This window comes from Micropterus salmoides, unplaced genomic scaffold (assembly GCF_014851395.1).
Source record: "Micropterus salmoides isolate LMB-PRFRI ecotype aquatic unplaced genomic scaffold, ASM1485139v1 Ms_hic_scaffold_6, whole genome shotgun sequence".
Taxonomy (NCBI): Eukaryota; Metazoa; Chordata; class Actinopteri; order Centrarchiformes; family Centrarchidae; genus Micropterus; species Micropterus salmoides.
In genome coordinates, this window is record NW_024044348.1 from 15,257,437 (window position 1) to 15,329,525 (window position 72,089).

The following is a 72,089-nucleotide window of genomic DNA, read 5'->3' on the forward strand; positions in this document are numbered from 1 at the left end:
AAAACGCCCAACACAGGTAAGAAAGAGACTCACACAGGTGTATCACCACCTGTACTTACAGGCCACGGCAGCGGCATCCGGTTGTCAGGGCACCAGTGCAGTGCCATATAGTGGCGGGAGGGAGGAAAAACCCTCAACCTGCCACATAAGTCAAGTGGCTTTTTGCCTCATGTGTCAGAAAGTAGCTGTTTATGTTATAGGTAGGCCCACTGAAGTCATTTGTTGTTGTCTACACCACATGGACTGGGTCCTTTGTCTAAATAAGGCTATTTCCTTGTTAATAATCAGTCAACTATTCATTGTGTGTGATTTGTGATTGTTTAGCTTGTGCAGACAGTCTGTTCCTTGCTTGTAAATTTGTTTCATTCTTGTTTAGCTTTTAAGATGGGATGTATAATACATAATTAGCTATATTTTCTGTATTTACTATATGGAATATTGCATTTAGGCTTCGTTTGCTATGGGGAAGCAGTGTCACATTTATGTATTTGATCCATCTGCTACTAACGTTTAATCTAAAACACTAATAACCTAATGTTTTGTGGTTTATATTCCTTTTGATCTGAACTTGTTAAGAGAGTATGTAATAAGCCGTGTAATTAGCTCATAGTACACAACGTGATGAAACAACAACAGGCTCAAAGTGACTAAAGCTGTACAGAGATGCAAACTGGGGTGTTGAATCTTAGTGGGATCAGCAGTACTAACCGCACTTCATTCACTTTAGACTTAGAGTCATTTGATGAATTGTATTATTTTGTGCTGAGTTCTCCCAGAAATAAATTTATTTTCTTTTTGTTTTTCTTTTCTGTTGTTTCTACTTATACGATTTCATGGGAATTTGGGGGCAACAGAAACAAGCTGCATAAGCTACCAAACTGTCATATTGACTTTATAAAGTTAGTAAACAGTTGCCTAATTACACATCCAGCAGTTACGGAGCATCATTAGCATTCATTTAAAGTTGTGTTTTATGATGAATGAATGAATGTAAGTCAAATATTCAGTCTCTTTTAGCTCTGTTTTTTATGTCTAAAATATCAGTCTAACTGTATCTGTTTAACAGTTAAATGCTCCACTATGTCTGCTCTTTGGTGCAAAGCAGGTAGTTTAGAGCTTTTTCATGAAAACAACAACCTGCTGCAGCCAAAAAACATGACTATGAGAGCTCTGAGAGTGACCCAGAACAGTAAATAATAAACTTCATATTTATTTATAGAGCACAGAACAAAAAGTGCAAAGTGCTTTTCAGAGACAAATGAGAGAAAGATGAAATAAAATATCACAGTGAATAATAGAATACATGAGGGGCAAAAAAAAAAAAAGGACAACAATAAAATGAAACATTAAAATAAGAAGGATTAAAGAAGAAATAGAAAGAGAATAAAAACAATAAAATAAACAGGCAGCTCAGATGAAATTTTGATAAGCTTACGATAAAAGTGCATTTTTAGAAGAGATTTAAAAGAGACTTAATTTCCTCATGCAGGTCATCCCAGAGCCCTGACAGCAAAAGCTCTGTCTCCTTTAGTTTTCAGAGTAAAGTTATGGGCCAGAATGAGTTTAACTTGGTAACGGACTTCAATGTTACAGTGGATGTAATTGATTTTCGCTGTTCTAGCAGTTTCCTGTCCAAACACAGCATCCTTTGTGTCAACAGAGACCGTCTGGCAGGCCGCCATCTTGGTGAGGTCGGCATCGTTGGTAAGTTTCGTTTCTGTGTCAGGATGCATCCGAAAAGTAAAAAAAATCTCCTTTCCTAACCACCTTTCCTTGACCTCGATGGAAAACGTCATGAGGTCAAGGAAAGATTCCGTAAAAACTTAGGAAAAGAGGACAGCGGGTCTAAGAGAATCCGACTGCTCTTTTCTAAGCGACGTAATTACGCGACGGCGGATTTTACTGACGTGACCTGCCGTGATGAAACTACAATGTTCTGAAGATGGACTACAAAAAGTGCATCTTTGACACTGGGCCCCATGTTGTTGTAATACAGGCCACCTAAAGGTGGACAACACGGTGGAATATATCACTTAATAACCAAGATAGCAAAAAGGCAGATAAGGTAGCCTACCAGTCACTAAATAATGGACAGGGTTATCACATTGAGGATGCCTGCGCACACTGTGCCGAGAGAGACGAGAGGCAGCGACGGGGCGAGAGGAGATGCTGAGAGAATATACGCGCTGTGCAGCGCTCTGTCATCAAATACGATTTTACCCATTTTAAATAACAAAATCAATCGAAAATCAGGTTGATAATGTGGCAGGCCAGCACAAATAAATAAGTGTGTGGGAAACGCTTACTGTAGAGGTTATCCAGCTTGATCTTTGCCTTTATTAAGGCGACGGTGTCAGCATCAGAGACTGAAATAAAATTAATTTGCTGAAGGCTGCAGTACATAACGTGAGGCTACACGCTGCAACATTGTCCTCACTTTGATGGCGTTACAAGACTAGTAACAGCTCGCATGGGTCGCAGTTATTGTTGACAGTTTAAGATATATGCATATTAGCAAATCATTGCATAAGAGAGAAAAGGCTTAATAGCCAATGGTAACTTACATGGTGATGAACCTCCTTTATCCGTCATGGTTGGGTGATTTTTTATTTATTTTTTTTGTAGAAAATACTTAATGGCTTATTTCAACAACCCGAAACATAAAACGGTGTTGAAACAGTATTAGATTACGAAAAAGCCAAAAGAAAACAAACCAAAAGAAAGAAGGTAATTGTGAGTCTTATTAAAGTAATATTTATCAATATTTCAATGTTTTGGAAGCTTTATGTTATTTGTAACATGGTTGTATGAAGAGAAATAATGTTTTGAAGATAATAATAAATATTGCCAAAACATGGACATGGTATATTTTTGAAAGACTGTGTAATAACTGTTTCTTTTCATCAAATTTACAGTTACGGTTGTATTCCAGGTGTATTAGAAGATATTCAGGTGCATTATAATCTACCCTATGATGGTTTTGATGGTTTATTGCATTAAAATATAGCTTTTTTACCAGGCGAGGATGAAAATATCATATTTTTTCTGTATTTCATCTCCATTCCATCTCCAGTCAGTAATGGTAAAATAAATATGTGAATGTACAATGGATTTATATTCCTTAGCTTCTGACCTTTCCAGAATTATGCATCTAGGCCTAATGGTTGAGGAGATATAAGTGATTTATTTTGGGTATGTTATTTTAGGTGTTTTAACTGGAAATAGGTGCCAGGGTCCATGTGGTTAAAGACGCTAAAACACTCCGTAGAACTAAGAGGAGCTGCAGTGTCGGATGATAATTCTGTGTGGATTCATTACTATGAGTGACAGCTTCACATACAAGTGATCATGTGATCCATTAAAATAAAAAAATATTGACTTTAGCTGCAAACATTTTTGTAAAGTCATACTTTTAGTTTTTAGGGCTGTCCCTGACTAAGGATTTACATAGTCAAATCAGAATCAAGTCCTGCCTATAGTCGACTGATAGTCGAATCATGTGTGTTTTTGGGCAGGGCAATTGTGAGCCGAAGCTAAACTGAGGCTCTCTCTCTCTCTCTCTCTCGCGTGACATTCACCATTCACCGGTCTTGTGCAGAGTTTTGCGTGCATGCTGTGCTGCTTACAGGCCTTTTCACACAGGAAGCGATTTATGCGCCTCGTAATTAATTTTCAATGAGAGGCGTGTAGAGAGGGAGGACATTGCGACAGGCGTAGCAACAAGCGGGCTTGTTTCCGTGAAACTGTCGCGGTTGTGCACGTCTCACGCACACGCCCACCCCTGCCAAAGTTGAATTGACTTGAACTTTCTCTACGCGACACGCAGCACAAAAAGATGATGGATGAGAGACTGATCCTCGCCATCTGTGACTTCCCTGAAATATATAAGTGTTCACTGAACAGTTATCGGGACATTAACAGGAAGGCATTTGCATGGCTAGATTTATCAGCTTATGGAATATGAATAATATATATATAATAATATAGCCTATCAACTAACGTTACTTATAGTTTTAATCTAAGCTAGGCTATGAAGGAATACAGTAGCGCACAGAAGCCGTTGTCGTGGTAATCCATAGAGCGCCTTCCGCGGAGCGCTTGTCTCCATGTCTGTTCACATGAGAAGCGCAGTAGCCGGCTGTTTAAGAACGATATAATATTCTCTGTGTGGTTCATCAACGGTGATAAATTATCTGAAATTCCCGTGAGGTGCGGACAACTCGGCACAACACCAGTGAAGCTGGGTCTCCGTATTCTTCAGCAATTGTTCCTCTTCTGCCACTACACACACACACTTGCTACTCCTACACATGCGCACTGACGACCCAGGGGTTACAATTTTGGATTTATTCACGCACATTAAAAACATTTATTGAAAGTTTTTTTCTTTTTACATGTTTATTTACAGCATTAAACGTTGAAATGTAGATTGTAATAGGCTATATATTAACTTATTGGGAGAAAACTGGTAGTTCTATGTAAAATCAGACGTTGAGTACCCCCATATCACCAAAATGACATTGTTTCGCTGTGAAGCTTCAACTGTGAGATTGACAGTCGAATCAGGCTCCGCCCATCAAAGCATCAAATCTTCAACTATTGGGGGTCAGCCCTATTTTCTACCTTTCCCAGCTTGAAATGTGCAATCTGATAAAATAACATTTGCATTGCCATTTGAGATAGTCCACAGTCAGAAAAGAAAAAGGTCTGAGGTACAATTTTAAGGCATATATCTGTGGGTGAAACATTTTCCCATTTAGTTTCTCATCTGTGTGGGTGCGATGGTGTGTTTATATATGTGCTCATGAATGTGTGTGTGTGTGTGTGTGTGTCGCATGTGTGTGTGTTTAAATGATGACATCACTTGCACACAAGGATTTTCACACACACACCCCTATTTGGCCCGGCACAAAGGCATACACACTTCAAAGACGTGGGGTTTGGATCAAACGCAGTTGGTGCAGGTAGGTGGTGAATGTACACAACTCTCTCCATGGCTCCACTCCCTTCATCTATGGCTCTTTTCATGTCTATGCTTGCAGGAGCCACATTCACTACAATACTTGAATCTTAATGTGAATAAATGAGCTAGAATCCAAATTAAGTTGAGGTTCAAATAAATCAGATGTTGGAACCTGAGTATAAAGCAGTACTTGACCCTGTGCCTTCGGTCATAAAAATAATTAGTTTTTAAGGACTGAGCTGGCCAAAGTGTGTAAAACTCTGTGGACCTTCAAAGCTGACAGCCTTTGAAAATAGTCTCTGATACAACCACAACAGTACCTATCCCACTGTAGGCACCACAAATCAAGTTTGCTTCACATCACAGGACCTTGCTCTAGGGATTATTATTAGAGTTGTGCTGAAAATGTTACTGTAAATTCTGAAAAAAAAAATTGTAAGTTAACCAAAGCTAATGGCACACACAACTCTTGTTTAGCAGAAATCATCCACATCTGGCCCTCAGTCATCAATTTAAAATTAATTGAAGCCAGATCTGATCACGGTGAAGTGCTCCCTACGAACCTGCATGAAGTGGCCACTTATAAACTCCCACTTAAGTCAGTTGCAAGAAATCCCTGTGGGTTCTCTGCTGCCCAAGTCACACAGTTCTTCAAGTTTATTCTTGGAAGTTTGACTTGTGTCCCTTTGGGACCTGAGGGTCGATGGTGGTGGGTGATCCTCCCCTCTGCTCTCCTTCCCTTCTGTCCCCTCCAACTCCTACTCTACTCCCCCTCCTGTCTCCTTACCTCACCCATGGGACGCAGGGAAAGTGAAAGCGGGTCACACAACTCAAACGCATGGCCAGCTCTATGTCCATTGGCAAAGACCAATGGCATGTTCATATCAAAATCTATACCCAGGCTAAACTCAACTTTTCAGTGCAGACAGGTATCTACAAGCTCAGTGATGAATGAAAGCAATAATTCTGTTGAAATTGGCTAAAATGAAGCCCTTAACAAGAGATGTTTTCATGTGTTATTGGTCAGTTCACAGAATCAATTTAATTACTCACTGTTTGTCCTCACTACAGATGTGTACTTGCATCTTTCAAAAGGCAACATTGTGTAAAGATATGATTGTATTGCTAGACTTAATTGTTTGTTATGTAATTTTTATTGACTTTGCTTACTTTCATTACACTTATCTGTTACACTAAAAGATATTATTGTATATTGGAAAAAGATTGTGCAAAGTTAAGAACTTTACAGTCGTGTCTTTATAACCAAGTAACAATCACTGTTAACCTGATAATATTCATAAAATTCTCCTCCCAACCCTGAAGATTCCTCCAGATTCATCACGTCAGATTCTGACTGTATCTTATTAAAGGCCTAATGGAATGTGATTGATGACAAAATTCCCCGTGATTAAAAAGAGCTGTGGCAGAGATGGTTATGTTGTTGAGTGGAGAAATGTCACCATGATGCTTTTAATGGGTTATTTTCAAATCGCCTCAGTGATTTACAGGATTGCGAATAATTTAATATGCCAGGCCAGTAACATTGTTGTAATAAGCCATCTAAAACAATTTATTGGGTGTTCTCTCACAATAATTCATGAGGGCCATGCATGTTTTATGAACAATCAATCAAACTCAAACTCCAGCAGCCTGGATAATGAGGAACTATTGAGAGGGATGAGGCCTATTCAAGCTAAGAGATGGAGTAGGACAAACACCGTTCTCTATGGACTACCTTGAACATGGCATAGTAGTTATTGTGAATTTGTCTGTTTGTCAGGATCTATCCGTGTGTGTGTGTGTGTGTGTGTGCCTCTGACAGAGACAGAGACACAGAGTGCATTAGAGAGTCCATCTTTTTAAAAACATGCAGTATATTCTGACATTTGAGACATCTGTCCACTATTACATCCAAGGCAGCAGAGAAAGTAGATCACAATTCAATCCATCACAGATTATTGAATAGTGATTACACTCTAAGCAGCTTTGTAAGGCTCTACTTAGTAATACTCACAGTGCAGCTTTGAGCTAAAAGCTACCCTCAGCATGCTGAGCAGATGTCTAGCTGGTGTAGTGTTGACCATATTTACTATATTAGTTTAGCCTGATAGCATGCTAACATTTCTTAATTAGCCCCAAAGACAAAGTACAGCTGAGGCTGATGGGAATGTCATTAGTTTGGCAGGATAGTGGCACTATTCATAGTTTTCAGTCACGTGAAATGCGCGGTGACCTGGAGGGCAAAACAACAGACCAACACCACAACTCCCCCGTAGAGATGGCACAAATTTTATTGGGATCACCTCTCAACTTAAGAAAAAGAAAGGGCATATCGGATCCATATAACGTCACAGAATCCGCTGCCATTTCTACCGTTAAAAACCGCCAGGTCCCTGCTGCCGCTCGACTGCGTTAATGTTTACTTTTACCTTCTGGGGAATCCCTCACCTAACACAGCCCAGGCTTGTATCCTCCTCGATTAGTAAATCCATAAGCAAAACAACCATCAAGCATTTTGGCAACACAAAAAGTAATAAACTCAAAGTAACAGTGTATCACTTGCATATTGGTTGGCATGGAGCATGGAGTGCATATAAATACTTGACCTGAAGTCATTGCTGTTCATCCTGAGAGGAACATCAGAATCTGAATCAGAATGAGCTTCATTGCCAAGTAGTGTTTTACACATATGAGGTGCCACACGTAGAAAAATAAACAGTTATAAATATAGAAATATATGGAATAAACAAACAAATGCAAGTTATATAAGAATAAAACAAGAGTAGAGACAAATAATACAACTATTTGCAGAGAAAGAACAATGTGGCAGATATTTACATGTGCATTACTCCGGTTTGTGTTGTGCAGACGTATTGCTACGGAAGAGAATATTGTGTATATAAATATATAAATTGTGTCAGTGGGGGACCCAGGCCTTGTTAATGAGGCTAGCTGCAGAAGGGTAGAAGCTGTTTGTGGCAAGAGGTTTTGGTGTTGATTGACCGCAGCCTCTTGCCAGAGGGGAGAGTCTGAAACAGTTTGTGCCTAGGGTGGGAGGGGTCAGCTACAATCTTTCCTGCTCACTTCAGAGTCCTGGAGGCGTACAGGTCCTGAAGTAATGGAAGATTGCAGCCACTCACCTTCTCTGCAGAGCAAAGGATACGCTGCAGCCTGCCCTTGTCCCTGGCAGTGGCAGCAGTGTACCAGATGGTGATGGAGGACGTGAGGATGGACTCAGTGATGACAGTGTGGAAGTGCACCATCATTGTCTCTGGCAGGCTGAACTTCTTCAACTGCTGCAGGAAGTACATCCTCTGCTGGGCCTTTTTGGTAAAGGAGGTGATGTTCAGCTCCCACTTGAGGTCCTGGGAGATGATGGTGCCCAGGAAACGGAAGGAGTCCACAGTGGCGACTGGGGAGTCACACAGGATGATGGAGGAGGGTGAGGCTGGGCTCTTTCTGAAGTCCACGACCATCCCTACTGTCTTCTGAGCGTTGAGCTCCAGACTGTTCTGGCTGCACCAGGTCACCAGATGGTCGATCTCCCACCTGTAGGCAGACTCATCCCCACCTGAGATGAGCCCAGTAAGGGTGGTGTCATCTGCAAACTTCAGGAGCTTGACGGACTGATGACTGGAGGTGCAGCTGTCGGTGTACAGGGAGAAGAGCAGAGGGAAAAGAACGCAGCCTTGAGGGGAACCAGTGCTGATAGTCCTGGAATCAGAGACATGTTTTCCCTATTTTACGTGCTGCTTCCTGTCCGTCAGGAAGTCTGTGACGGGTCTAAAGTCATTTAGTCCTGTGGTCCTTGTTTTTTTGGAGACAGGGTGATGGTGAAGGCTTTGAAGCAGGCTGGCACATGGCATGTCTCCAGTGAGGTGTTAAAAATGTCTGTGAATACCAGAAACAGCTGATCAGCGCAGTGCTTCAGGGTGGATGGGGAGACAAAGTCCAGCTCAGCTGCTTTGCTGCATTTCTGCCTCCTGAATAGTCTGTGAACATCCCCCTCTGAGATGGAGAGAGGGGGGAAGGGGTGGAGCTGGCCAACTCTGAGGAGGGGGAGGAGGTGATGGTGGACTGGGGCTGTAGTTGAGCGGAGGAGTCTCAGGGGATGGTGTCCGATTGACCTTCGAAGCGGCAATTGAAATGGTTCGGCTCATTTGCCAGGCAACAGTCGTTGATAGAGTGGGGGGCTTTGGATTTGCATCCACTCCCATATGACTCCTCCCTTTCCAACCTTAGCTGTCTGAGTTTGGATGTAAACCAGGATTTGTCATTGTTATAACTAACCCGGGTGCATCTTGGTGTACAGCTGTCCTCACAGAAACTGATGTAGGTCGTCACACCATCAGTAAACTCATCCAGACTGTTGGTAGCAGTTCTGAAAACATCCCAGTCAGTATAGTCCAAACATGCCTGAAGGTCCCCCACAGCTGCATTGGTCCACTTCTTTGATGTCCTCACTACAGGTTTACAGAGCTTTAGTTTCTGCCTGTATGCAGGAATCGGGTGGACCATGATGTGACCAGAGTGACCCACTGGAGTACGAGGGGCGGTGTGATAGGTGTGATATGAATGAAGCAAACTCACGGGGAGAGTTAAACGGTTTACAGTTAATGATAAAAAATGCCAGATCATGAGAACAGTGCTGTTGAATCACTGTTGCGTCTGTACACCAGCCATTGTTAATATAAAAACAGATACCTCCACCTTTTGTTTTGCTGGAATCCAGCAAGCTTCAGCGCGGAGTCCGGTATCAGTCCACACAGCCACGTCTCCGTGAAGCACAGAACAGAAGATGAATAAAAGTCTCTGTTTTTCCCAACCAGTAGCTGAAGTCCGTCCAGTTTGTTTCACAGTGAGCGCACGTTGGAGAGAAATATTGCCAGTAGCGGAAAACATGAATGTGTGTACCAAATTTCCCCCAATAGTTGTTGAGACATTTCAAAATCACAAATATGAACCTTGTGGTGGCGCTAGAGAAAAAGTCCGGGTATCACCAAAGTCAGTATGATTCATCCTCTCGGGACCATTAATGTCTGTGCAAATGTTTGTGCCAATCCATCCAGTAGATCTTGAGATATTTCAGTTGATAAGTGAAACTTTTGACCAAAATGGGATCACCAAAATCATTAGGAATCACTCTTTAAGCACCATGAACGTCCATACCAAATTGAATGGCAATCCAGCCAATATTTGTCAAGACATTTCACCAAAAACAGCACAAACTGTTCCTCATGGTGGCGCTAGAGGAAATGTCAAGGGGCTCAATGAAGTCATTAGGCATCATCCTCTGGGGACCGTCAATGTCTGTCACACTGCTAGTGTGGCTAAAAATAGTAATGTAAACAATTATATATTATTCACTAAGTGCCTCCAAAATTGTTTGTTATCACGTATTATTTAATGATGTGTGTAAATATGATTGGAATTTGTATTCTTAATCTCCTAAACTGAATTATTTCCAGTCCTGTCATGTGTGTAAGTGATCAAATAAGCCTTGACTTATTTTTTATTGAAGTCTCTAAAAACGGTGACAAATCCAACTGTAACTGAGTATTTAAGTGAACTCTATTTCTGTTACACGCTATTTATTACTCCCCAATCTTGTACTTAATATGGGACATGGAGCACTAATCTTCCCCAGGGGACATGCAGTCACTTGCTCTATTACCTGCCCATTATTGGGCCAGCTTCCAGATGTATATGACCATGCTTTAGGTAGAGCTAATCCTGTAATGACACAGACGGTAAATTGATTGCAGTCTGATCTCTATCCAAGGCTCTCCCGCAAGGTGGAAATGGTGGCTTGTGAAAAAAGAATTTAACCTTCTCTCAGTGAATTGATTGAGAGAGGGACACAGCAGCAGGAAATACTTTAAGTCCATCCCCACTCCAGAGCAGATAAGCAGCTATTGTGCCGTCATTTCGTTTAGAGAGATGTTCCAAGAAACGCACGCCAGTCACAGAACAATCAGATAGATCCTTCATGATATCTGTGTTTTACATTCATTTTCAGCTCCATGTGGTAACATGCATGATGCAAGACGGCGCAATGCTCTGCTTTAAAGTAATAAACCGTGTTCCTCGGCTTTAAAACCAAACTATGTACCATTTTGACCAACAAATGCCTTTGGTAATGTGGATCACTTAAGAGAATTTCTCCAGCAGAACCAGTGAACTGAAGGGATCCAGTTTGACAGGGGAACATTTTCTATCAAGCCAAGACTTAATTTGCAGGATTTCAATTTCAAAATTTAAATGACTTAATATTAGGCAGAAATAAACACTGATTTGAGCTGAACTGATTGTGATTTATAAACTCAGCAGAAAGTACCAATTGGGATCAGGAACTTCTAAACTGATTTTGTTTCTACTTCTCGTAGAAACAAAATCAGTAATCGTAATCTCGTAACATTCAAGGGATTGGTATGCTTGAAATGTAATGAGATGTAACAAAGTGTGTTCTGTATCTGTTCTGAATGGTGTCACGCCCAGTTCTACACCCAAAACAGATGTTGTGGGAAGAAACAAACAAGAACAACAAAAATTGTCAAACACACCATCCCCCATTCCCCAAAGTTGGAAAAGTATTGGGACTTTTTTTGAAACATACTGACACCCTTCAAGCGATGAAGAACATGTTCAACATGACGACTAGAGGAACAAGCTTTTAACCAAAACAGCATGAGACTGATTCCCCTAAACATCCTGGGATCTCTGAAAGACTGAAACACATTTTCATCTGTACTTAAGAACACATATATCAGACTGCTCAGTTACCATCTGTATAACACTGTTAAACTGTTTTGTTATGTAACACAAAATGTACCACCTACAACTAAGTATGTGAAAATGTGTCTTTCACACCATTTTAAAGGACGCTTATTCCACTTAATCATCTGAGAATGAGGAGACAAGAAACAGCCTTACATTTAGAATTTAAACTGATAAATGTATGTAAATTTTAGCCAATACATCTGCAACTACAACTGGCTCCAATCTCATTTTTCCAAATGTTTTATCAGCCAATAGATGTTCCCTGAGCTGTGTGCAGTGATTAATAATGGCTCAACGAAGGGTTACCTCAGGAATAACAGATAAGGGATGCTGGTTTATTCCAATATAAACTGAGGGTTCAATTAACACTGAACCAAGTGTCCCTATGTTGCTATGCTGCAGTGAACATGATTGACAGATGGGTGTGCAGGAGAAAGGTTAGAGGGGCTTTGGAGGTAGCAGTGGAATTATGGGAAGGGGAGGGGGGCAGTTGGGAGGCGGCGAGCACAGATCAGACTTGAGATCACGCCATGCTATACATACCAATAAGCTCATGCAGACATCGCCATACAAATCTCCAGTTCAGTAAATTCAGTGCACAGATGGATGAATCTGCACACATATAACACAAACCAACACAAGGGGGTAATCTTTTCTACCCGCTTCCTTTCTGCACATAAAGAATTAAGCACAAATATTATTACACATACATTGAAATAGACATGCAAGGGCATACACACGCCGGATCGGAGGTTAGAGGAGCCCAGTGTGTCCCTGGTTACAGAGCAGCTGGACCAGGGTCATTATCATCTGTGAACTGTGACTCACACTGACACTGTCTGGATGGTCAGCTATTATGGGGTGGCATGCTGCGACAAGCTCCAGGTGACTCCAAAAGAGAATGGTCGTGGAAAGCAGCTTACAAGACAGACACAAAAACAGGACGGTGTGAAGATTTATGGAAAGCCACCTTTTGCAAAGAAGGATGAGAAAAACAGATGTAATAGTTACAAAGGGAAGAAAGAAGAAGAAGGAGGAAGAGGAAGGATCTGATATTGTGAGGAAAGGGCACAAAAAAGAGAGACCACGGCAGAGCAACAGAGAGAAAAGAGACTAAGAGAGAGGAGAAAAAGAGCAGAGGAACCTATTATTTATTTGAATAAAAAGCATCAGAATTGGCTGAATAGTGAGCTACAGTCTTGTCATCATGTCTCTTTTTCTTCCCAGAACAACCTGTTTGAAGTGTACAGAGTAATATGGTGAACAGCGGGGGATATCCACACCATCAAAGAGAATTTAAACCACACATTGACAGTGTGCTTATCTCTGTGTGTGTGTGTTGTCTGTGTCTCTTAGCCTGCATAATAGCAAATGAATGAATGAGCCTAGTATATACATGCAGCACATCACACTGCCTGATTGTACCCTTTTGCCGCGTTGTCACGATTATCAACCAACAGGTTTTCTTAGCATGATGTGTCCTAACTACCAATCACAACTAGCCCCCTGCTTGTCGTTACATTAGTAAGTGTAAAAGTGAAAGAAATAACAATCAACTCCCCTTGATGATCCATGACAGAGACGTACGGGGACCAGGCACGGCATTTGTTTTCTGCGGCGCTCCGTCGTGGCTACTAGGCTCACGCATCAGCAAGCACGCTCCGCTCTCTGGTGGAGGGAGGAGGTGTGTTTGAGCATGAGAAAAGCAAAAAGGAAGAAAGTCACTTCTATCCGGAGTGGGTTGATGGATGGTCCGCTCAGTTTGGCTCTGAGCTCACATGAATAAACATACAGGCCGGGTGTTTGCTGCAGACACTTCAAATGCAAACCTTTGATTATGTGTTGAGATGAGATTTAAAAAAGTAATTGAAAAAAAAGTAATTTGATTTAAGGCTACTGCTTGAAGGGGGATTCAGTTATAGCTGAATTGTTAATATGATGTTTCGAAGCGTACAGTTTTGAACCATGGATTTTTCTTTCCCAACTGAAAATAAGCTGAACTCCACAAGTGACTACACTTTGTCCCCTTTCTTAAAGCCTAGATTTGGTCAACCTTATGTTTTGCACTTTATACAAGACAGAGGAGGTATGAAATATAATGTGATAACCAAATCAATGGTTTCAATCAACATCTCTGCAGAACCTTCTCTGACCTTTTTCCAGTGTCTTACAGCTCTGCTCAGTGAATTATGGACATTCATTTTCATTCATAATTATGAGAAATGGATTTTCTGGTTTAGCTTTTCTGTCTCTCCCCCAGGCAAGGCCCACACTGAAATCTAATCTTGTTCTAGTATTGGCCGACAGTTCAAGGCTGTCGTTGTACTGGACAGCTTGCGAGGATTAGTATTTTAATGTGAAGCGTTGCTGAAAAATGAGCAAGTATGCACGGCCATATTTTTGGATGAATAAACATTAGTAAAATCTTTTGAGACAACATATCACACATGACTTTCTAAATTATTCTGCAAGTGTACTACTATTGCAAACTTTCTTTCCCTTAATTTATCTTTTTAGAGTGGCACATTTATCAAATTTTAAACCTTTAGCTCTGTTTTGGTCCTCACTAACTCTGAAATATCTGGAATTATTAGCAACTACTGTAAAACTTCAATTAATAGCCGAGTCCCAAACACACAGTTGTGTACACTGTTTACTTGCCTGGTGTGGGAACACATTTTAACAAAGAAACTCAGGCCTCAATTTTATGTAAGTGCCGACTCCCATTACCTTTGAAGCGCTCATTAAGTCCACTCGTTCAGTCCGAATGTGTTCATTCCTTGATTATTAATATTCATTTAGTCTGTAAGGTCCACCAATCAAAAAAATCAAAACTGTTTTTCATAAAAATTAATCCAAGTCTGCTAACTTCTGCCACACTTTTCTCACCCTGCACTGTGTTGTTGTTTTCATTACGTTACTGCCTAAAAAATCTATAAAAAAAAAAGCGCAAAAGCCGTCTGTCGGAGCTAGATCAAATGAATGACATGTATTTGATATTATTTGATATTTTTTCATTTTTAACAGTAATATTCTGTTTGTAATAAATAAACTGTTTCGTAGTAGCCTATTTCAGTTTTGTGCGAGGGTAATTAAAGGCCTGTCCCATATTGACGCCTGTCCAAAATATAGGCAGGGTCATTTCAGTGATTTTAGCAAATAAAAGCTTGGGCCATTAATCAAAGTTTTAAGGGTAAATGCTCCTCTATGCTAGTCAGTCAGGTAACATGCAGCTGGTTTTAAGAGCTTTCTTGCTGAAAACAGCTGCCTGCTGCAGCTTGAAGCAATGTTGATGAGAATGGTGAGGGTAAACCATAACAGTAAATCTGCAGGCTGTATAACCAAAACCACAAAATGAGATAAAAGATGCTGAAATGCTGCAGAGAGCTGAGGGGAACTGCAGAGTTTGGTGATAATTCTCAGTGGGTTCTTTACCAGAAGCGACTCCTTGAAGTGATCTATTGCTAATATAAAAATTGTGATTATAAGAGATGTCCCAAGCCAAAAGAATCAGTTTCAGAGCCAATCCAGGCATATGTGAACAAATTGGTATTAGCTAAAACTAAGCAAAACAAAATCCTACTTTATATCCAACAGTGCAGTTTTTTGCTCTCATGCCAGGAAAAAATATATTTCTGCGCACTGATGAGAGTGATTTACAGTTCTGATATTCGGATTAGCAATATAACATTTCACGGATTCACTGAACTACAACTTTAACTCTCTCTTTCCCATTAGCAAAGAGTAGCAGCTAGCAGCTCCTTGCTTTTAGTTGGCATCAGCTGTTGTTAATCAACGTTTATTCAGGAAGGAAGTTACTATAAATGCTCTGTATTTGTATAGCGCCTTTCTAGTCTTCCGACCACTCAAAGTACATTGAGTCTAATACACTCCTCATACACTGAGCCTAAGCTCAAACATTCACACACAGAATGGCCATAGTTCACTCCTAGTTCTGGTTTCAGTGTCAACTGAAGTTTGACATGGAGCCTGCAGTAGCTGGGGATTAAAATGCCGATCTCCAGATTAGTGGCAACCCGCTCTACCGCGTGAGCCACAGTCACCCCTAACAGTGATTACAGGTCGGGTTTGTGTGCTCTCTGCAAGCAACTGTTATTTCAATGTGTCAGTTACATATTTAATCAACATTTTGCTAAATGTAAGTATCAGATTGGACTGTCTTGAACTGGCAGATACCCAATGTTATCACTATATCTATATGTCCTGCATGTCGTTAGTTCAGGCAGAGCAGTGGGGCTTGAATTAGCTGATTGTAATCAGCTTCTTCATTCATGCTTAACAATCACTCACCAGCTGTGTGGCTCCAAACTGAAAAGCAACATCCAATCATATTCATCCAGCTGTCCTACAGGACAGCTATTATAACCTGACACTTCTCACTATTACTTTGCTGATGTCTTTATGCCAACCTCCTACCGATGTGGGACTGTTGATGTTAATTTATGTGTTTATTAATGGGGGAGGGCGTTGATTACAAAGTGATGGTCGTAACTGTAAAGCATGTAGAAATAAAGCAAAGTATTTCCAAAAATCACAAACAAAGCCATCAAAATGGCAGTAAAGCTGAAAGCTTCACTAAGGTGGGAGATTTTGGACTGTTTTAACTTACACAGGTATTCGTGACATTGTGTCCATAGTTGTAGATGATATTGGTTTGTTTGGACTATTTAGAAGTATGTGTTGACATATTTGCAAATTAATGCATGAATTATTTTAATTATGACCTCATTAGCACCTGATTATGTTTAATATATCATGGTGATTATAGTGGGACATGATGTTTTGCTTATTAAGGCAGTGGGAGAATGGAGAGAGAGACAGGCAGCATGGGAGATAGAGGACACGGCTCTGCAGGGTTTTCATCCCATGCCAACAGGGTTAACAGTGTGCAGTCTCTCAGCAAAGAGCAAGAGATACTTATTCACGGTTAGTCTTACTGAATCTGAATCCATTTTAAAGGGTCGCTTTAGCCAAATAAAGAAATCACATATTTTCTCACTTAGCTCTGGTGGCTTTAGCCATGCAGATAGTTTTGGTTTTATTTGCCTAGGTTTTGTGATATTTGCCTTTAAGATATCTGCATCCGCCCCAATAAAATTGCAGTGAATGGAATTTAGTTAGTGTTGCTCACAGCATTTAAAAATTACATTTAATAAATCAACAGCAATATGTGTTTGCAGAGTGTGACTGTTGGCTGGAAATTCCACATAACACACTTCGAGAGTTCTCTAGGGGAGTATTTCTTTGGTAAAAAGTAGCCACAGTGAAAACTCTTCATAGTTGAAGTTCAACCACCCACCTCTGCTTGTTCATGATGGCTACCTCGCTGAACTGTTGCAGCTAACATGCATGTTGTGTCCACACAGACAGCTTTGCTGCTGCAGGGCTGCTACTGCCAGCCCTACACATTGAGTGTGCCTTTGATAATGGCCATCAATAGTAGTAATAATAGTGGCCTGGATTCATTGCATTTATATTTAGTTTAGACAGAAAAAGGTTATGCTCAATTGTAAAAATAAATAAATGAAATAAGATATGATATACAGCAATCATTCTTCACTTGGCTTGCCCCAGTGTAAAAGCAATTTCCAGGGAGCATTTCACGTTTCTGCTCTACAGGTTACCAGGAGTATGGTGTCAGTATGACTGTCAACAAATCATTTTCATTATCACGCAGAAAAACTGTTAACATGGGCACCGAAATTAAATGCAAGAAGTTGTGCAACGCACACGCGCTGCTCAGCTAGTGTGTGTGGCCCGGACATTAGTGAGGTCTATGGATTATCCGGAGAAACAGGACTTCATTTCTGAGGTTTTTTAATGTAATTTTTCAGTGCTGTGAGTACCACACACAAAATTGACAGGTTGACACATTGACCATCGCTATCACATCTGCCCCCTTTAGTTAGCATAGATGGCAACAACTCCCAGGTCACTTTCTCAAAGTATACGAGCTGGATTATACCACCGGATTATAGTCTATTTACAACCCTGCGTCCTTAGAAATTACATTTATATATTACTAAATTGTATTCAGATAAAGTTGTGATGAAAAATTTAACTGGCTGGATTATGTTCTGGATTGATGGGGGTTTTCTGACTCAATATAGCGTTACATTTATGAATCACACCAGAGTTGCAGTGAGGCGGTCGGGGTTGATGTTAGGCGTACAACCCGAAAAACTTTGATACTAGAGACCAGGTTTCACATCTGTCTGTGTTAAGGTTTAGGCAACAAAAGCACTTTGGTTAAGGTTGGGAAAAGATAGTAGTTTCAGTTAAATGTTGGTTGGTTAAAGACACTTGTGCCTCAAGTAACTACGGATATTTTTCTGTATTAAACCAGATCACAGTACCTCACCATAACCAAGTGCTGCCAGCTGCAAGTGGCCAAACATAACGATAACACAGTTTATACATTCATTAACAACATTTGCTCACAATACGTTATGTTTCCTTACAAAAATTTGCTGTCACACATTTGTTGTACATAAACATGATTAATAGAAGATAGGCTATTTATTATATTTTCTGTGGAAGAGAGCAGGTGAGCCAGTGTTTGGCTTTTTAAACTTGGCTTGGCAACTGCTAAAACAGTGAACAAACAAAATACACTTGAGTCTTGGCTATTTCATCACAGTTAAGGCGGGGCGAGAGAAACTTACCTTTCAATAAGAAGGAGATGCATACAAGCTAGTTCTGAGCAACAAAAAGTGTGTAATAATGTGTAACAATCTTACAGTGTAAGACAATGTATTATCTCTTTAAATGACACAATACATTGTTTGCATCTGTCCGCCAAGGCAACAAATCGACAGGACGATCAATTGTCTGTGCCCTTGTAAACCTTCACGAGTCACCGTTGAGGAAAAAATTTGTTTAATGATGTGACAACACTATTGTTAAGGTTTGGTTAGGATTAGGCACAAAAACAACATGCTTAGGTTTAGGGAATATCATGGCATGGGTTAAAATAAGTACTTTGTTGCTATGTAACAGCATGACAGTACTTCCTTCTGTGTTTCTTGGCAAGTCATAACTACTACGGTCTCTAGAGGTCTTTGTCACTTGAACATAAATGTGTGACTTTTTTGGGCACAACAGTTGAAACTGTTGTTTGTCTTGGGAGTACAGTCTCATAGTAGCTTACCTCTGCTGCATGCAACCTGAAGGATGACAGATCACATCACATTTTAAGAAGAATCCATTTAACACTGTGTAGGGCTAATGGAATATTATATACTGTTCACTCTATAAGACGCAGCTCCGCCCCTTAACTACATATTGATCTTATTTGTGCAATGTAGCACTGCCTCTGTTCCCTCCAGCTGCCCTCCCTGGAGGAAAAAGCAATACAGCCACATCATACACACAGACACACAACAACAGTGACACAGAGTGTGTGTGTGTGTGTGTGGGGGGGGGGGGGGGGGGGGGGAGGGGTCATGCTCGAATACATGACTAATAGACTGTCGACATAGATAAATGACTTTTTAAGCAACAGAAAATTGCTCTGTATTCCATTCACTGAACAGTAGTTTCCTCTCTTCTCTCTATCAGTCTTGCCTCTTTCTTTCCCCTGTCGTCTGTTCATTCGTCCTCCAATTCTCTGCTCCCTGCTCATCATATCTCCATCCTCACGCCCTCTTCATCTTTGCACCTTTGCACTACTGAGTCTTTTCTCTTCTGCCAGTTCTCTCATTCTTGCCCTACTGTACTTCTCCTTGCTTTCCCACCCGTTTCCAAAGCAACAAGTAGCAACGGCTTGACACGGTTTGGTCTTCTTCTTTTTTTCTTCTTCTTTTTTGCTTGTGAAGGAGGAGGCAGAAAAAGATCTGGGACTGCACAATAGTGGAATTATGCAAATTAATCCACCCAGTGACAATGGATTAGTTCTCACAGATGACAGAATGGGTTTAGAACAAGCTCTGAGAGTCACTTTAAATGATTCTTGTCTCACAAATCAGATTCACATTCACGCTAAGATTCACGCTTTCTTTCTGTGTCCACCTATTGCCTTTCTCGAGACTGGATGTTTGAATAGCTGCTGTATCTGTGTACCGTGTGAACAGACCTGACATCTGAATACTTTATAATAGAGGCAACAGCTAAAAAAAGTAGACAGAACCTTTGCACCGAATAAGAAGACATTATAATTACATCTTGACGTCTTTGTAACAGAGATTTCTCCATATGCATGTTTATATGTGTGTGCATGTGTGTGTGTGTGTGTGTGTGTGTGTGTGTGTGTGTGTGTGTGTGTGTGTGTGTGTGAAGGTGTGACAAATTACATTTTCTCCTGTCAAAGGAATAACACACGCACCTGGGCCACTCCCACATGACTCTACTATTTCAAATCTCATTTACACCTCATTATTTGTACATCACCTGGGTGGTATTATTTGAATGATACATTTAAGTGCATTAAAGCTGCTTTATACCTATTCTTGTAAAATCAGATTAGTCTTTGAAATAGGTATAATTACCAACCTGACAGCCCTTTTCACAGCAAATGCAAAATGATTACTCTTTGTTATAAACATTGCAAGCCTGCAGAGGCCATAATAATGCCAGCATTTATTCTTTCATTTCAAAATGTGTCTTTGTCAGGAACACACCGCAGGCCCCAGCTGGTCAATTTAAATCAGGTTACTAATCACACATGGACACTGTTATGTATGTTTTATTGCAATGTGGACAAATACAAAAAAAGGCAGACAATACATCAAAGTCGTCAACAACACTGTAACAGAATATACCTACTTAATGTGTCAACATTTATTTAGGTTGTGTTGCTGTGTGTACACTGATTCTGAATTACACTTTAGCGCATGCAAAGCACCTCTCACTACCTCTTGAAGTGATTTGAGAAGCGAGGTCTTTACACATTTTCTCTGCACATCAGAGGTGTTTACATTTTGACTTTCCTTATAGATTTAAACAAGACTAACAGCCAGCAGGGGCGACTCCCCTGTTAGCAAAAAGAAGTCAGGTTCCATTAGAAATAATGGCAAATAATGGCTTCTCACCTGAATCCCACCTTTATTCCCCTCATAATGAGTTTATGGTCTCAATTGCAAGTTTCGTGTCTTCTTTAATACAGCATGATGTTCATTTAGTAAATTATGGTCCCATTTAGAGGAAAATAGACCATAAAGCAGAGTATGCTTTAGGGCAGGCTAAAGTGAATCGTAGCTACGGCACTGTGTAAATTTACCAGCACTGTGTAAAAAAGCATGTTAGGATTTGGCTGTTCATTTTCTCTGGTGAGTACATTTTGTTTTAAGCCTGTTTTTCGCTAGACAAATTATCATCCCGGTTAAAATGACAAATAACGTGAATTACAGACGCACCTAGCTAAGCAAGCTAGCTAGCTCCACACAGAGCAGTCTTTTCTAAATAAGTTCACGTCCAGTGCCGCTGGTTGCAAAAAATTTACATGGCGGCGGCCTAACGGGTGACGTCACAATGACTACGTCCACTTCTTTTATACAGTCTATGGTCTACAGCCATGCTAGCAGCTCTGTGGGTCTGAACTTTGTCACACTTTGAGCTGTGTGCTAACATCTTGCTAAGTTGATCACAAAGTTTTGGTCATCATCTTAATTTGTTGCTAATTAGCACTAAACATAAAGTACAGCTGAGGCTGATGAGTTGGAGAGGCTGATGTCAGGAGTTTTATAGATATTTGGTCATAAGTATTGGACAAATTAACAATTTGATCGGATGCAAGAGATCATCAGCATTTGTACAATTTAACATGAGAGGAACATGAATATGTGTACCAAATTTCAACGCAATCCATTTATTAGTTGTTGACCCATTGGTGTCAGTTTGTAACGCACTAGGAAGGCCCTTAGTGTTATTGTTCAACACTCTGCGGGATGCCCTGGATTTCTGAACACTAAAAGCCGGTGTAGGATATAAATAACAGAAATGTCTGAGTAAGGACGTGTCTAGGGACTTTCGCCCTGGAGACTGGTGTTTGTTTCCAGTGTGAAACAAAATTTTGTTTTTGTTAAAGATTGTTTTTAGTGAATTTGCGTAGGTTACGCAAGTTACGTAAGTAACGTTACATAACTTAAGTAAGATAGGTTTTTTAATCATAACCATGACCTTCTCTTAAACCTAACTAAGTAGTTTTGGTGCCTAAACTAAATTTCAACTTTTCACAACATTAACCACATGCCGTTTCATTAACCACTAGTTTTATTTTGAAAGTCTAACCGGACAAAGCAATTTATTATCACTAACTTGACTGGACGTTGCATATTTATTGTTGCTACTTTGACCACGGAGCCTTATCTGTCCAAAAATGATGCAAAAGGTGTACCCAGGGTGTTAAAAAGCGATGTCAAGGGATCTTGACCAAGCGTCCATATGTGACGAGTTGGGAGTGAAAATGTGTTCATCCTCTAGGGCTATCAATGGCCATGCATCCAATATATTTTAGATATTTCAGTCTGGACTAAAGTGGTGGACCAAGCAACATTGTCATCCAGCCCAACTGCATGGGAAAAAATATTATATAAACTTCTGAGATGAGAGATGTGTGATAAAGACCTTAGCAAAAAGGTCAAAATACACTAAACACTCCTGTGTTGTAAAGTTAAACCTCATGAAACAAAAGCATACAAGTAAAAGTGAAATACCTTGAGTGTTGACTTTTGTTCCTCTGTGCTGTGGATACACTCAAAATATAAATTTTTCTTCATAACTGAATTTGTTTGTTTGATCTTGCTGACATGTTGGATACACCAATCTGTGTATTGTTCAAACTGAAATGCCATGTAGGCCTACATGTTCGTGCTCTCCTGCCACAGTGGTGTACAGCACACGTGGGCACATTCACTTTTTTGTGTGTTTGTTTGTACTAACAGCTGATACGTTACAATGTTTTCACAGCAGTTCTCTCACTCGTGCTGGGATGATCAGTGTGTGCTCAGGTATCTTGTCAGGAGCTTTCGAGCAACATGACAGCAGGTTCTGGAGTCATGACACAGTGCAGGCTGCGTGCCTTGAGGTGTATATGTTCATGAAATATAAAACAAACAAGATTAGTGCCCTTTTTTCTAATGATAAAGCAATTCGTTTGTACAAATAGGCAGGGAGACTGTGGGCTGTGTTGACTGAAAAACACAGATGGTCTGATGCTAAAGAGGAATGTGTGTGTTTGTGTGTGAGAGGATGAAGTAGAAGGGTAGATAAGAGGAAGCTATAGGAGGAAAGGAGAGACTCAACACTTGCAGCTATACCCCCCCCCCATTGCTTCGGTGAAGGTCTGATAGGGAGCAGATTTCATAACAGCCCAATAACACCCTCCAAGGGGTCTCAAGATACAGCTATTCTATCTCTGCAAGAGCTGCCATCATCTTTACCTCAACAATCCAGCCCCTGTCAACAGCTGTCAACCCCTACAACCCCCTGAGCCGACTGATATTGACAATAAAACAGGAGGTAGGATCAGTGGGTTGCCATGAATGTGTGCACACATGCGTGTAAGTTTGCGTGTTGGTGAAAAGGTCCAAGAGTGGACACTCATTCCAACCCAGAGAAGTGTTCGGTATGCACCTGGTGGCTATACTCTCACACGGCGGGATAAAGACAGATTTCATAGAGGCATGGGGAGGAATACAGAGAGGCAGGCGCACAGAAAGAAAAATGTATAATGATCCGCGTTGTCACAGCCATGACTTTTGGACAGCTCTGGTTACTTGCAGTGTGCTGCAGAGGAGATGGAGAATTGTAAGCCTTGTCATGCATCATAAATGTAATACCATATGGGAATGCAGCTCTCACACACAGTAGAGAATAGGAAATTTGTGCACCCCATAAAGAAGAATGTATTGCCTTTTACGAGGTAGCAAAGGACATATTGTGTGGCAGGCTTCATAAACATACGCATGTTTCTCTTATGAGTTTTTTTCCAGGATTTGAGGGAAGGCTATACAGAACGAGAGCGGAGGATTAAGAGGTAGATAAGCATAGACGCTGTACTGATTGAGAAGGGAGAGGATGAGTTAGAAATGGAAATAGATGAGAATGATCTGAGATCTGAATGTGAATGGAAAGGAGGTTGAAGGTGCAGACAAAAATAATCATGTATGGAATGTTTGTGCTGATACATACAACATCAGCATGCATACCATTTCGCTCACCTCTGCCCCAGAAGGGCTCTTCGGTGGCAATCTCATAGCTGCCTTTTTTCCCTCCAAATATTTGCCACAGAGTTATCAAACAAAAAGTGGATCTTGCGAGTGTGGAGGAGTTTTCATCTCACTGTCTCTGGTGGGATTGTTAAAGCAGACAGTGTCTATAGATCTTTGGGGGTCACAGCATTCAGAAACCTCCATTTGTTGGTGCCATCGTCCCCTCGGTAACAATAAAGGACAATCAGTGTGTGTGAATCAGCTCATGGCAGGGATCTGGACCCCTGCACCTCAGGGTGAAGACCCTATCATCATCTTTGCTTGCTGCACAGCTCTACAGAGGGAGCAGCAAAGCTTAAGACATCATGCGCAGATTTGGCAGTGCTTACTTTCAGTATATCTGGCTATTTCTCAGTCCTCTCCCTGTGACTTAGCAGCATCTGCAGTGAGACTGATCAATAGCTCACACCAACAAGAGGTCTTGAGGCCAATTAGGCCAGGCAAGGTGGCGTCAGACTTTGTGTCAATAAAGCTTGTCTGCCCTTGGGAGCAGTGGATAATGAATAATAGCAGGTAGATATTTTCCGAGTGTGTTTGTTTGTCTGTGTGTGTGTGTGTGTGTGTGTGTGTGTGTGTGTGTGTGTGTGTGTGTGTGTATGTGTGTGTGCGTGCGTGCGTGTGTGCGTGCTTTGTGCACTGTAGTTACTGATTTACATTAAATGATCATCAGCCCATCCAAGAGAAGTTCTAGCAAATCTTAAGCTCTTGACCGCACCCCATTTTGAGTAAATGCCTCTGTCACTGTTGGATCTGCTCCTACATACCAAATAGAGCAGGGAAGTGTGATGAAGGGGCGCCTGATCAAATGTCATTGTCCTGCTTTCATGCACAATACTTTAGCGCCCTCTGTTGGTGTGTTATATCACAACATGATAAAAAAATAGATACCTCATTATAAGTCTTATTATTGCATCGCAGTTGATGACTTTGATCTTAAACGTGCACACAACCAGCTCCTGACAGAACATATCTGTCATCCCCAGAGCCCAACATATTACAGTATTAGTTTAATTTCCCCTTGCCTTTGGCAAATCACTCCAAGTCTGCCCAATCCTGAAATATAATTTATCTGTCTGATACCTATCTCGGATTTATCATGAAGGTGAATTCATTAACCTTAATTGCAAGGTTTATGTGGTGAAAGGGCGAGGTGTGGCGAGGGTTCATAGAAGAGGAGATACGATCCAATTCATTCAGTATTGGTTTGCAAAAGACTTCTGGCCAAGCAATAACTGAGAACCTCTCTCTCACATACACATACACACACACACACACACACAGACACACACACATCCTCACTCTCTCTATGACAGTCAAGTTAATTAAAGTAGCTGAACAATCAGGTATCAGAGTAAAGACAGAATTAGTCATCCTCAGGCCAAGCACTTTAAATCTTAATCAGACATACACTAATTAAACTTCCTTTAATTGAGTATTTTGCTCTCAGATGCTTGTGTGTGGGGTATACAATGTTGACTCCAAATGTTTACTTGTAATTAAAAAAAGTAGTTATGTTATGTATTGTGTCCAGCCTATGTGGACTACAAATATTGTTGCAGTGATGAAACATTTTCAGGACAAGTACATAACGTCTTACATTAAACATTACATTGCAAACAAAGAATTTTGTCTTCCATCCAAAACTCAACAAAAAAAAATCACTAAAAAGTTTACCTTCCTAAAACTCAACACAAGTCCATCCAAAAGAACTCATCAGAAATGACAGACTGAGATGAAGGAATGAGCAATAAAATGAAATGAACGTTTTATATCATTAATCATACCTGAATCAAATTTTAAAATATAGTCTTTAACATTAAACTTGTCTGCTTCTATATACATAACGTTATACATGACTATGGACACAGAGCTCTGTGTAACTATTTATCTATGTTTACATCTTTATGTGCTTTTTTAGATATATTTTTATATGCAGTAGGAGCCATGAGTTGACATATTACTACAAAAGACAAGCTTAATGCTAACTTGTGTCATTTCAGCAGTGATGCACATGAAGAATTAGCTGTGCACATGCTTTAAATGTAACATTGTTGTATTTAAGAGAAGCTATCTTGACATGATTTACTTCACAAAGTTTATTTTTAGTGGTTTGTGAAGGACTTGTGTTGTGAGGTATGCTGCAACACCAGATGGAAAACTTAGGCTGATGCAAAAAAAAAGTAAATATGCCATGGCAAATTAGGCTCCTAGCTTGTTTTTCAAAGCTTGACTAACCAGTTATGTCATAACAAATCCTGGTCTGGGCAACAAAGAAAAAAACTTTGTTGCTGCTGCTTTGGCATCTTAACTGCTTCACATGTCAGTTCAGGCCAGAAAGAGCAATCCAACCATTCTCAACCTGAGGTACTCCAAACTAGGAATTCAGTTCATGAATCATACAGACCCCAAGCTCCAGCGTGAAATCACTCATTTGTTCCATTTTTCCATAGACTGAGAAAGTTGGACAGTGAATGCCAGAAGCTATTGCAAGAATGGGGATTTTTCTACCTCGTAATGCTTTCAGGAACTACCCACCTCACTCAGATTCTATGAATAGAAAGGAGATTTGGAGCAAGAGTAACGGATTGGAAAAGGAGAATGGAAGAAATGTACAGCTCCATCTCTCAGAAATAATTTAATTTTGTATTTGACCTCACTTCCTGAGGTGTCCGGGCCTACAGACATGCCTTGTGGTTATCAGGTGCCTTTCTTTCCCTCTTATCAGTGTTGTGAAGTTTTACAACATAAAGCTCCTGGTGGTATAAGGTTCACCACGCCTTAGTTGCTGCTGCATTGTACTCTGTACTCTGTAATGTGTTTTTTGGATACGTTCATAGTTTCGACTCAAGATAAGTCAAAATATGGATCAGAACTAACATTTGGAACATAACCAGGTAAGCTTGTGTTATCAGTAACACATTTCTACCCAGGAATAACACACCAGTCATTATTTTATGAGAGCTTGTGGCATAATTACAGAAGTTTTACAATTGTAGTTTAGTAATCCTTTTGTTCACACTTATCAAAACTAAAAGTCTGTATGGAACTCTGTTTTGTACTTATGTGTGTCAGACTGATGGTAAATCTATTAGGCATGTGCAGGGAAGAACACAAAGAGAACATATGTTGCCAGCAGGGAAAGGGACCAGCAAAAGTGTTGACATTTGTTTGCTCATAAAAACGCCTAAACTCTGGGAGTGTGCAAACCTTTGCATGAATGCCTTTTGGTTTGTGCTATGTAAGCACTCTCAAGGACGTTCATCCCACATGTGGTGCTTTCCATTAGAGGTGTTTTGTACATAAACAAACAAATCTTTAACACAAACTCCTCAAGTTAAACTGAGTGTGCTGAATCAACACTGTCAGTGTCCAAATGAGTGGGTTTTTGCATTGGAGCTCACCTCACCAGTGACTGAAAGCACATCTGCCTGTATAGACATCATAGACAGTATATTTGCTTATCTTCTTTATTTATTGCTGTTTTAATTCCTGCCTCATGTTCTGCCCTCAGTAATATACTGACTTTGGGGTTATTTCTGTTCAGTCACAGTCCATTATTTGTATTGGAACAGAAACATTGTGCATCAGGTGTCCAGAATCTTTATTTAAAACTCATACTAAAGTATTTTTACACATTATAAGATATTTATTCTCACCATACACTGTATAAAAAAAAAATTAAGTTGTCAGGAGTAGTCTTTCTAAAATAACGCAAGGGTGACCCATTTGGTGATCGTGATTCCTCCATCCGCACCTGGAAATGAAGAAGAGGTATGTGAAGAGGGAAAGAGAGAAGGAGCCTGTGGCACGGAAAGCACACACATCCATCAGTTCCTGCACTGAGGCCCCTGCTGTTTCTTATTCTTCAAAGGTCAAAGGGGTTCTCTCTGAGAGTTGCATGTCCCACTCCACAGTCATCATGTCTAAGCCAACAAATGGTAAGTTATTATCTGCAGGTAAAGACTCAGCATCGCTTTTCCCCCTCCTGCTCAGAAGGGCTCCATTTTCACTTTCAGTTTCACTTTGAGAATGAAATGCTCAGAGATTCTCCTATGTGAACATTATCGTGAAGTGAATGTAAATGTTTATAATGTCTAAATCAGGGACATTTGGCTGAATCAGTGCCCCTCTGAATCTAATATACTGTATATAATAAATATATAAATTTCTATGTATACCTTTATGCTGAGGAGACAATGGTATATATGCTATTGTTAAACTAGGTAATGACATATAAAATTGTAAAAGGGATGATTTAGCTGTTTTTTGTTTTACCCGCAACATTAATCCACATGGGCCTATTAATTTGTTGGTATTGTTTTGACTGTTATAGACACATTTCATTTATTTTATTTTTTTAAAGGCATGATTACAAATGCAGTTGCTTAAGTGACAGGTCTACATACACATTCACACATTCACAGAATATTCAATAAATAGTGGCTTCTCAACTCCTGTTCAAGGGCTCCATTTTTACTTCCTGTTTTACTCTGAAAATGTAAATGCTTATAGACATACCCATCTGTAAAACAGAGTCTGTACTGTGAACATTTTCCTGAAAGAAACCTTATTCATTTCTAAATGGACAAGTGTCATGTACCTGTACTGTTGTTTCAGTTTAGTTCAGCATTATTGAGCAAAAATAAGAAAAACATAGTAATCAAGAATGTTGTTGGTAATACTTGTCTACCAGAGATTCCAGTTAATGTGAGAAATACTTCGGTGTTCTTGCTCAAAGAACACTCTGTGGATGAGAGAAAGAGATATGTTTAAGTGAATACAAAATGAAAGGTGGTATTTATCTTATATTAAATTGCCTTTCAGATGATATTTATGCATATGCGCTGTCCAAGACCGTGACAAAAGTTTCATCACCTGCAACTGTAGGACTCTACTCTTCATGTCAGAACCGACTTAACATGATCCTCGGGCAAATGGAAGGTATGTTAACACTCTCTTTGTACCCCATTTCGCTTTAATCAACCACTTAAAGCCCTGTGTGTGGGTAGGAATTATTTGATTTTTTAAGGTCTTGATGTTGGCATCAAACGTAAACACTACACTTTGACCATGATTTACATGCAAACAACTGGCTGATACACTTACCATAATTCTCCTAAACAATGCATATATATCCCAGTTTAAGATGTGGTCCCATCACACACCTTGTGTTTTTCCCCTAACATATTAATGTCATACGGTAAATCACGGTAATTACAACGGGCTGCCTTAAAAAGACCCTTTCAGAGGCTATACATACTACTGTGTCCACACAATCTCCTCTATACCAATTTTAACGGAGCAAATGTCAACAAAACATACAACCTGGAATTACAGTTTGAACAAATGTCTGCACAATTATAAACATGTTTTTAGCTCATGAATGACAGACCAAGTACCACCTTGAATCTTAAAGATAACACGCACATTTTTCATAAATGTAAGAATGAAAAGCTCCTTTGTGACATCAGAATTCCACAGTGTAGTACATACTCAATATGCACATGAAATATGTGAAGACATATAAACATTTTTATAGGCAAGTGACATTGAACAGATCAATTCATGGAGCACATGCTACATTCATTCCAACCAAGGTGTTTCTTGAAAAAACTTGGCAAACAGTTTTGCACTTGTACATGTACTGTTATTCAATAACTCTTTATTAAAATTTTTATATTGCTTTTTGCCTTGAATAATGGAAAAGCACAATCTTTGGAATTATACATTTCTGCAGAATAACCTGATTGTTTTTCCAGGAACAGGTTTTGGGTTTAATGTCATGCCTAGGGCATTTTGTCAGAGTTGGTAAGAGCCAGATAAGTTGCAAAGAAAACTCCCGCACACTGTCTAACTTGCAAAAAATATATATGTATTTACCAAGAGCCAGATAAGTGAAATTCACTAACTTATTGCTGTAATATTCCCCAATATTCCTCTAAAAACTTTCTATTCATTATCCTCTTTACGTCCAAGCCAACTACCCAAACAACTTTGATACCTCTCTGCCTTGATTTATATAGCTTATCCTTACATATACTGCAACCAGCTAAATGATTGATCCTGATTGTAAATATCATCACTGTTTTGTGTCTCTTCAGTGTACATGAAGCAGGAAGCTGGGCAAGAATACAAAGGGAGATCCAGGCCTCGCTCAGTTAAGCTTTCATTTACTGGCTTTCTAGCCCTCATTGGCCGAATGCTCTTCTACAAGCCTATTTGGACTAAGGAGAACCAGCAGCACCAGAACATCAGGTTCATTTCTGTGCATTTTAGTGCCTGGCATTTTGCAGGCAGTGACCTGCTTTGGGCCGGGCTAGCTATAAGGCTGTTTCAGGCCATGCAGATAAACTTTGGGAAATTACAGCTTGTACTTTACCGTGTGGCTCAATACGATGAAGATGACGAAATCAAGAAGAAGGTTTGTGAATTCCCTAACTTTTCTCAGTTATTAAACAGAGTCTAGTGAGAGAGAGCTAAATGCATGCATGAAGATAAGTGTTGTATCCCATCTATGTTTTTACATTTCGTAGAAAATAGTTCCCAGTGAAAACTGGTGACAGCAAGGTGTATTGGGTTTCTGCCAAAGCACATCACCGTTGAGTTGCACAAATATAAACTGTTGATGCTTTGAACATCAGAAATTAAATGCCCTTCACTGTCATTGTACTGGAATGGCAGCTCAAGTCTCAGTAGCGGAAATGTCAAAACCTTAGTCGATATAGAAATATGTATTGGAGAAAGGGACATTTTGATATGATGATGGCGCTAGATGAAAAGTTAGGGGTTTTACCAAGTAATTACAATATTTCATTTGACAACCATGGAATGTCTGCAAAAAAATGTATGGTGGACCAACCGATAAACTGACATGCTGCTAGAGTGGCTAAAAACACGGCAGTGGGGTCTAACTCACTTCTTGTTTGTTCTTTGTTTTGTTTTTATAAAACATTTCAGAAAGTGGAGGATGGTCCTAACAACTGGAGGTCCAAAAAGGTTTGCTGCTGTCCTCTGTGGTTTCTCGTCCTGTCCATTCTTTTGGTTCCAATTATCATCCTGGTATTATTGTTGACTGTTGGCTTTCCCGAATATGAGATGCAACCAGGCGAGGGGGTGAATGGAACACAAGGCCAGGTGGGCGTGCTGGAGAGCCTCGCCATCGCTTCTTTAGGAGTCCCTGCAGTAAGCGTGTTGAGGTTTGTTTTTCTGATGTGTAAGAACTTCATCTTCAACCAGGATCTGAACATCAAGAAGGGGATGGACAATGACCGGGTCAGCAGCCAGCTGGGCTTCATGAACGAAGTGAGGAAGGAAATGTGGTTTCTGTCTCGCTTCATCCAGTTTATGGAGGTGTTTGAGAGGAGAAGGATCCGAGTGTTACTGAAGATCACAAACCTGGATCGGTGCTCCCCCAAGAATATTGTTGCAGTTCTGGATGCCATCAACATTCTGCTTTCAGATGAGGAAAGTCCGTTTATTTCCATTTTGGCCGTCAACCCCGATGTACTTATACAGAAAGTGAACTTTGCAGATAGCTGCTTCAGCAAAGAGGACAGAGCTTATGCACTGCTGAACTGCATCGTGACTCTGGTCTTCACGGTCCCACCACTGTGCGATGATTCAAAGCGCAGTTTATTTTACAGCCTCACTAGCAATTCAAAAATCCCTGCGGACAGAAGCATGAGGGAAGATAAACATAGAAGTGGGGGCCACAAAAAGAGATATTCCTCAGATGTATCTGTAGAGATTGCATTGGAAATGAAAGAGTCAAAACTGCTTTTGAATGAAACTACAGCAGATGAGGAAGTAGAGACGTTGGTCAACAACGTCCTGACCAGCAATCAAAGGAATCTGAACAAGTATATGTTAGATGATGCCATGTCTATGAGGAGAGTGATCAACTCTATTCGAGTGACTGTGATCATCATGATGGCCTTGAAGAAAGAGATTCCTCAACCAGAATACATTGCAGCATGGGTGGTCTTGGCCAATCAGTGGCCCTGTCGCCTCAGCTGGATCATCCAGTGTGCAGAAGATGCTCAGCAGAGAGCAGGTATTGATCATACAAATGTGGCCAACATTGATGATTCAAAGACCTTATGGCAAGTCTACAGTGAGTCCAGGGCAGAGCTGTATGTGATGAGTGCACAGATTGAGGACCTCCTTGAGCAGGATGGAGATCCTGAGATGTTTGAAAGATTTCTCACAGTGGATTTCCAATTCAAGATAAAGGACTTGAAGGCATTTGAAGCAGCAACTGTGAACCTGAATCCTTCAATTAGGAAGGAGCTTGCTCAGATCAGAGGGACATCCAGGCTGAAAGATTCTGGTTGGATGAGGAACCTAGCTCCCCTACCAATCAGAACTATCATCAATATGGATACAGAGGATGTTTGTAAAGAGGTAAACTTCTTCTTTAAAGAAATCTTTCTCTCCTGGTTGATTTGGCAACATGTGGTTGCTGGTGGTAACAGCAAGTGTGGTGTACTACCACAGCAAACACTTCATGAGCCAACAATTCACATTTTTCCATCATGCCATGAGCAACTACAATCTGAGGAATGTAGCGGTGTTTAACTTATTTTATTGATAGTTATTCTAGGTAATTTTCCACCTTGTTTTAGTGTTTATTCCCTACTTGAATCTGCTCTCCCTCTCCCTGTATTAGTCTGTGGCTATAATATTGCGGTCTGAACCGAACTGTGGATTTGGTGAATCGTTACACCCCTCGTGCTGAGCAGAAATACTATCAAAAATAGTCTTATTTCATGTAAATCTTTCAGATTATCTATATCAATATAAATTTTATTTATAAAGCACACTTAAAACAACTAAAGTTGACCAAGGTGCTTTACATGTTAAAAATACAACAACACAACAGTAATTACAAAGTAAAAGTACAGCAATAAAACATTAATTAGAATATACAGTATATGATATGTAATGATATTAAAATCGCTAAGGACAATAAATGCCTTAGAAAAGTGATTTAAAGCATTTGAGAGTTGGGGCGGTTCTGATAATGACTGGCAGGTTGTTCCACAGGTTAGGGGCAGCTCTACCAAAGGTTTGATCACCTCTAGTTTTGAGTCTGCTTCTGGGTACATCCAGGAGGAGGAGAATGGCAGATCTTACCACTATAGCAGGAGTGGGAACTGTTTATCAAATTTAAACACACCGTCCAATAAGTCACCAAGACTCCTCACAATCGAGCAATTATTTGAAGCTAATGGGCAAAGAGTACCTCCTTCAAGCAATTCAGGATGTCCAAGCACTATAACTTCGGTCTTGTCTCCGTTTAGGTTGAGGAAGTTAAGGTTCATCCATGTTTTGATGACCTTTGGATAGTAAAGCAGGGGCTGCAGTGAGCCCTTTGTTTTTAACCGCAGGGGCAAATAAATGTGTATATCGTCTACAAAACAGTGGAAAGAGACCTCATATTTCTCAAGAATGGAGGCCAGGGCAGAGTATATAAAGAAAATAGTATAGGGCCCATGACAAGTAAAAGGGGCTGTCTCAGAAAAATAATCACCAAGGTGGACAGAGAAACTCCTATCTCTTAGGTAGGATCGAAACCACCAACCACCAAGTGCAGTACCTTTAACTCCTATTATGTAATAGTTATTTATTATTTATGAATGTACCTCTGTTACAAAGCAATACTTATTCAAATTGAATTATTATAAAATAATAAAATGTGTGTTTATTTACCCCTCACGACTGTGCAAATCAAACTGGATTAGGAACTTACTCTTATTATTCCTCTGTGTTTATGATGTTCACTTTTTCTTCTTTTTCCTAGTTGGAGAGGATGAACTACTCCAATAAGTACATTGAAACTGTGAAAAGCAATGACCTCAATGGTTCGGCACTGGTTTTTGGTGAAGCAGAAGACCTTAAAAAACTCCTAAAAATGACCTTCGGTGAATGGGCACGTTTCAGACTGCACTTCTTGGGTTTATCATCACATCTCCGACAACAATACAAGTACATGCCGCCGACAGCTTATCAACCTCAGAACCAGCCATCTAGATTTACCCTACATGGTCCCCATCATTACTCATCTAATCTCAGTGGTTAACAGCTGCATGTAGGCATCCAATCCTTTCCCAGTAAGCCTGATGTCCATAAAATTATGATCTGCAAGTGTAACATATATTATCAATTTTACAGTAAAAATGAATAACCTGTGCATAAAAAATCACATACAGATTGCAATGTATGACTACAATTTTTATGCAAAATGCGTTTACTAGTGTTACTGATAAATTATTAAATAAATAGTTCAACATTTTGGGAAATGAAAATCTTGGCAAAAACACCGCTTAGAAAAATGTTTAATCTCTTATAACTGTCAAATAACTATCACGTCCTGTTAATTTAAGAGGGACAACCCCGACAATGATAGCTGTGGTGTTACCTAGATGTCTAATTGTGTATCAAAAAACCTTGATTGTACATTGTCGTGATTATATTTTCCTATAAAAGAACATTTTCACAGCAGACATTTCAACATGTCCCAGTTATGATGGATGAATTTCATTTAGCTGTTTCAGTTTTAGGATCCTGGTAATGTGAATGCTGGCTCACTGTCATGGCTTTGCTGGTACACTTACTCACACTAGAATGGAGCCATTGTTAACTATTGTTGCTAACACCTATGCTTTTCCGTAATGATAAGTCAGTGTCTGCTGTGAAAAAAAGGTCTATTATGAGACAGTGTTGTTGTTTTTTGTGTCAATGTGTAATAGAAGGAAAGGTAGGAAATAGAAAAGGACCAGGAATGTAAAAAGTTGTGAAATGTTAGCTATAGAAAACATACAAACTATTGTTTTAAAAGTAATTTTCAGTACTATAAAATACATAATTGGATATTACATTGCACTTTTTGTAGGAAATTATGAAGCTCCAGTGTCTTTCACTCTCTCTTAGCCACTATCACAGTGACGAGATATTTATCAAAATGATTATCTATATTGTTCCATCAATGACTGCGGCTGTAATTCACTGTGAGGGTTAACAGGAAACTTCTTTATGCACAAAATTGTAACTTGATTGTAGGCTTTACTTATATATTATTTGTTGTTACTCTGGTTGCACTTTTTTATTTTGTATGGACTTGTTATGTGACTTTATTCTGGAATCAGTGAATGTTTATAATGAGTGTGTGATGTGCCTATGCTATACATCATGGATGCATGCTACAAATTTAAAAAGAGAATCAGAGAATATTAATTGAATCATATATTATAGATCTCAAACAGGTATTAACAAAGTAAATTTGGTATTTAATCGACAGAAATTCACTGTGTGAGTTTAGGGATACTTTATTGATCATTAAGCAGAACATTTGCTGCAGTAAAGCATAATTCTCCATTTCATGCAAATCAATAAAATGTAAACTCTGGCAAATGAAATGTATATGCAAATGTCCCATTAAAAAAATAAAATGTTCATTCAAGCAAATAAATAAAATGTGTTGTGTGGTACTTTACTAGTTTGCAAACAGCCCAAGCAATGTGCTGACTCATTAATGATATTTTAACATCAAAGTGTTCTCATGTTAAATAAGGTTCATTTCATCTGTATTCCTTTGAACGTTAATTTGGCTAAAAATATAACACTAACAATCCCCAGGCATTTACAGTACAAGCAATACCATTACACTACCGCACATACCAAAAGCATACAGTACATAGTGAAGGTCTTAACACCAACAGGAGATTTTAACAGACAGACTCTGACTTTGTAGTTGTTCTAATAATAGTAGCGCCCTCTGATCTTTCAGTGTTCAATCACGTTTACTGTTCAAACACTGGGCCAATTGGACTAATCAACAGTCACGGAGAAATTCTCTGAATAAAATATTCCCCTGTGGTATATTTTTGAGCCAGGCTGATAGAAAAGTGACAGAACGAGGCAGTAGAAATTAAAAGTTCAAGAGTTTAAACTCGCCACTTGAAATGTTTAAGCAATATCTCACAACAGGCCGTGGTATACGCTTCTTATATCACAGTTAAGGGGCGTTGTTCGGCCCGAAACGATGCAGAATAAACATGTCATGGGTGGATTCATTATTATGTTTTCATGTTAGCAAGAACAAGAGACATCATTACAAATCAAAGATCACAGTGTTTGCTTTACAAGTTATAAAAGCTCAAAAGGAGGGAAGTCAAGTAAAATTCTGCTTCTAGTAGATACTTTGTCTGAATAAGCTTTACTAAGGCATAACTGTATGAAAGTTACATTTTGACCATTATTTGCATATTAAGACACATACTTCATATAATCAAGGCACATGTGTGGAATTATTTTGAATTACACACAACAATATTTTCAAATTCAAGACAGTTTTAGATATAGCAGTTTGCAAATATGTTCATGGTAAAGTCATAATAAAAATGTTGTCTAGGACAAAATAACAAATTTGGACAATTTAGGAATGTATTTAAAAAAGAAACATTTGCTTAAAAAACAGCAAGACATCTTCTAACAGGCACCATTACTATAACACCACAGTGATATATTTTTATAATTTTTAAATAGATCCCAGATTTAAATTACCGGTATAATGCTGGGTCCTAATGCAGCAGTTCTCCTTTCCTGTATTTTACCATCACAGACACAGCAGGAATACATCCAGGCTGTTTGGTCGGAAGCAGCTCACTTGCGTCCCAAGGACTCAGCCAGCTTCTTGAGCCTTTTCTTCAGCTCCAGAGGAAACTTTTCATAACACTTTTTACAAACAGGCTTCATGTCAAACTCAACAAACTTGTTCCTGCAAAGAGGGAAAGATGTCATGTCAATACTAAATGTGTGATCCAATGATTTGTCTTTTGTCCACATTATTAACCTTTCAGATTTCTCTCTGACATGCAGATTTCTTGTCTAAATATTATTAGCACTGCAGGTTAAAATGTACTTAAAGTCACTCTCTCATTATTTAAAATTATATTAGTATTAGGATCATACTTTAAAGGAGATAACACCCATCTTCTGCTCAGGAAGTATCATGCAAATTAACCAGCTGCTTTTCCCTTTGGTGCAAGCAATGATTAATCTCATTCAAACCAAAAAACTTCAGTCTTGAAGGAAACTCAAGTTTGTTATAGGTAGCGCTGAAGTTATTAAATTTGAGAGCTCGTACAGCATTTACAAAACAAAAACACTGCAAAGGGAAACAGAGTCTGACAGAACACAATGCAAAACAACTGAAGTTTCTTGGGGAAACTAACAAGAGATAATCAACACTCCTGGGACATGTTATTTGTTACCATGGTTTGTGGCTCATGAAGTCACTGAATTTGATTAAACGTCAATAGTGATTGAAAATATGTTTTTTTTTCTTTTAACATTCTGCTTGCATGATTGAGATGCGTGTGGTTAATCTAGTATTAGCCTTTTACTGACTGCTAACTTATTAATTCAGTTTAACCCAAAAAAATGTTTTTTAAAACTAATTTCCGTTGTGTTCTGTGTGACTTGCAGCATTTCTGTATTTGATTACATTTCCTGTATTTGCAACGCTTTGTGTTTTCAATGAACGAGAGCATATGTTGTCAAAATAATGAAGATGTTTTTTTCCCCATTTTGGTGCTGAGCCATTAGGGCCAGCGTACAAAAATGTGCTTGTTTGCGCTCCTTCAATGTGAGGATTTTCTGTTTGAATGTCTTTGGGTTTCAGACTGTTGATTGAACAAGACATTTGAAGATGTCACCTTGGACTCCATTTTCAGATTAAATCAATAATGAAAATAATTGTTTGGTGCAGCCTATGCTTATAAGCATCAACTGAGCCAAACTTATGTTAAAGATGCATGTATGCTATAATGTTTTGCACAGATGCCATTACCACAAGACAATTATGGGGTTGAATTTAATAAGTTAGAAATAATGACATGCCATACTCTTTACAGTATGGCATGTATTATAAGTTATTATAAGTTATATAAGTATTGTTTACTCAGTAGACTTTACTCTACTGAGTAAACAAGGAATACCACAGAAAAAGAGGAAGACAGATATTGCACAAACCAACAGATGGAGTGGTGAGTTGTAAAGAATATTAACTACAGACAGACAGCAGCTTTTTTCTTGCGGTCTTTGGCATCACGCTCACGTCGGGCCAGGCGGCGTTTCAGCTCCTCAGGCATGCGTTCATAGCAGTGCTTGCACACTGGCCTCAGGTCAATTTCAACAAACTTATCTCTGAGTTACCATAGACGCAGCAAGTGAAGCATGTTAAGAGGAGAAATTGGAGGAAAAGGAAAGAGCCAAAGAGGGAAGAGTTGTAGCAGGAGAAAGATAAGACACAAAGACAAGTGTTAAGACTACCACTAAAGCAGGGGTTAAGTAGGAAAACTAGAGAGGAAAACATCAGCTGGTAGTATTGTACATGATTAACTAGCAAAATAAGCTACTAATGAGCAACATAACTTACTTCAGAGTGAGTTTTGTGTTGCAGGTGGAGCACGAGAAACAGCTGACACACCAAGCCTTGTTGAGAGCAGACACCACTGAGGAAAATATAAACATTCAACTGTTGTTTCTTCAAGCAACATTTTATGTAAATTACTAAAAACACTGTACTGAATGTGAGCTTTTTTTTTTTTTTTTCTTTTAATACTGATACTCACCATCGCCTTCAATCACACGGTTGCAGTGATAGCACACATCGCCGAAGAGCTTGGTAACAGGCAAACAAGGAGATTGGGTGTTTATACAGCAAACGCAAATTCATTTATTTGGTGAAGCAATGAAAGGTTAGCATTAGCTGTGTAATTTCATTGACACTCTACTGACATTAGAATGTCTTTCATGTTTTCCAAAGTCCTTGTTTGGCTTGGCTCTTTTTCTTACCTGGTTATAATGAGTCTCACAGTAAGCCAATCCCTTCCTCTCGTAATGGCGATGACCAAGGAAAGGCTTCTCACACTTGGCACACACAAAATGCTGTAAAAAAAATTTTAAAAAATAAACTTGCTGAGGGACAGGGAGTTTGAGGGATAGGGGGAAAAATCCTAATGAAGGCAAGTGACTGGAGGAGCAGGTACCAACACACAGATAGGGTGCAGATTTTATTTTCTAGAAGTCTGATACATTAATACCACAAGAGAATTACATGAATATGTTTAGTTAAGATAATCCTCTATTGATTTATTTAATATTTACTTACCTAGAATTTGTTTTAAGTTAAAGACTTCACCTATGAAGAAATGTTACTATAGTAATCCAGTGATGTTTTTGTTTTTAAATCACATTGAGGCCATCTGTGATATAAAGAAACCACTGCAGTGTTTCTGTAGAGCTCCCACTGTGTTTTTAAAATTGTTCTACTTTTCTGGTGCCTGCCAGATAACACTGAAGTGGTTAGATACAACATTCATTGCACCTAATGGCTCTTTAGCATTAAATTGACTGCTATACACTCTTGATAGTCTTGAGCATTTTGAACATTGTGAGATTCAGCAGCCTCCAGACAGATGAACACACAACTTCATCTGCTGCGCTCTGCCTCAGGAGAAACAATATTTTTTTTTAAAAGGCTCACATCTCTGCTACTTCTTCAAATGAGCTCATTAACAGTGTTTTGGTTCTAAATTGGTTTATTATACATGAATTAAATTTTCCTATGCATAAGTAATAGTAACTAAATTTAAAACTAATTACAGTCTTTTATTCTGCTTCTGTGTGAAGGCATATAAAAAGGTGATCAGCATGACATTTGTCCACTATTATTAACCTGTCAGTAGCCTTTCCAAAGCAATACTCTCTGTAGTCCAACTTGCAATATGCAGAGGAACTTTTAAAGAAACGCAGCAAGTTTTGCCTCAGAACAACAAACGCCAACATGTTTTACTTTTCTTTGAAATTACAGAAATGTAACATTGTATCTAGCGTATTGATAAATAGTCTGATTCTAGTTCACAAACCTCTACATGCCACTGCTTGCCCATGGCATTTACAACACGCCCCTCGATGGGTCTCCTACAGGCTCCACAGATCGGTACACCCATCTTGTCATGGCAGGGCAAACAGAAGAGCTCTCCCTTCAGTTCCCTGGCTTCAGCTGTCAATTCCTTCCTGTGGACAGAGAAACACTTTAAAGAGAGAGAAACACAGGCTTTGAACACATATAGATCATTTTTCATCTGGACCTGAAACACGTGCTGTTTTCTGTACTAAACAGCCGGGTGGAGTGGTAAGACTGACCCACAATTGCTGCAGTTGAAGTGGTCTGGGTGATAGGGGTCATTCTTAAAGATCAGTGGCTGCTCTTCAATGATGGCATGGCACTTCTGACAGATGTACTTGCCCAGGCCACGAGCTTTCTCGCGGTTATGGCATGGGCGACACAGGTGCCTGAGGTAAATGGAGGAGAACAAAATGTAAGGTGTCAAGAAAGAATCTGCAGCCTCGAATAATGTTTTGACATACTCTGTCACAGCTGCTCAAAATTACATTGTTTGTTAGAACGCAAAAGTCAGCCAGCTTGACGTGTGTGTAACCACCTGCTTTACAAGCTGTCAGTGTTATATTAAGACTCTAATAAGATGGGATACTTACCTGCCAGCATTTTTGACAAACCCCACGTCTGCAAGCACAGCCTGGCAAATGTCACAGCAGAAGCAGTCAGGGTGCCAACTATTGTTCATGGCCTTAATGACACGACCAATGATGAACTCCCCTGAGGGAAACCACAAGTGAGAGATCAGCTTGAGGCAAGTTTAACTTTTGTTTGTTGGGACTATATGCTATTTTGGGGTACTGTACAGTAGTTATGAATAACTACTCCATTATGGACTCCTAGTGTTCTCGAAGAGGCCAGTTACACCTGGCATTAAAATGTGTCTCTTATTATTTATTATTAATGTGCGTCTCCAGTGTCCACACTGAGAGCCGACCGCATTGTCCAGCTCAAACAACTGCACGTCACATCCTCCTCTCGTTTGCGCAGGTCCAAAAAATGCTCTGTAACTATTGACTGTATAATAACTTTCTCAACAGTCTCTTTTCACCATGATTCGTTTTCCTCTCTCTTCAACGGTGCGGCAGCGTAATGGCTCAGCTGGAAAGCGAAACTTAAGTTCCGCCTACCCTCATTTTCTTGCTCTGACACTGTAATGTTGAATGCATTTTCATTGACACTGAACAAAATTATAAACAACACTTGTGTTTTGTGCCCCCGTTTATCATGAGCTGAACTCAAAGATTAAAGACTTCTATCTATGTACACAAAAGGCCTAATTCTCTCAAATATTGTTTACAAATCTGTCAAAATCTGTGTTAGTGAGCACTTCTCCTTTGCCGAGATAATCCATCCACCTCACAGGTGTGGCATATAAAGATGCTGATCAGACAGCATGGGTATTGCACAGGTGTGCCTTAGGCTGGCCACAATAAAAGGCCACTCAAAAAAAGTGCAGTTTCACTGCATTTTTCACTGGGTTTGGGGGTGTCCAGAAACCAGTCAGTATCTGGTGTGACCACCATTTGCCTCACGCAGTGCAACACGTTTCCTTCACATACAGTTGATCAGGTTGTTGATTGTGGCCTGTGTTGATCCACTCCTCTTCAATGGCTATGCAAAGTTGCAGTCAGGTCGAGACCCCGATGAGGATGACGTGCAAAGCAGATGAGCTTCCCTAAGATGATTTCTGATGTTTGTGCAGAAATTCTTTGGTTATGCAAACCGATTGTTGCAGCAGCTGTCTGAGATGCTGGTCTCAGACGATCTTGAAGATGAAGATGCTAGATGTGGAGGTCCTGGGCTGGTGTGGTTACACGTGGTCTGCGGTTGTGAGGGCGGTTGGATGTACTGAAAAATTCTCTGAAACACCCTTGGAGACGGCTTATGGTAGAGAAATGAACATTCAATTCATGGGCAACAACTCCAGTGGACATTCCTGCAGTCAGCATGCCAATTGCACGCTCCCTCAAAAGTTGTGACATCTGTGGCTTTGTGCGTTCGAGTGGCCTTTTATTGTGGCCAGCCTAAGGCACACCTGTGCAATAACCATGCTGTCTGATCAGCATCTTGATATGCCACACCTGTGAGGTGGATGGATTATCTTGGCAAAGGAGAAGTGCTCACTAACACAGATTTTGACAGATCTGTGAATAATATTTGAGAGAAATAGGCCTTTTGTGCAAATAGAGAAAGTCTTAGATCTTTGAGTTCAGCTCATGATGAATGGGGTCAAAAACAAAAGTGTTGCGTTTATAATTTTGTTCAGTGTAATTAGAGCATGTCTGTCTCTCTCTGAGACAGTCAAGCAGTTTTTAAATTAAGCTTAAGTAGCACTAAAATGTATCATGGGTGATCTAAACACAAGTGGGAAGATAAATAAAAGCATGACTATACTTTAAGATCAGTGGGGACATATTGCGATCTGAGTACTCAATAAACATAGAAGTCAGGGATGCTTACATCCAAATATGTACAGCGGTGCAGTTGTTCCCAAATTTGTGAGAGGTCTGTCAAAACAGTCTGAAGATTCTCAGTTATCCAGGTCATAGTTATCCAAGCATATATAATCACTTGTAGCACACATGAGATGCATTCTGGTACCAGGTCTAAAATGCATTCCATCTCAATTTGATCTATACATAGTCTGAATATATCTAAATACAAGATACTTCATTCTTTATTTGGGTACCCATTAGCTTACACAAAGTGGTTGCTGGTCTTTCTGGGGTACAACCCCATAAATACTAGATCTGGAGAGGCAGTAAATGAATGAGCCCATATAACACTCACCACACTGGTGACAGCAAGGGGCAAACAGCATCTGAAAGTCATGTTCACAATATTTTCTTCCTTCAAACTGTGAAGAGAAGAAGATTGAGATTAAAGGAGTACCACAGAAATCATCACCCAACAAGCAGTGTAGAAAGTATGTCACTGTGTAGATTTGTGAAATTAATTACTGGCTATTTGAGCGCAATACCTCGTAGAAGAGTCCCTCTGGAAACTGCTGGAAACACTGGGCACACACAAAGCACTGCTCATGGTACAGCTCTCCATTACTATTGACAATCTTTTCAGTTGCGGCAAAGCCACTCTTACATCTCTCACAGGCCGCAGTGGCCAGGGCATTAGCAATGCTGTTGCATGAGACAAGAATATATATATTAGTACATAACTTCCCCAGAGTCCCTGTGAAGGGCTGACAAATGTTTACCATTTCTCACATATCTCCTACTTTAACTGCTGTGCATGTTTCAGCAGCTGTCACCATGGAGAATGGAAATAATGTGAATCATTTTGGGGGGGTGGGGGGACTCACTAACTCACCGCAGAGCCATCACCTAATTTGGTAAAGGAATAGAAGTACTGAAACCTAGCTGAGAGATGATGTACAGAATCTATGCCTCAACCCTCCGTCAGTAGTCTAGTCTAAGGGTAATGTTGACTGAGGCCTCGTATAGAAAATAAACATGTTAAAATTAAGTTGCAAACTTAAAACTTACCTAAGCCAGCCAAACATGATGTTAGATTAATGTTAGTTTATCATTTTTCACCAGCAACGTAAATGGCACGTCATGCATTCATTTAGTTGCTCTCTTTAACTAACTCCATTAGTTAATAACGTTCAGGGGCGGTGCTACTAATAATTCGCATAATTTAGCGTTAATTTAAGGAAATGTGGCGAGTTACAAAGCTAGTTAGCATGCTAACCTTACAGTTAGCTCCAATAGAGGAAGAACACCGTTATTTCCTTAACGTTAAATTAGTTAACTTGCTATAACATATCAACGGTTAATCAACTGTTAAACAGTTGCCCCGGACCAAAATACGTATTGATAATAATATTTTTGCTGGAGCCTTAAAAAGGATGCATCTTTACTACCGTAGCGGTTTGCTAACTTTGCCCCAATGCTGGCCATTTACTATGACGTTAGCTTTAGCTTGCTGGCCGAAGTTTAACTGCTGGTCGGTTGTATATGTTTATTAATATTTAACCAAGTTAATGAAGATCTTACCTGCCCGTCATTCCAGCAACCCCCAGCATCACCTCTTAGCACGACAGATTTCGAAACCTACAGCCAATAAATTCGCTGAGCTACCAAAGCTCTCAGGGGACGCAGAGTAGTCTTCCGCCGTGTGGTCCCCTATAACTTCAGTCTGTGGTCGTCCCCTCCCAGCTGAGCTGTTCCGCGCATGAGCTGGCAGCGGGTTCAGGACACCGACTTCAGGGGAGTGTCCGTGCAAGTTTAATATTTCAACAACTTTCTAAATCTGCTACACCAGACTGCCCTTGACTGGTCTAGTTTTTTATCATCATACTGGATTAAAAGTCCCATAGAACAATCTGATATATGAGCGTATATGAAAAATGCATGGATAATGTAACTTAGCCTGTTTGTGAATATAATGTATGTCAGTTATCCAAAACAAAATATACGTACTGTGCTACCACACAAAATATGTGGTATGGATTCACCCAGCCTGCTGATGGATTTACGGACTATGAGGAGACAAGTATCCCACTGATATGTGCATTTAAAACTACATTATTGTATTTATATTTTGGATTAAATAAAGTTGACCATGATTAATTTTAATCCTTACTTTTCGAGTAAACACTACAACTTCATAATAAAAGAAAGCACATAGATCATAATATAATTTCATTTTCAAATATTCTGCAAAACAAACTGTAGCCTATATACAGTATATATGGCCATTCATTTCATAATAGTATCACATATTAGATGCATATTTTTATGTTGAATTTATGGGTATATGGGTTTATCCATATGTACAAAACAAATGTTTTTGCTGTTAGCACATACAGATATTAGATTAAAATATATGTCCATATCTGTAAACATATATAACCCATTATCAGTATATACCCTGTATGTTTATGTATAACCATATATCAGATTTTCATATGCAGTGGATGTCAGTTAAACATACAATTTTTGCCACCAATTAGTTTTGTGCTGTCCTGAGAAGCCTATTCTAGTTAAGTAATTATCTGACATATTGCATCACACAGATGCAACATTCATCATTCATGAATAGATGGAACATTCCTGTGAATCCAATATCCTGCAGGGAGATAATAGTCAAGCATGGACTATGTAGTGTGTGCCACCACAGTCAAGAGGTCTAATTTATCAAACCAAGGGAAAACAAGGGGAAACAGCTGTGTGGGGGTGTGTAGGTGATGTAAATAAAACCTTGTTATTGCTAGAGTATAAGTCTCTTTTCCCATGTTGCATCTCAACCACTAGCTTTCACTGACAAAGCCACCATATTCACACCCTCTCCTTCCAAGTGTCCATGATTTAATAAGTACCCTTTAGGTGTGATATTCCAACAGCACGGCTAATGATTTCAGTGTTCAGTTTGATTTCAGTCTGACTGCTGACTTCAAATTAACACACACATATAAAGAGTTGAGACAACTGAATGACTATTTTGACAACAAGTAAAGACAGGGATGTTCCTGTGAGTGTTTCTACATACAAGGCTTTAAGACCTGAGTGCTGTCTGACAATCTCACCAACAAGTTTCCTGTTTAAGAAATATCACTGATTGTCCTTTTAAATCCTAAAATTTAGACCTGTCCTCTCTTGCGTGTGCGTGTTTTTATGTCCTCATGTTTACTATTGTTTATATACCTTCTTCGAAAGCACTCTGCTTGGAGGTAAGTACAGCACAAATAACGTTTGTTTGTACCGTATTACACTCTATTCCTTTTCTCTGTAATGAACCAATTCTCTCACAGGGATGAAGCTTAATCTGTTAGATTAAGCTTCAACAGTATATTTATATACTTCAAACAATCTAACCTTTACATGGTGAAATAGAATATGTACAGACACAAGATATTTTGTGTTTGACTCATAAAATGTTCTCTGTGACCCATTAAGATTTAGAGGATAGAAGATAAGAGCGCTGCAGGAGGCACACGAAAGAGTTATAGAGTAAAATAAAGAAATAAATTTCATATATGCCATTTTTGTTGAATCCAGCAACGTCCACTTTCCAGAAAAGCAACATCACTCTCACAGAATCTTGGGAAAAAATCAGATTGTGAATAGGCATTAAATCCTAAATAATCATATGGAAATAATTTCACTTTCAAGGTTTTATAGGTTTGTAATTTGACCGAAGCGTTGTTCACACAATGAAATTATTTGAAGGCAAGTACTCCAACACCGAGTCCAATTCACCACATCTGACAGAGCTTTCATATATGGTATATAATTCAGTCCCTGATCTGAGATTGATCTTTACCATGGAGAAAAGAAAAAAATTATCTGCATTATCTAAAAGTGCTGTACTTAGGTCATGTGATAATTGAGAAAACGTCATCTGCTGATGAAAACTGTGAGATGGGTGTCAGTAAATCAAAAAAACAAAAAAACAATTTTAATCCTCATGTAATTTCTCATGATATAGAAATGTGAAACTGATTGTGACATACTGTAGTAGTTTTGGGTTACTTCACAGCCCTCACCATATGCCCTTTCGAGCTTCACTGTGATCTATTATCTTGATTGTTTTTTAGAGAGTATCCTGTTTATGTGTTGCACACATGGACACCATATCTTGGTATCAGAAACCTGGATTAGCCCTTTTCCCAGTTTATATTCATTCTCTGCCATGCATGCAGATGAATGGTCAACTCAAGTTAGTTACTATTTTACTAGTAAATGCATTACTATACTTTGTGGAGCATCTTACAGACAGGTCTAATTCAGGCAACTCTCGTCAGACATGTCTTGAAAAAAAGAGAAATGTAAAAAACTCTAAAAGTTCAGACATGGAATACATATTCAAGCAGGCATTTTTTAATGTGGCTATGAACTACTTAAATATTACATATCTTTGGGAAAAGTACAAGAGGTTACTTTCCAATAAATCTTCTCAGTACAATGCGGCCTTGTTTAGCTAAAATAAAAACAACACAGTCACTGTTCACTCTATGGAAAACTGCAGCCCTCATTCAGCCTATTCTTTAATATTGCAATAATCATCTATAAGCAACAAATACAAATAAGTTGATATCAACCAGCAGATTTGATTTTATAAATACACAATTAACATATGCACTGTAGGCCAGTAAATTATAAAGTCCATTGCCAGGCCTGGCTGACCTTCAGAAAACTAATAAACTTAAGACAAGGTGGGACCTTAACAGAGAGCTACAACTGAAGTAGTAGTGATTCTTTTTCAATTAACACTGGCAAACAAATAAACCAAAAAGGATGAATATCAACAACGTAAAACAAGTGTCCATCCAACATGACTTACAGGTCTCTTTCATTGCACAGTTCAATGGCGTTATCTTTCAACACATCTTCCAAACTATTACTCTTTCACCTAATTGCACCAAAACAATAGCTAGACATAAATATTTCCCTCTTGCACATTCAATTACATCAACATTCACCTACTACACCATCTTGTCTCCGGGGCTGCACAAGTACCTCACTGAGATGATGTGATTTTCATATTTTGATCAGTTAGATCAGAACAGTTTCCACACCCAAATAAGCACTGGAGTTCCTGGATGATGTAGCCCTTAATGTTTTTAAGCAACAGATAAACATGAAGGACCACCATCAATTGAAGTTGTAAAAAGTGTCCTTGTTGTACACCAGCCAAATGTTTTTGTATGATAGCCTGAAAAACATATTGAAAAAAAGTACACAATTGGTCATAATTGTGCAACCCTGTACAAGCATTTTAATCATTTTGTCCATGTATTAAAATACCTGTCAATCAATTTGACAGTTCCTCACTGGGTGACCCCTTAGTTTGCAGTACATTTATCGGTTTTATAAATGCTAAGCCAGAATATATCTTTGTTAGGTAAACCGTTGACTGTGTAGGAGAATGGTTGTACTGTCAATAATTAAACAAGTTCACCTGCCAATTTAAGTTCTTAGAACCTAAATGCTAAAATGTTTGTTAGAATAGAAAATAACTACCTAAAAAGCGAGCTAACTACCAAGGGTCACTCATAGAAGTGCCAGATCTTCTGACCACTGCCAAAATTGAGCATCATTTGGCTGCAAAATCTGTTTATTTCATGCGCTACTGACAACGCAGCTCATCTTACTAAACGCAAGTCCTTCATTAGAGTAAAAGTGCATCTGTAGGATTCAGTAAATGTACAGATATATGAAGCCCACAATTGAAATGTCTCCTTCCATTTCGTTTGCAATAGACTTTGATATTTACAATTACAATAGGAACATGGGTCAGACAATGCAGAAATACAGCTACTGTACACTACACACAAAAATATGTTTAAACATCACATCAGTCTTTTAGAGGCTATATGTACACACAGTATATACAGACTACGATGATTATGGCCACAGTAAATGAGGAGCAACACCTTCACAAAAAGCCGCTGTAGAAAATGGGAGATGGAACTGTCTTTAGCTTTGTCCATATCAAATCTGAAGACAGAGAAAGACGCAGCTCTATTTATTCCAAATGTGATGCAGTGACTAAGGAACGCATTCAAAGGCAGATAGACGAGACACGATGATAGGAGGCAGGAGCAGATGGCAGATGGATACCAAAATCAAACATAAAATCTACGTATTTAACACATAATCCTCATGAGAGCAGTCTTGTGATCGACCACCCAGTCTATAACAAGCTTCAATTCAGAAACCTTTCATCACAGTTAAGGACGTGACTGTTGGTGACATACTGGTGACCATCCCCATCTAAAGCATGTACTGTGCATTTTACCATCATGTGTCAAGATTATTTTCTAACTACCACACTGCCTGAAGTCAAAGACATTTTGCTTTCAGTGTGATGATGATGATAATCTGTTCAATGTATCGGTATAGTATGTAACTCTCTACTGAAATTAAACTGTAAAATTTCTGATTTCTATCACAAGGTTCACGTTTTTCTTATGCCCATTCATGACATTGCAAAATGTTTATATTGATGGCTGCCCATAATGCGTTAAAGACAGACTGTGTACATGAAATAATCCCCACAATCTCCCATTCATTCCCAATAATTCCCAGACATTCCTGTTAATTCCCATGAAAAAGTGACTCACCCCTGATTACTCCTGAAACTCTACACCTAACATCTACGTGGTGTCTGCCTCTAATGAAAGGGCTAAGGGAACAAAATGTTATAAGTGACAATAAAACAATTTAGATATAAATATACATATACATTTTAAAAAATTGCATACATGGAACGATATGTTACAAGTCATACATTTCACATCATCACATCAAACCGAAAAATAATTTCTTCATGTATCAAGGAAAAAAACAAACATAGAGTAAGGGTCTTTCTTAAAAACAGGAGAAAGATGAGGGAAAAAACGTAGGTCTCCAAATGACACACACACACACACACGCACTCATTCACTCACAAAAACCTCGACACAACTTAAATCTTCTCCCGGAGCTCTACCAGGTAGGCATCATGTCTGGGAACCAGACGCGACCTAAATGCTTTGACACCTCCCAGTGGATATCATCCAGCCCATAGCGGTGATCTGGAACCAGTACCTCCTCCATGATGGATAGCTGCGTCAGTCTGTCTCCACACATCTTCACAAACTCCACGAAGGCGCTGCAGGACACCTCGCACTCTCCCAAGCCGATGGCCGACAGCTGAGTGCAGCGTTGGGCGATGCGAATCAGCTCTTCATCCAGAGGCCGCAGTCCGTTGGCGCACACCACCAGCTCGACCAGACGCGGACAGGTGAGCCCGACGCGGCCCAGCACGTCTTTGCTGACAGAGCGGCCAAAGTACAGATGCGTTACAGGGATTTCATCGCGGAAGAAAGGTCCAAACTCGTCCTCATAGAGGAAGAAGTACATGACCAGATTAAATTTAGGAGAGTGCCGCACCATGGCGTCCCAGCTGCTCTTCTTGATGGTGTGGAACTGTTGGCCGGGATTGTCACTAATCACATCGATGCGAAGGTGCTCGAGGTGAACATGCTTCTCCGAGGAGAGGGCGATGAGAAGTTCATCACTCAGCAAATGGTAGTTGAGAGCCAGTTCTCTCAGGCCGTGGCACTGATCAGCCACACACAGGATGCCTGGGATGGGGAAAAAAAGTAAATTAAAGGAGACTACAGATCTACACGGCCCGAAGAAGGAGGAGCACAGAAAGAGAGAAATTGCCTATATTCCTGTAGCTTTCAGACTTACATTTTATTTTATCATAATATTTAGGAAGAGTGACTTAATGAATTGGTGTGTCGTTACATCTCAATAAAAGAAAACCAAAATATCTTTATTTAAATATCAATGTGCGGTAACATCCTGACTGCCAATAAATGTGCTTTTCCTTTTACTTCCACTGTTCCCTCTCACGTCCAGCTGCTAAAAAACATCATAGTCTCAACCAATATCAAGTCTGTCATTATCAATCGTTAACAGGCCTAATATCTATCATTCCTTCATTTGTCTGTACCTGCAGGTGAAACATGAGGGCAACTGCTCATTTTCAGCAGTTTGAGAGTGTCACTGTTATTGGCCACCAGGACTTTAAGCGAGGGGTCGTCCACAGGTGTGTCATCAATCTTCAGGGAGGACAGGGATTTGGAGTTGACAAAAACCACCGTCAGAGCTGAGATGAAGTGAGACTGACATACAGAGCAGAAGAGAGAAACATTTAGTCAACCTCTTTTCTTTAGTAAACATGGTAACCCTAAATGGTAGCAATTGCCATCTGGTTCCACTGTCCATTTGCATTACCACCCTCTGCAGTTGCCAGACATGTCTATTTGTAAATCGCTTTGGATAAAAGCATCAGTTAAATGAGTAAATGTAATTTAAATGTAATGTCATCATATCACCCTTGTGCACGTGCTTGTAAAGCACAAGACGCAAACAAAACAGAAGCCTGGTTATCAAAACGGCACCACTAGTCATTAAAACTCCAGTGTACCTTAAGATTATAATATGCTTGAATTAAAAAACATACATGCATATGTGCAGCCATACTACTTTGTTTGTGGTTGGTCTTCCAATATTAACTGTCCATTAAAAATAAGCTAAGTGTAATGTGTTTATCTTAAATTAAAGACCCTCACACAGGCATTTGATCATACCAGCTGCGTCTTAGACATTAATCAGAGATCATAGCTTTAAACTGGTGAAGGCTTACCTTGGGCAGCTCCATGAAGCTGGGCCTGGCTGTGGAGATGAGCCCCAATGTTTTCAAAGAACAATTCACGAGCTGAGAGAGGATGTCGCACGCTGCCTCTGCCGACTCTCTGCTGCTGTCCACCTGATCACGACAGAGAGAGAATGAAAACCCAGAGAACTAATATCTCATTTCACCACACCATGGCCGCCCGCCAGTCTAATTTGTTCCGCCATAGTTTCAAAATGAACCGAAAATATTGTTTACACATCTCATAATAACATTACAGACCTCTAACGTTGTGTTTTGTGGGAGCTGCTGTACGCAGCTCGAGACGCCTACTTTTCTTTTTAGGTAACTACGGTAACGTTAATAGTCTGTTTCTGTCACTCGTTTGAGAAGGTGATCAAGCTAGCCGCACCTAAATTTGGAGTGCACACATATTAAAGCCTTTATGGTAAACTGAAACTGTTACACGATACGAGAACCACATACAATATAATTTATCAAAGTGGGTCGAACTTGATGAATTTAGCGCATGAATACACATGTGACAATGTCCGATTTTCAAAATAAGGTGTCTATACAGTACGGAAATATGATTAATTGAATTAGATTCACATAAAGTATACAACTTATTACATGTCCATTAAAAGTAAAAAAAAACACACTATAATAAAATGTTAGGGAAATTGCATATTCAATTTTCTATTCTTTGATTTAGGGTTGGTGGAAAAACATTAAATAAAATTTGTTGACTTTTGTTGCAGTTTCATCACCGTTTATAATCATAATGGGTTTTTAATCAAATAGTTAACTAGAGCACAACATTGTTTACAAGAGTGCAAAGTTCTTCATAGATAGCCTCTTAATTTTGCACCAAATTAATACATTTTACTTTAAAATGATCAAAATGATCTTCCAGGGGGCATGCCGCTGCACCCCCGAGACGGCCCACTCACCACAATCTCTTAAAATCCTGTGGGAAACACTGTACCCTGACCACAAAAGTTCATACCTTGAAGCTGACATACTGCAGGTGGTTGGCGTGCCTTTTGATTATCTGTTTAATGAGGTCTGGGTGTGTGGCCTTCAGGTAGGAGCTGGCTGGCTGGTTCAATTCGAACTCAAAGCACCGCCACAGCTCAGGCATGTGAAAAGCCTGGTTCCATCCCCGGCATACCTGCAGTGACACCAATAAAATCTAAATCTGATTTAAGTCTGTCTCTCTCAAATGTATTCCGTATTTGGTTAGATTCAGTCAGTAGTTTTTCAAAACTGGCTTTCATGCAAGTGATGCAAGTCAGACCTGCTCCTGCCGCCCCACAGGCATGATGCAAGTCACAGGTGGAGAGCAGTACAGAAATTTGATTAGATTTAGTTCAGAAAGAGCAGTTTGGAGAAATAATTTTGGCATATTTCATGATTTTGCAAAGTCCCACCTAACTTTTGATCACGAGATTCCATTATATGTGCAAAGCTGATCTGACTCTAAAATGACATATAACAGTGATGCATCAAGGCTAGGAGCCACCTTATCTAACACTTATGATTAGTGAGTTCATACAAACCACCATCTGACCATTAAGATGGAGGAGAAGTTGCTGGTTAACCACAACAAGAACTGCTTTCTGTGTAGCGACTGTTCATTAAAAGGGTACCTGAGAAGCGTAAGCCCTATCCAGTAGAGGTAGGTACTGGAAAATGTGGAGCAGGATCTCCTGTGGCAGACACTCCCAGCGGACTCCCTCCCCCTCCATATCTTTCTCCCTCCTCTGCTTGCGGGACCGTTTAAGAGTCTCCTGGGGCCCACTGCTGGTGCCACCTCCATCTTCTTGCTCATTCCCTTGAAGACCTCGTTTCATCCTGGGTAAACAAAATCCAGATGGTTGGGCTGAGTTAACTTAATGGGGAGAGAAACTCTTGATTAGCAGTACCATTTATGCATGTTCTCTTCATCACCAGTTGTTGTTATCCCATTTATCCTATTAGTAACAAGCTTGCAGTCAGTTTTTGCCAGGTTGATGCATGCTGACACACATTGAACATATATCAGTGAAATGATTCATCGTTGCAACAATTTTCATAATCAGCTTATCTATTAAATTATTTCGCTAAGCATTTCTTAGCCCATGAAATATTTAAAATAATTAAAGAATTAAATTCACTATCATGTGAAAAAGAGTAAAGCAGCAAATCCTCACATCTGTGATTCTATAACTTAGAAGAATCTTTTTATTTGATAAATTACTTCATGACAATTAACAGATGTTTTTAAATTTAAGACTAATGCATTTTAAAGCTTGACAGGCTTCCCACATGAAAACATCAGTCAGATCAAAGTCAAACAGTGACGGCTGAAACAGGGATTCATTACATATACCATCACAGATTATATTCAGATTGCCCACTCCTTCTACTAACTCTTGGTCAATATTTATTCAGTATGTCTAATAATGTGCCTCACTGTAAATTTAAGTTTTCTGATCTTTTATTATCAGCATTCGCTGTAGTGATATGATGCTGGTATGGTGCAGGGCATGTTTATGACTCGAGATCATGCATGCAAAAATAATACTGTTATATCCCTTTGGGAGATTATTTACTACTGATCTACCTGACACAGTGAGTAACATGCATAAATGTACAAAAGGAACATCTCTCCTATTAAAGGTGTCAATAACCAGATATTGAGAGATTTAGTGTTTTTCCACTGGCTCTGCTTACCTGACAATTAAAAAAATGTAAAGGACACACCTCCCTCCGCCACAACCAACGCCACCATCTGATCATCCTGATATACAATTCATACGCTAAAACTTAGCTTCTGCTTAAAAACTACCTTACAGTTGCGCGTTAATGGCGTTATTGGCGACATTTATTGACAACACGGATGATTACTTTAACGTTACAACACAAATACGTCAAGCTGAACAAGACAACAGTTAACGTTAGCTTAGCCGAACCGAGCGTTGCATCTTTCTGCTGAGTTAACGCAACGTTACATTTGGAAAATAGTGTAGTTAGTTAGTCTATGTTTTAATGAGTTATCCACCCATTCCGCCTCCTACCTGGATTTCACCCCCGTCGGCTGTTTGGCAGAAAAGGCGATCACGTCAACCGGGACCGACACAAGAAAACTGCGTTCTAGCTAGCCAACAAATTAAACACATTGGACCATGGGATTGCACGGTGTGTCGGGAAGTTAGCGAGCACTGACTAAAAGTTCATAAAGCTAATTTTCCAGCCGTATTATCGTTTTCCGAGCGCCTGACCTAGTTTCGCTTCACAACTCTGCTTCAGTAGTTTCCCCGTCAGCCAAAGATGGCGTTTGTGTTGTGTCGAGCAGCGAGTGGGCTGGCCAGCCTGCTGTTGCAGTGAACTGTCGGCAGGGGGAGACATTTCACTCAGCTGCAGGTATTCCCCATAACATTTGATTTAACTCTCAGTTCAGGTTACCTGTGGTGGAGGAAGTACTCAGGTCTTTTACATAGGTAAAAATAGTAATACCACAGTGTGAAAGTACTCTGTTACAACTGAAAGTCTACTTAAGTTAACTTAAGTAAAAGTACTTAGCGTCATATACGTAGTATCAAAAGTACCCGTTATGCACAATGACCCACTTTAGAATAATGTATATTAACCGGTAAATTATTATAATTATTGATGCATGAATGTATATGTCACTTTAATGCTGAAGATGGTGAAAGTGGAGGTAATTTCAACTAATTTACATACTAGTTGGTGGCTTAATAAATGTAGTTGTGTAAAAAGTACAAAATTAGTTTCCAAAACGTAGTGGAGGAGAAGTATAAAATAGCATAAAATGGAATTACTCATGTAAAGTACAAAATTACTTACTACACTACTTGTGTCTAAATGTACTTAGTTATATTCCATCACTGGGTTACAACATTATTGTTTCAATAAGTAATACAATTAATCAAAATATAAGAAAAAGACAAAAATCTATTAATAAAGAAATGTAGTAGGGGATGGTCAGTCTAACCGTTATATTTAATTAAAAAAAAAACAGTATACAAAAACACACCCTTGTACTGCAAGAGATACACTACAACAACTACAAAGGATCTAACCAGATGAAATATTTGGTTTAATTTATGATATGATGCCTGAAAAAAGACATCTATGTAACCCGTAAATGAAGGAAACAAGAGATGACCAGACCGCACATAATTCAATGAAGGCATAGGCACTTTGATAAACAATGATCTAATCACGTAGTCTTGTTATGAATTACATCAGTGTTACCAAAAATTGACATTGCCCATTCATTTTCTTTTCAGATTTACCCTCTTTGGGGCCCCAAGTGAGATTTTGCTTTTTCACCACATCTTAACCAACTTTGAAAACTGATGACATCAGGTCATATTGGAGTTGTTTGCCCGATGTGTATGCATTGGAGGGTGTCGTGTACTGATATAGTGGCAGTTCTAAAGTGGTTCCAGGGCCTCTGAGGCAACATGCCTGGATGTCATTATGCTCCGTCACGCCCCTTAATTCGAGTTGTTTTCTACCAGACCAGGAATTTCTATTTAATATTGTCATTTTTACCAGAACATTAAATTATTTCTCTTACACAAGTTACTATATTTTGTCATGTTGGTGAAGACATGTATTCTCTAGTTTTCATAATAAGATTCTTCAAAAAAATGAAATGGTGCTCCTTTGGATTGCAACATGTAATAATGTCAGTCAGTGTGTATTTTGCAGCATTGTTGAAATAAAACAAAGCTAGTTGGTTTTCTGGTACTGCGCTTTTTTTAAGACTACTTCAGCACCATGGACAAGAGTCTGCAATTTCCCCAGTTTAAAAGCTGTAAATTCCTGTTGAGCCATGTGAGACAACATTCAAATCCACATGTAGCTGCTGCTTTACAAAAAAGTATGTCTTGGGAAAAGTTTTTAAAAAGAGTTGGTTAATTCAAGGAATGCAGAATTTCAAATTCGGCTGCCACTCCTGTGTATTATGTGTAGTATGTGCGTATTATCCGTGCTAAAGATTGGTCTTTGTACAGTCCGTGAAAAAATTTCCTCCATCAAGACCCAGTTATAGGCGCCGGCCCTCACCATGTCTTGCAACCCGATCCACGCTAAATGGAATTCTTCTTCTTCTTCTAAAAAAATATAGTTGGTCAAGAATGCCTGGTCTTTAACATTCAAAACAACAGCTAGGTCACCCCCTACATCAAGACCTTCTGCAAGCATCTTCTCAACTGTTGTTGTGGACAACATGAAGCAGCGTGCTCCGTCCAGCTAGGCGGGCAGCGTGAACATTGCAGTGGGCTTTTGTTGCAGAATCTCCAGAGGAAGGATAGTTTGTCAGAGAACAAGACTTATTTCTTATTTATCTGCTTGCAGCTGCATGGAGGTTTGCCCTTCTGTGTTTAACAGGAGGTTTTACTGTCTGCTCTCTGCAGACGGCAGGTTGATGATGTGCAACGATTCTTTCAGCTGCAGGTTTGGTCGTCTGTTCTGTTCTTCCACAAGGTTAAAGTTTTCTAGGGTTGACTTTAGAAACATGTCCAGCTTTTTGTTTTCCACTTGCAACTGTTTTTGTCTTCCAGCTTTTTCTTCAAGAGCAGGCTCAGTTGTGTTTTTTCTTGCGACATGTTTTTCAAGTGCAAGTTCAACTGTTTTTTCTTGCAATGTGTCGTTAAGGAGCAAGCTCAACTGTGTTTTCTCTTGAGATGTGTAAATTAAGAGCAGGCTCAACTGTGCTCTTTCTTGTGACGTGTTGTTCAAGAGCAGGCTTAGCTGTGTTTTTTCTTGCAATGTGTTTTTCAAGAGCAGGCTCAACTGTGTTTCTTCTTGTAATGTGTTTTTTAAGAGCAGGCTCAACTGCGTATTTTCTTTCGACATGCTCTTCAAGAGCAGGCTTAGCTGTGTATTTTCAGCAGACAAGGTGAATGTGTACAGCTACAGTTGGCAACAGTCAATTCCATGAAGGGTTATGTTTTAATCAGTGAATTTCAAAAGTTCCTTTAGTTGATTGTTTTCTATTTGCAAGTACTTGGTGTTGTTGGTCGCAATGAATATCTCCTCTGCCATATGCTGTAATTCTCCTGTCAGATGTTGCCGTTTATTCATCTGACTGAAGAGGACGCCGGTCACACCACAAAAAAGCCATCAGAATCACAATCAAAATAAGTTGCCAACTGGCTAGCATCCTCTTCTTTAAGTGTTTCTATTTCATCTTGAACTTCAGTGGCAACATCTGTTGGTCCCTCTCCAGAATTTTCACACACTAAGACCATAAAAAAGTAAAAAAAATTTATCAAGAGATGTTTATGTAAACAAGACATTCTTTTAATTTGAAATGACTCATTTGTCTTTATGAATTGAAATTGTATGTTCTCATATTCCACATATCTTCATCATTATCAGCTTCTTACAATTTGCCAGTCCCTTGTAGCCACCATCACCACTTATGGGACTTAAATACAGATGGTTGACAAATTAAAGGAAAAACAAGATCTCTTTTGCAAGGGAGATAAAAAGAAAAAAATCAAAGTCAGACATTTTTATTTCTTGTGTGTATGTGCTATCTGTATCTTTCTCCGTGAGGTACTTTGTACTTTGTTTGATAAGTGCTATACAAATAAAGTTTATTAATATTATTATTATTTATATAACAAAAGAATTTAGCATCAGAGACCGTCAAAGACATCACTAAATAGATTTTAAAGATGAAAGTTTATATTATATAATTTGGTCTTAAAGACATGGTGGCGAAGAGCAAAACAAAAATTCCATAGTCTCTGTGTAAAACTGGGTTGAGATCTGGTGACTATAGAGGCTGTAGAATTTTGTCACACTAATTAAACAATTCAGTGAGCCCTGGTGCATGAGAGGCCTATGTTTTTCCCTTCAGTAAATTAATTTGCATCCAAGAACCGATAATGTTGCACTTCCCCATAGCTGAAGAAAAAATCCGTTTCATATCTGTGGTACAATCCGGATGACTTGCAGCAATAACACGAAAGATGCCTGTTGGTCTTTGTAATCGTAATACAGCGAATTATATTTGGACCGATTTGGACTAGCGACAGAAAGAACTACAACACCACAGGAGTAAAAAAACATTCTTCAATGTGCATTAGAGGTAGCGTTACATGGACGTTGGAAAATAAATACCCGTTTAAAATTATTTAAGACCTACAACACAGACTTTACGAATTTAAGACTTTTAAGGCCTTAAATTTTGCAGAAACCCTGCAGGACGTCTTCCTGACAGGTGTGATTATCAGAGCAGCTCCTTTAATCTGGAGTGACAGAAAGTGACCGTGAATCTCAGAGGAGGAAAATATTCTGGCAATAAAAGTACGGTGTCGGTGTGTCAGGTAATAAATACTTACTTATAATACCAACAAAAGTCTGTTTCCAAACAGCTGGAAAATTGAAGCAGGTTAACAAACATCTCCCCTTCCGGCTGGAAGCTGAGCAGGAAGCTAACAGAACGTCTGTTATGTCATGCAATAAAATGCAAATTAATTATTTAAAAATCATACAATGTGATTTTCTGGATTTTTGTTTTAGATTCCTTCTCTCACAGTTGAAGTGTACCTATGATAAAAAATTACAGACCTCTACATGCTTTGTAAGTAGGAAAACCTGCAAAAAGTATTTCATACTTGTTCTCCCCAATGTATGTCAAAAGTCGCATGCCCCTGGAGCAACTAGGGGTAAAGTGTCCTGCTCAAGGACACATTGGGGAATTAAACCCAGGTCTCTCACACCAAAGGCATGTGTCTTATCCACTGGTTCATCATCACCCCCCAGAGAAACAGACAAATCCATTCACATCCACCTTTCACTCTGGCTGAAGCGGACTGCACCAGGAGTGTCAGTGTCAGTGACCACAGTGAGGAGTGTCAGCAATGTCTGATTCATCTTTGCACTGCAAAATACAAACAATCCAATTATGAGGATAATTATAAAAGAAAGCTAGCACTGCATACTCATCGGTGCCTCCCCCACACTTAAAAGCATATTTTTTATTTCTTCCAAGCCTGTCTTGATACAATACTCACATACCAAGAGTTACTGGTGGCTGTTATGATTCCTTCTGTCTATACTGACTTTGTGTTTACTTGCTGAGCTGCAGCAGTGGGATACTTCCTTCCAACAGTAAACCTACACAATGACCTAAAAACAATATCCATTTAATTTTTTAACTAGGCTGCTTAAGCCTTATTTACCTTCAACTAAACTAAACTAGCCTCCTAAAATCCTGTGTCCTCATATGGGGAATTTAGGTTTTGAGATCCATGCACCATATACTTCATTCTGCTCAACTTAGACCTATTGTCCTCATTAGGCGCACACACCAGCTTGCACCGCCCTTTTCAGTTTCTTTCTTGCTGTATCAAACAGCGACAGACAGGCTGCTATCTGTCCACTTTCTACTTTCACTGTGAGCCGTATGTTTTACTGCCCAAAAAAGGGCACACCCAAGATTCTGTGGTAACAACCGCAGGTGAGTTGCTTGTGGAGAAGGCCTATAGTACATCTCTCTCTGTTTGTGTCTCTGTAGCTGTCAGTAGACCGTATGGCGACCCAATGTGGATGGAGTTGGTCTCTTGGCCGGATAGAAAAATAAAAAGTCATGCTCTGCACATAAAATCTGAGCAAAATTAAGGATTTTCTGTCTTGAGTTATGTGTTCAGGGCAGCCCAAGAATTAAAAAATAAACTTGTAAATGGCTTTTAAAGTGATCATGTACCTGAAAACTTAAAAATAAATGCAAATGTCCAGTTCTAGCAATGTAGTATTTTTTATATCCTCAGTAAGATTAGCAAGCCAGCAACTGGCGCAGAAATATGCAAATTGTAAATTTTGTTAACTTATATAAAGGCAGAGATTGACTGTCTCCACAGTAACGTTATAGGACTGAAGTAATGTTAACTAAGTGTGAGAAGGGTACATGATGCTCTCTTTATATCGTATGTTGCAATACTTCGTTTGTGAGGCTTAGATAAGAGGAATTTGTGTTGACACAAACACATACCATACCTGGTGATTCAATCATCCACACCCAATCACAAGCACACACATGCATATCACTAATAACACGGACACACAGACACACCACTCTGGGTGCGATTACCTCTATAAATTGTCAGGCTGCATAGGAAGAGATCATCTGCTTACTGCTTCAGAGTAGACTCGTTGGTGTGAAGAGTCTCCAGATATATATCTGCAATTGCTTTTGGTTTGGTAATAAAGGTCTCGACACTTAAGGCACTATCCCATCTGATCTCTTCTCATCAACGGACCCGGTGAAGTCGGCGTACTTTACCATAAGTTACAGCAGTTCAGTTCAAAGTGAACCTTAACGTTAACTTACCTCATTTTGTTAGCCAGCTAACTTCAAGTAACGTTAACGTTAGCCTTTCTTTTAAAATTACTGCGCCTTAAAACAGAACTTTTTCACTTACCAGACCAAAGCGCATGTAACAAGGAGCAGCCCCAGGTGAAAAATCATAAGTGTTGACTACTGTCTGGAAAGGTTTCGGCCACTGGTGATATGTTACCACTAGCATAACGGGAATGCGGCAAACTGACTCCACATTCTGCCTCCGGTCATCCCAGTGTAAGGTTATAAAATAAAGTCACAGAACATAAAAAAACACTTTCACAGCACTGCAAAGAAAGCTGGGTTCTCTCGCACTTTGTAAATTAGTTATTAATTAACGGTTTTTCAATCAACATTGTGCAATGGGGTTGCCGTTTGGTGGGCGTGTCAGAGACAATCAGCTGCAACACATTTGTTAACACAGCAGTGGTTAAAAATGCAGTAAAAATCTGCGTGCTTGCATGCACAACTGTGTGTTCAAGGCACCACCGTTTCCATTTAAAAATATATGTTTTGTTACATTTTGTCCGCTGAATTCAGCCTAGATCCATTTCTTCTTCTTTTCGTTTTATGGCAGATTGCAACCATGACTTTTGAAGGTGCATACCGCCACCTACTGTATCGGAGTATGTAGCATGAACTATATTCGTTGGGACCCTAGACATATGGTTGGGACACATTTCTGCTGCGCCCTCAAGTCACCTACAGTCTTCCAACATCCTGTGCTTCTCACCAGTACACTGATCGGACCATGCTGGCTGGCCTGGATTACAACCACCGTGTCCACAGACCAGCCAGGAGAAAAGCTGATGACACAGTTCAGTATGTTGCATTATGAGTACTCTTGTGCATTTTACTCAATACATTTATAAGTGATGAGTCAAAATATTAAACAGTATGAGGAATACAGATGGTGCTGAGTTATTGTTTGCATTTTATATGGAAATAGTTTAATTACTCTATAAGAGAACAATGTCAGGTGTTAGAAACTTTTCACTAAGCTGATCCTCCTTTCTGTATTATCAGGTACAGAAAGGTGTACAACAAAAAGTCCAGGAAGTGGAGCTTGTACTCATTGAAGGTGGAGAAGGACTACAGTTACATCGCAGACCTCCAGAGTGCCATCCTCCTCCTCCTCCGGTTGTCTACTACTGAGGAGATGCCTAGAAGCAGAACCAGGAGACCTGATGATCCCCGTCAACATGGGGTTCAGTCCGGTGTCCCTGCCCCAACTATGTTGCTAGATACAGCAAAATATAAAACAAAAAGTAATATGGTGGATTTGAAATGTGGTAATCATGTCAGAGAGGTGACTGTGATATATTATATCATCTCCACAGCAGCGATACGATGCTACGAGTAAAGTCTGAACTGTCTTCATAATCAGTCAAGATACATCTGGACACACCTTGTCTCTTCCTGTATATACTTATTTTTATTGATGTTTTAAAAATGATCTATTTGTGATAGGTTTTAGTGGGGGGTGTGTGTATATAATCAAGTGTTATACCACATTTGGATCTCATTATTTCAGACATAACACACAAATGTAATTGCTTGATTATGCTGCAAAGAAAAGGCATTTATCATTTTCAATTTATTTAAAAGAAAGAATTGACAATATTATCCAGAACAGGGTAAAATATCTTTGTATTTTCTCTACCCTCCTGGGCATAAAAAGAAAACAATGTACAGGTATTCATTCACACAGTGGAAGGAATTATTTTTGTAGCAGTTGGTGACATTACATCTTACACCCTGCTAGGATTAAACCTCTGTATTGTCCTGGTGGATCAGAATAACAGTTGCATATCTTCCAGAAACAGCAACTTAGTATCACAACTCTGTGACCAAGTGCTCCACATTGCCACGCTACAAACTGTCTGTATGCTGCCTGACTGAACTGTCTGTTACTCTGTCCTGGGTCTGGAAGGTCAGCCTTGTGTGGTGCATGGAAACACTGTAGTCTGGATGTTGTCCACAGTCCTCAGATTCTGGCCTATAAAGGAACATATAGTTGTTAGAACCCCAAATCGGAAAGATCGGTGTAATTGGAAAGAACATTTATCAACATGATCAGATATTTATTGAACAGGGCCTTGTTGTTCTCTAACAGGACTTCTGTGTCCACATTACACACCAGGTCAATGTACATGACACAGATGAGCCGATGGCTGAAGCAAAGCTGTGCTGCTTAGCTTGCACCTCGTCCTCCCCGTCCTGCCTCTTCTTCCTCGGATCCTGGCAGCCCTCCCTCCTCTGCTTCGCCTCGACCCCGAGCCTGTCCCGGTTTGTGCTTGGCTCTGGGGTGCAGTCCTCAGAGACAATAATGCTGTCACCAACACGAAATACACGTTTGTGTAGTGTAACTGATGGAAACGGGAAAATGTGTATCAGCCTGTTTTTAGCTTTGCCCAATGTTACCGCAGCTGTTAGCACAGCTACCTGTTGCTAACAGTTAGCTAGCCAGCTCGTTACTGATTAAAACTCGGTCTTTTTAAACCTATCCAATAATAACATGCTAGCTTGATAGTGAATACTAACAGCTGGGTTAGTTGTTTATTTTCATAATGATAAAGTTAGATGTTTTCTTACCCCTGATGTGAGCGCTGCTCTCCGCTCTTCACACTGTCCTCGTCCTCCTGCGGTGTCGGCAACGCGCGTTCACGGGTTTTGGGGGCGTGGATTTGGAAGGAGCCCAGAAGGGAGGGGGTGGGAGTTTCTTTGTTGGATACTTTCAAAATCCAGCAGTTTCTTGCTAGTTTCTCAAACTTACCTACCCTGCCTTTAAACCCAGTTTCTACCAACGTATTTGAAGCCTACTGTCGCTGCTTAATGAATGAGCGCCGCAATTAAAATGTAACACTAATGTTAATGATTATCAATAAACTACAGTGACACTCAACGCATGGCTGTCTCTCTCCTCATTCGTCAAATGACGAGCGAATGTGAGAGCGTGAAGTGACGATGAAAGTTAGCAGATGAAAAGATCAACATGAAGTTGTCAGGTTACAGCTCTGTCCTCTACTGTACATCTCGATAGTTAAATTTAGAAAAGGACAGTGTTGACCACGGAGGAGCTGAGGTTAGTAACGTTAAAGCAAATTAGGGATGTAAACTAATGTTAGTCATTTTAAGATAATGAAGAGATTCTTTTGGATTTTGATGTGCAAATGAAATGCTTGTAAAATACAGAAGAGGTGGTTCTCATGTTGCCTATTAATTTCTACAAATGTATAAAGTAGGAAATTAAGAAACAAAAGGCAACCATGAACTGTCCTATCTGTAATGATTCTGAGGTCATGTTAACAGAGTTTTCCTGCCATTATAAAGTGGTGAGGCTCAAAACTGCTTGGCGCTGCGCAATGAATATAAAATCATTGTGGAGAGCATCAAAACTAAGTTCTAATGGTTATAATTTAACCCCAGTAGACTTATTTAACAAGTTTAGGATTTGTGGTGTAGTTTATTCCATATCTGCTCTAGATTTTCCTACTTATTCACAGATGTGATAATAGCAATGTTCCAAAAATGATGTGTAATTGCATATTTCTTTATTGGGAAAACAACATAATCTTTTGGAGGGAGGACCCACAATCCCCCTCACAAAAAAACATCTTAATTTTTTTACATTTTACTGCCCTGTGAAAGCATGTTTTAATCCCCATGGACATTATTTCTGCTATTATTTATAAATGTACCTGCTTTGCGCCTGCCTCGACTTCTCCCTTTACTCACTCACACTTTTACCTCTGGTCTCTCTGCAAACACACCGGCTTTCCCTGCTTCTCCCTGTCTGCGCCCCTGAGTTTTTCCATAAGCAGTAGGTTATGATTTATAAAGTCACCGAAAAGACTTTGTGTGTTTTTCCCCACTGGTGATCCATTTTTCATGTCAGCAGCATGCCACCTTATTAATTATGTAGCTTATCAATGTCATTGTTGACATCGTCCAATGCCAATTTTGTAGACATCACTCTACCCTAATTTGAATACATTGATTTACTCTGCAAGTAATTTTGTGACTGCATTTCCTTTTGTGCGTTTCTTTAAGTTGTGATAGGTTTCAAATTTCATTCATAATGGTCTTAAATTTGAACAGGTGAAACCTGCAGAAACCCTGACATTGTTCCATTATCTCGTCTACCTGACTTAACAATTTGCATAGTGTGCGACTTCTTATTTTAAACAATCTTTATTTGCTTATGATTCCAAAAAACTCCACACTTAAAGCTCCCTTTTATATTAAGTAAAGGTGAGTGAGTTTCCATTAGTATTTGAGTCTAGCACAATAGTTGGGTTTTTTTTGAGTAGATTTCCCTCAGAGTATAAGTTGTGCACAATTATATTTATTGTGTAAAACATTAGTGGAATTTAATGTTAATAGGCATCAGTGTAATTTAGTGTGCAGAAATAAAATGTTTTTTTTTAAAAAAGATATTGTATTTAAGTTAAGGTTTACTCAAAAATATTAAACCACTTTGTTACGGCCCTGAGACCATGTGTGTCTGCCCAGGTGTACTGCTGCTTGTCTGTCCTCTGCAGGTCCCCCCCCCACACACAAACCATGTGCTGGGGTTTACTCTCTCGGTGGAGGGAGGGTGGTAATTATTCTTGAATTAATTTACCCTTTATGGCAATTTGTTTTCTATGACCTACCTTTTAAGTTTGCTGGTGTGTTGTCTCAACTGTAACATAAACTTAACATCTTTGTGTTTGGGAAGTTTCTGTTGCACCTTTTTTGAGAATCCTTTGGTTAATTAAAATTGTAACTAAACTCCCAACTGTACTGATAAATCAGTCTCCTTGCTTCCTTCGACCTGAAATGACTATTGTCACTAACGTCCTCCTCCCCTGGACCTTCCATTGGAGGTTTGTAACAACTTCTACAAAAGTTTGAGGTAATCAGTTTCCACAAATATATTGAGTATTCTCAACTTATTTGGGTTTACAGTGTAGGCTATTCAGCAGAGCAGTGCTGAGGATGAATTTGAGTTTAAGTCTGAAAGCTTGGGGGGGGAATCTGCAACTTCTCTTCCCAGAAGGCAGCAGGGTGAACAGGCTGTGGGGCGGTTGGGTACTGTCCTTTAGTACCCTTGAGGCTCTGTGTAGGCACCTCACTGATGCTCGGGAGATGGGTACCAATGTTCTTCTGAGCAGTTTTAATCACCCGCTGCAGAGCCCTCTGGTCCTACCATGCCCATTTAGTGATGTTTTCATTTAGGATGTTTTGTATTGCTCCTCTGTAAAAGCTGACAAGAACTTGGCACGGGAATTTGGCCTTCTAAAGATTTCTCAGTTATTTCTGAGCTTTCTTCACCAGCGTGGAGATGTGAGATGGCCGTGTCCAGTTCTCTGTAATGCCGATTCCCAGAACTTGAAATTGTTCACCTGCTCCACCTCTGGACCACTGATGTAGACAGAATTGTTTTCATCTTGTTTTTTTCCAAATAAAAACTTTATATGTGAAGATAAAAAATCATATTATAAATCACTATTGTTGCTCTTTATATTCTTGCAGAAGCAAATTAAATTTTTTGAATTTGCTTCTGCAAGAATGATTTCCTGTTTGTAGCCTATAGTGTAGGCTTGTGTACTAGGCTACCATTTTATAGGCCTAAGTAACGGTATAGATGATTTATTTTATAGCCTGTTACCCCATCCTAATATAGCCTAAATGTAGGCGCAACCATCTGTTATGTTGTATATGTTTAGCTTATGGGGACTCCAAACTTTAATTTAGTTGTATAATAATTAATTACCTTGATATTTAAGGTAGGCTACATTCCCATCTCCTAAAATGTTTGCACATTTTACTTTGATAGGACTGCATTTTGTCAGATTTCTGTGAACTGCAACATGCAAACAAACTAAATTTGTTCAATAGTTTCCTTTACTTCCCCTCTCACTCAGATCTTCACTATTATTGAAGTTAAGTTAGTTCAGCTGCATCAACCCCTCAAGCAGTTGGTCATTGGCTATTATCGCCCAACACGGCCACATTACCTTGTCCTATAAAGTATTATTTAAATCCCAAGACAAATCACCTCATATGTTACAGTAACTTCTGAGGTGTTAGTTGCTGCTCCCTGCTGACTGCTGTTACATTGACTCAAGTGTAAGCCTAACTTACTCAAGTACAAATTTGAACTACGTGTACATTATTTTATCTCCATTTCAAACTATTGTATACTTACCCAACTACATTTAGGCTACTTCATTGCTTTACTAGTTACTTCACAGATGAATATTTTACATACAAAACAGAAATTATGGTCTGTTGTAATGTTAGACTACCCAAACGTAACTACACCATATACCACAATAACATGGTGTAGTCTATTAATAATCACATGATATGTTAATGAATAGTATTTTTAAAAAAATTAAGCCTACTTTTAGGCCTACTTATAGGCCTACTTAGGCTACCTTAAGAACTTCGGTCTAAAAGTAGGCCTACATACAGTACTTTTACTTAAATGACATTCATTTTAATGGAGTATTTTTATACTGCAGTATTGCTACTGCATGTTCATGTAACGTTAGCCCTATAAGCAGGGCAAACTCAGTTCCACTAATATAATATATAAAATGGTTTCAAAGCAATAACCTCGCTAAACTTTGAGTGACAAAGTCGTTGAAAATGAATCACATCCAGTCTTACCTAAAGTCAAACTAGTAAATAAATTGTGGTTGAAAAAAATTTATGAGCCTGCAGACACTGCTATGTTGAGTTACAGTATGTCAGACAGTGTTTTTGTACTAAAATCCATTATTTTACTTTGATCCATATTCAGAAGGAAGTTAATTGGTATCAAATGATACCAAAGCTAATTAAACAACCCTTACCACCATTCCCTCTTTAATAGTTTTTCTGTCATGACAATTAAGCCCACAGGACCACCACTGTCAAAAGTTACAACAGGAGAGGAAAACACAACATTCTCTATCTGAAATTGTGACTCCATAAGTTGATATACAGTTTCATATTTATTAAAATGGGACGGATTTACAGTTTGTGCAGCCCATCCGCATTGGCCTTGATTAGGAAAGCAACAAACAAGTACAAATGCAGTATATACATACCAGTATACAGCACATATAAAATACAATAGCATTTCTTTTCACACAACTGTAATGTATTTTTTTTAATTATTTAAAGTCATGGGTAGGAGGCCTTTTAAGCAAGCTACACTTGAACTGTTCAGACAGAAAGATGCTGTGCATAAGCTGTGAATTTGTCTACAGTATCTACAATATTCAGACCCCCATGTTAGAAAAATAGTCCCATGTTTGCACAAAGTTCCCCCACAGAACTGGGTTGCAATTACAGACAGCTAGCATCAACAGCACAGGCACCAGAGAAACAAGCAAAAACCATGTGTTTGTGTCAATGGTAAATGAGTTAAAAATAAACCAGTGAGGAGACACACTGTTCTTTTAGTTTTTGCTTCTGTTGTGTTACTCTGAAACTGGCAACACTTAAAAAGAAATATAGTCCATAGAGGCTTGATTTTGGGAACACTGACTGATTTTCTCTTTTTCAGAACTTGTTTGGATGAATATCTTGTACAGAGTTGGTAGTGTGTAAAGTTTAAGGATCCATTTTCACATCTTTTGACCCTACAGAGATGTCAACCTTCTACATTGCTTTTATTTTAAATCACTGTAAATCTGAATAGGCATCTCCAATGGGAGATAGTGGCACATCTCTAGGACCAGTGAAAACATGGAGGAACACAATAATTTATAACGAGTGTATTCTGTGTTAAGCGGATTTACATAACTGTGTTTAGTTTTTGTTAGGGTTTTCTCTCATTCCACCGTTATGAAATTCCTGCGTCTTCTGTCACCTCAGATAACATCATTTGTCAAACTGAAATAGTTAGACATAAAGCACTTTTTAGCAAACCATCACCTCGGGAAGATTTAAGAATATGTCCCTGATTTTGACTGTTGACAATTTAGCTACACAAACACATTATGCACCTGCCATTAGGTGTTGTCAGTTTGGGAGAAACATTTATGGAGGTCCAAACTGCACTTTATTGTTATTCGACATATACATGACATTTGATAAGCACTAAAGGACAAAGCCGTGCTCTGTGATGGCAAACCTGTAAATAATTTTAGGGCTTCAGTATGATAAAATATGGCTGACTTCAGTTTCTGTCCATTTTTGAGAGGAGTGTCACGATGAAAAGGTTAAAGCCATAACTGGGATGCAGTTATGAAAGCTGAGATATATCAAGCCACATGTTGTTCTTCAGAGCTGTGGATGATATAGGCTTTGTTTTCTCAGAATTTCCAGACATTTAAAAAAGGTTTAGGGGTTATGTGCGGCACAATATCATGCATTATGACACGACTATTTTCTTTTACAGTCACTTATAACATTAGTTAGGAATGCTGCACACATTCATACTCAACCCCATCTACTGTTTAATCTGAAGGTTTCGTGCTAATAATGCTGCACAAGGTCACAGTAGGCCTGATGCAACAGTAGAAGCAATGAGTTTGTACAATTTCATAACTCTTAGGAAAATATTTTAATAGCACATTTCAAATCACCATCAAGACCAGGGTATGTGTTAATTGGTGGTGGTGTGGTAGGAAAAAAAAATGGGAGAAAGAGAGATGGAATAAAATCTAATAGGTCTGGAGGATTTGTTCCAAACAGCTTAATGTAGTTTTTTCTCCATTATTATTAATAATGTTATTCTACATTTAGTAGAATGACAGTAAAGAATACCATGATGTCATTTTACACATTACTACCATCCTGTGGTCAAATACGGTCTTACAGCTTCAATTAAAATGGACACTACATGTATGTAAGCGGTTTTGTGTTGCCAAACAAACAAAACTGATCTATGAAGGCATGTGGGAAGTGCAGATCTCCCTTGATTTATTTCATTTGTTAATCAAAACCAGTGGATGAAGCTTGATTTCACATGATTTGATGACACTCATACATATATGCCACTGAGCCATAAAATTTGCTGTCATGTTTCACAATGCGTCTCCTGAGATATTCTCAGTTAAGATGATTTGATTTGTGCAAGTTGATGCAGTTTGAGTATTGAATACTCAGTTACACTTACGGATAAATAGTGGAGCAATGTAAGAATTTATGTAGTTTTATACAAGGTCCCTAACCTTGATTACACAACATTCAAAATTGAAAGGGTTTGGATTGCTGCTGACAAGTCACTGACTGAAATACTGAGTACAATATCCAGTGTGCTTACAGCTGAGGGGGAAATAAAGCAGTGAAACCAGATCTCAGAAAGTAAAAGTCAGACATAAATCAGTCAATCAGTACTGATGAGTCTTTGTAGTATTTCACATTAAAACCCAACACTGCAATGTGCAAGTCAGGACAATATTAATACAATACCCATATGAGGTGATTAGATCAGAACCGTGAGTGGCAATACTGTGCATGCTTCAGAAATATTTGCAACAGGTTTCAAATATTGTGAGTTAAAGCAGTTTCTCAAATTCAGATTTAAAACTGTTCAAGCAAAGACAATGACCGGCACAGCACTGAACCCACAGATAAGCACAGGAGTTTGTCTTTAATTCATTCTCTTTTTAAATGGATTAAAGGGTCTTCTATAAAAACTTGCAGTCTGTAAGTGTGGTATAGTTGTGACATAGGAATAAATAGATGAAATCATCGGTTTCTCCCTTGCTCTCACACACATACAGTTTTCTTTGTGTTTCTCATCAACTCCATAGCAGATTCTACTATGGCAATGGCTGTTCTGTGCTTATTGTTATCCCCAGAGTCCTCTGCATGTCCTGCTTTAGTTTGGTGCCTCTGATCACATGGTAGTTTGAAGGGTCAAGTCTCACGTATGGTTACTGCTATTAGTTAACTGTCTCTTTGTGGGAGAGTCTCTTACTCTCTGGGCGACACAGTGAGTGTGGACAGGCACTCCACCTGGTAGACACACCACGTCGGGCTCACTGAAGGTGTTGTGGCACAGGTGGCATCCTTTCTTTTCAGACACAAAGATTGGCTTCTTCCGCTCTTTCAGCTGTGGAGAAAACACATTAAAGTAGACTTTCAATGACTTAAAGCAGTAATAAGCACAAAGACGACAAACTACGGATGTTAAATTTCCATGAGAAAATGGAATAATTAAATGGGTATTTTATTTAAAAGAGTGTATGCTAACTCCTCAGCACATGTTAATACTAAGAATATTTGTTTTTCTCTTTTTAGAATTTTAGAAGTACAGATTGACAGGGAGGCTCCAATTCGCTAGTGTTATTTATTTTGTCCTTGGAGCCACTGGTCCAACAACCTTTCAATGTAGACAGAATATATGTTACTTTTTACGGACATAATAGTGTAAATGACTTGCTCCCTAACTTGCTTTTTCTAGTTATTAAATAAATTTGACAAGACTTGCATCAAAGACATTCAAAAATTTGATTTAAAAATTACACAAGCAGATCTCACTCAACGGGATAATTTGCCAATTCAAATCTCTGGTAGAATTTCAACCATTAAGAGGAATAACCATAAAAGAATTACTGAATTCACAACAGTTCAAATTTGGCAGTCTTACAAATTTTGCATTTTAGAAAATGTTCTCAGGGTTCAGTTTAGGGCTGCAACTAAAGATATAGTATTATCATTTAATCTGATTTACTGCTTAAATGTTTGATAACTAAAATGTATTCAAATGTTTTGTTTTATTCTACCAACTGTCCAAATACATTCAGTGTACTATCACATATGACAAAAGCATCAAATCCCCTCATCTGAGAAGCTGTAACCAGCAAATGTTTGCCATGGAAAAATTACTAAAACCATGACCCAAAAATAAATAAATAGTAGCGAATTTATTTCATCGATGATCGACTAATCAATTTAAAAAATAATCTTTACAGCTCTACCTCAGTTGTTAATTTCTTTAACTGGTTACTCAGGACTGCTTCATTTGAGAGGTATTGAGGGAAATCTACATAATACCATTAACGAATGCAGTCTTGTGCTTTAATAACAAACTTGGTGACAATCAAAAAAAGGTAATCAATGATGCCGTCGTACCCAAGCCTGTAAAACAACACATTAAACAAGTACAACAGTAACAGGAAGAGGTATTACATTTTTTTATTATGTTTTCTCACCCTGTCATGCAGCAGTTGAAGGTTTTCAGAATGGGCTAGCCCCAGAGCGATCTGGGAAGTACGGCAGGCGTGCATATTGGCCCTGATAGCTCGACCCAGAAAGGGCCGCAGCAGCTGCAGTGACCAGCCTTCAGGGAGCATGCGCAGGACACGGACTGCATCGAACACCTCACCGTGCCGATTTAGGAGGTCCACTGCCGCCATCTCCAGGACTCCACTGTTACCTCCTGTTGCTATCTGGTTCCCATCCAGATACACCCCCAAGAGCAGGTGAAAAAGCTGCTGCCGATAAGCAGAATCCCTACAAGACGAGGCCCACATACAGAAGGCCTCGGCAGATGGGAAGTCTGCAAGCTTGTGCACCAATATGTGCAGTGCTTTATCATGCTCCTCCAGTTTCCCATGTAGTGTTGCACGCTCTAGCAGCAGTTGTTCACAGTTCTCCATCTTACCTAAACAGAGCAGAAGGACATTA

At 39.3% G+C, this 72,089-nt stretch overlaps 4 protein-coding genes across 8 annotated transcripts in view; 1 reads left to right on the plus strand and 3 right to left on the minus strand.

Moving 5' to 3' along the window:
* The first annotated feature begins 27,733 nt into the window (after window positions 1–27,733).
* nkpd1 (NTPase, KAP family P-loop domain containing 1) lies at window positions 27,734–35,205 on the plus strand. The gene is made up of 5 exons (XM_038701972.1): window positions 27,734–27,911; window positions 28,798–28,914; window positions 30,075–30,394; window positions 30,931–32,376; window positions 33,776–35,205. The coding sequence occupies exons 1-5, from the start codon at window positions 27,734–27,736 to the stop codon at window positions 34,052–34,054; spliced, it is 2,340 nt and encodes a 779-aa protein (XP_038557900.1). The 3' UTR covers window positions 34,055–35,205.
* Window positions 35,206–35,284: 79 nt separating this feature from the next.
* On the minus strand, window positions 35,285–44,118 carry LOC119890337 (LIM and senescent cell antigen-like-containing domain protein 1). Of its 2 annotated transcripts, none has more exons than XM_038701567.1 (10): window positions 43,960–44,118; window positions 42,924–43,080; window positions 42,734–42,800; window positions 40,540–40,660; window positions 40,186–40,335; window positions 39,906–40,056; window positions 38,833–38,925; window positions 38,610–38,658; window positions 38,414–38,489; window positions 35,285–36,751 (listed from the first exon to the last, which is right to left on the minus strand). In XM_038701567.1, the coding sequence occupies exons 1-10, from the start codon at window positions 43,986–43,988 to the stop codon at window positions 36,637–36,639; spliced, it is 1,008 nt and encodes a 335-aa protein (XP_038557495.1). In that variant the 5' UTR covers window positions 43,989–44,118; the 3' UTR covers window positions 35,285–36,636. The 2 variants fall into 2 exon arrangements, with proteins under 2 accessions (XP_038557495.1, XP_038557496.1); XM_038701568.1 differs by lacking the exon at window positions 35,285–36,751 and adding an exon at window positions 36,772–38,181.
* A 2,645-nt stretch (window positions 44,119–46,763) lies between these two features.
* LOC119890179 (F-box/LRR-repeat protein 3-like) lies at window positions 46,764–54,447 on the minus strand. The gene is made up of 6 exons (XM_038701293.1): window positions 54,160–54,447; window positions 52,750–52,954; window positions 52,107–52,271; window positions 51,110–51,232; window positions 50,414–50,585; window positions 46,764–50,036 (listed from the first exon to the last, which is right to left on the minus strand). The coding sequence occupies exons 2-6, from the start codon at window positions 52,951–52,953 to the stop codon at window positions 49,396–49,398; spliced, it is 1,305 nt and encodes a 434-aa protein (XP_038557221.1). The 5' UTR covers window position 52,954; window positions 54,160–54,447; the 3' UTR covers window positions 46,764–49,395.
* A 12,990-nt stretch (window positions 54,448–67,437) lies between these two features.
* The window catches only part of tgfbrap1 (transforming growth factor, beta receptor associated protein 1), an 11,990-nt gene continuing 7,338 nt past the window's right edge, over window positions 67,438–72,089 (minus strand). For all 4 annotated transcript variants that reach the window (XM_038701192.1, XM_038701191.1, XM_038701193.1 and 1 more), the window contains exons 12-13: window positions 71,615–72,066; window positions 67,438–70,512 (exon numbers count right to left, since the gene is read on the minus strand). In XM_038701192.1, the coding sequence (XP_038557120.1) occupies window positions 70,324–70,512; window positions 71,615–72,066 (641 nt within the window). In that variant the 3' untranslated portion in view covers window positions 67,438–70,323. The remainder of the gene's footprint in view (window positions 70,513–71,614; window positions 72,067–72,089) is intronic.

Coding starts and splice junctions, on each gene's coding strand:
- nkpd1 (XM_038701972.1), top strand. CDS start 27,734: ATGAAGAAGAGGTATGTGAAGAGGGAAAGAGAGAAGGAGCCTGTGGCA. Junction 27,912..28,797: donor CATGTCTAAGCCAACAAATG/GTAAGTTATTAT, acceptor ATTGCCTTTCAG/ATGATATTTATGCATATGCG. Junction 28,915..30,074: donor GATCCTCGGGCAAATGGAAG/GTATGTTAACAC, acceptor GTGTCTCTTCAG/TGTACATGAAGCAGGAAGCT.
- LOC119890337 (XM_038701568.1), bottom strand. CDS start 43,988: ATGCTGGGGGTTGCTGGAATGACGGGCAG. Junction 40,336..40,539: donor TTTGTCAAAAATGCTGGCAG/GTAAGTATCCCA, acceptor CATTTACCTCAG/GCACCTGTGTCGCCCATGCC. Junction 38,182..38,413: donor AACACAAAACTCACTCTGAA/GTAAGTTATGTT, acceptor ATGGTAACTCAG/AGATAAGTTTGTTGAAATTG.
- LOC119890179 (XM_038701293.1), bottom strand. CDS start 52,953: ATGAAACGAGGTCTTCAAGGGAATGAGCAAGAAGATGGAGGTGGCACC. Junction 52,272..52,749: donor ATAGGGCTTACGCTTCTCAG/GTACCCTTTTAA, acceptor GTGTCACTGCAG/GTATGCCGGGGATGGAACCA. Junction 51,233..52,106: donor TGCAGTATGTCAGCTTCAAG/GTATGAACTTTT, acceptor TGTCGTGATCAG/GTGGACAGCAGCAGAGAGTC.